General features: G+C 37.8%; 7 protein-coding genes and 1 long non-coding RNA gene across 16 annotated transcripts; 3 read left to right on the top strand and 5 right to left on the bottom strand.

Annotated features, from left to right (window-relative positions):
• Nucleotides 1–7082: 7082 nt before the first annotated feature.
• On the bottom strand, nt 7083–16756 carry LOC147507485 (putative Peroxidase 48). Of its 7 annotated transcripts, none has more exons than XM_086600197.1 (10): nt 16208–16756; nt 15495–15683; nt 15231–15396; nt 14474–14955; nt 13897–14085; nt 13641–13806; nt 12328–13428; nt 11850–12048; nt 8587–8834; nt 7083–8415 (listed from the first exon to the last, which is right to left on the bottom strand). In XM_086600197.1, the coding sequence occupies exons 1-7, from the start codon at nt 16337–16339 to the stop codon at nt 13358–13360; spliced, it is 1395 nt and encodes a 464-aa protein (XP_086456323.1). In that variant the 5' UTR covers nt 16340–16756; the 3' UTR covers nt 7083–8415; nt 8587–8834; nt 11850–12048; nt 12328–13357. The 7 variants fall into 7 exon arrangements, with proteins under 7 accessions (XP_086456323.1, XP_086456322.1, XP_086456317.1 ...); XM_086600196.1 differs by having other exon boundaries at nt 12328–13378; nt 13897–13971; nt 16208–16754; XM_086600191.1 differs by having other exon boundaries at nt 12328–13378; nt 16208–16753.
• LOC147507486 (putative F-box protein At5g55150) lies at nt 9766–11835 on the top strand. Of its 2 annotated transcripts, XM_086600200.1 has the most exons (2): nt 9766–10569; nt 10714–11835. In XM_086600200.1, exon 2 carries the CDS (start codon nt 10773–10775, stop codon nt 11748–11750), a length of 978 nt encoding a protein of 325 aa, XP_086456326.1. In that variant the 5' UTR covers nt 9766–10569; nt 10714–10772; the 3' UTR covers nt 11751–11835. The 2 variants fall into 2 exon arrangements, with proteins under 2 accessions (XP_086456326.1, XP_086456324.1); XM_086600198.1 differs by having other exon boundaries at nt 9767–11835.
• A 5960-nt stretch (nt 16757–22716) lies between the features above and the next one.
• Nucleotides 22717–28359, top strand: LOC147507484 (proteinaceous RNase P 1, chloroplastic/mitochondrial-like). 2 transcript variants are annotated; one of them, XM_086600190.1, is made up of 7 exons: nt 22717–24697; nt 24779–24868; nt 24966–25147; nt 25332–25452; nt 26566–26634; nt 27357–27480; nt 27869–28359. In XM_086600190.1, exons 1-7 carry the CDS (start codon nt 22748–22750, stop codon nt 27871–27873), a joined length of 2541 nt encoding a protein of 846 aa, XP_086456316.1. In that variant the 5' UTR covers nt 22717–22747; the 3' UTR covers nt 27874–28359. The 2 variants fall into 2 exon arrangements, with proteins under 2 accessions (XP_086456316.1, XP_086456315.1); XM_086600189.1 differs by having other exon boundaries at nt 22721–24697; nt 27892–28359.
• A 739-nt stretch (nt 28360–29098) lies between these two features.
• LOC147507483 (TOM1-like protein 9) lies at nt 29099–33813 on the bottom strand. Its single transcript, XM_086600188.1, is given in 11 exon segments — nt 29099–29754; nt 29847–30505; nt 30683–30853; nt 31171–31256; nt 31755–31836; nt 32500–32553; nt 32555–32647; nt 32998–33131; nt 33213–33311; nt 33452–33530; nt 33603–33813. Coding segments are annotated over 11 exon segments (2160 nt in total). The 5' UTR covers nt 33707–33813; the 3' UTR covers nt 29099–29155.
• A 360-nt stretch (nt 33814–34173) lies between these two features.
• Nucleotides 34174–35419, bottom strand: LOC147507482 (putative glutathione S-transferase). Its single transcript, XM_086600187.1, has 2 exons — nt 34914–35419; nt 34174–34743 (listed from the first exon to the last, which is right to left on the bottom strand). The coding sequence occupies exons 1-2, from the start codon at nt 35220–35222 to the stop codon at nt 34381–34383; spliced, it is 672 nt and encodes a 223-aa protein (XP_086456313.1). The 5' UTR covers nt 35223–35419; the 3' UTR covers nt 34174–34380.
• A 4984-nt stretch (nt 35420–40403) lies between these two features.
• LOC147507481 (uncharacterized) lies at nt 40404–41318 on the bottom strand. Its single transcript, XR_015217674.1, has 2 exons — nt 41122–41318; nt 40404–41032 (listed from the first exon to the last, which is right to left on the bottom strand). It is a non-coding gene; the product is annotated as an uncharacterized LOC147507481 (long non-coding RNA).
• A 1556-nt stretch (nt 41319–42874) lies between these two features.
• LOC147507480 (glutathione transferase GST 23-like) lies at nt 42875–44097 on the bottom strand. The gene is made up of 2 exons (XM_086600185.1): nt 43584–44097; nt 42875–43459 (listed from the first exon to the last, which is right to left on the bottom strand). Exons 1-2 carry the CDS (start codon nt 43890–43892, stop codon nt 43097–43099), a joined length of 672 nt encoding a protein of 223 aa, XP_086456311.1. The 5' UTR covers nt 43893–44097; the 3' UTR covers nt 42875–43096.
• Nucleotides 44098–46488: 2391 nt separating this feature from the next.
• LOC147507479 (F-box protein At2g17036-like) lies at nt 46489–48419 on the top strand. Its single transcript, XM_086599047.1, has one exon. It carries the CDS (start codon nt 47179–47181, stop codon nt 48181–48183), a length of 1005 nt encoding a protein of 334 aa, XP_086455173.1. The 5' UTR covers nt 46489–47178; the 3' UTR covers nt 48184–48419.
• Nucleotides 48420–62495: the final 14076 nt, after the last annotated feature.

Here is a 62495-nt window from a genome sequence, read left to right as displayed (position 1 = left end):
TGGACGATTTTATGTTATTCACGCCAGGGGGATACTAAGGATTTGTGAAATTGATGAGCCAATTCCGAAAACAATAGATTTTCTGCCACCCCCATACGACATTGAATTGAGTGACAAGTTTTATTTGGTAGAGATATATGGTCATCTTCACTTGGTTGCTTACAGGGCCTTGGTAAAGATAATAATGCTCCTAAGGTGGTTTTCGTTATGTGACAAATTGGTTTGAGGTTTATAGGCTGGATTTTAGTGCCAAAAAGTGGTTTGCTTACTTGAGATGCTGGAGAGAGAGGCGAGAGAGAGAGCTAAAACACTTGCGGCACTTGAGTGAGTAGTGGAAAACTATGTCACGTGTTGAGTTTGCCAAATCCTAATTCGTATCAAGCAGTGGCAAATTCCAGCGGGAAAATCGGTTATCAACCAGTGTCATTTGTAGTTGAAAAAGTTATTTCTCCTTTTGTTACAATTGCATAATTGCTGAACTAGTTTGGTAGACAGCACCTTTCTGGTGGCTTATTTTAGAATGTTTTGTAAAAATGAACGGTTGGACTACGTTGTGATGACGTGAGCTTCTACTTCTTTTAGAAGTACGCTTGCCTACTTCTTATAGAATATGGATCACCGATTTCTCACCATATATGACAACTCCATCGAACAACATGTGAAAACAACCAACTCTTGTTTGTCTCTTCTTGTTTGCGACTCTAAAAGGTAAGAATTCCATCATTTTCCTTCTTATTTCAGGTTTGGAGTAGTTGTCCCTTCTCTTTCCTAGGATTTGAATGAGCTTCTTGTTTACTTCTTTAATTTATTTGGAATATTGAGTAGTGCATCATATTCTTAAGATTCTTAAGATATATACATGGATTCAATCCCTATAGATATTATCGAGCTAATTGGAAAACAACTAGATGACATCGATGATCATGTTAGATTTGGTGCAGTTTGCAAAATATGGAGATCACTTAAAATTGGATATAAGAAATTGTACAGCCCATGGTCGCAAAATCACGATATAATTAATCGTTGGATTTGTTGGTTATTTGTTTATAAAATTAGAATTTGGGGAGGTCATAATAATATAATAATAGTAAAAGAAGAATTAAACAAATGTATGGAAGTGTTACTAAATATTAACCCCTCATTTTTTTTAGGAGCTACTAATATTGCTCGAGCAATATGGTGAGGAGAGAGAATATGCACCAGCTTTTATATATATAGATATAGATATAAACTAGATTTTGGACCCGGGCATACGCCCGGGATCTATTAAATATTTTGTGTGCTGAAAAGACTTTACAAAATGTCTCACACAAATTTTCGAATCAGAAATATATTTTTATTGAAAATAAACCGAAATACGTTAATGAGCAACGATTATGGTGCATAAGTATTTGGGAACTAAATGATCAAATTGAGATAGCCTCTTTAATTTGTGGTTTATGATATTAATCCATAATTTTCTAATATAATTATCTTAAACTCAATCTAATTTGTATAATAGTTTTCTTAGATTTATAGTGATTTAACGGCAAATTTTTGAATCAGAATAGATATTTATTGAAAATAAACCGAAATACTTTAATGAGCAGCGATTATGGTGCATAAGTACTTGGAAACTAAGGAATCAAATTGAGATAGCATATTCACTTTGTGGTTTAGGATATTAATCCGTAATTTTCAAATAGAATTATCTTAAACTTGATTTAGCTTGTATAATAGTTTTTTTTTATATTTATTTATGGTGATTTAGCGGCAAATTTTTGAATCGAATATATTTTTATTGAAAATAAACCGAACTACGTTAATGAGCAGCGATTATGATGCATAAGTACTTGAAAACTAAGGGATCAAATTGAGATAGCCTCTTCACTTTGTGGTTTAAGATATTAATCCGTAATTTTCAAATGAAATTATCTTAAACTCGATCTAGCTTGTATAATAGTTTTATTAGATTTATGGTGATTTAACGGTAAATCATCACCGCCGGCTTACGTACTAATGTGTACAAATCACTAAAATAGATTGATTGTTTCCATATCCTCAAAGAATACACTACTTACACTTTAAAAGATTTATCACATGAACGTGTCCGACGAACGGGTGCTGTTATATTAAATTATTCTAAAAAATATTAGCAACTATGCATAGCTATGAGATATGAAAATTATATTAATTACTCATTTAAATTTCTTGCATCACTCTCTATAAAAATGACGCATCAAACCTTGATAAAACTCATCGACTTCTTTTTATTGTTATATTTAACAATAAAAATTTGATTGAAGTTTTGTGAGAATATCTAATGTGGTGAAGATAATATTAAAACTACTTGAATAGTAAGACATTCTCAATCACAATAAAAGAATTATGATAAACACTACTTAAAATACAAAACTATATTTGTCGAGATATTTATTCCCCCTACATATAATACAAATATGTTTTAGGGTTATTAGTTCAATGTATTTGCATCAAGGTTCTGATTTCCCATTAATTATTCTTTGATGTTAGTTTAATGTAGTACGTTCTATCCAGTTTTCGATTTCCATTAATTATTTTTTTAGGTTAGTTCAATGCAGTTGCATCAAGTTTCTGATTTTTCATTAATTATTATTTGATGTTAGTTTAGTGCAATTGCATCCACTTTATGATTTCCCGTTAGTTATTCATTAAAGTTAATTCAGTACAGTTGCATCCAGTTTTCGATGTTTCGTTAATTAGTATTTGAGATTGGTTTATTGCATTTGCATCTAGATTCCAATCTCCCATTAATTATTTTTTAAGGTTAGTTCAATACATCTTCATCCAGTTTATGATTTCCCGTTAATTGTTTTTCTAGGTTAGTTCGATAGTTTACAATTTCTATACAGTTTGCATACATGTAAGAGTCTGTTTTTATAAACTCACTTTCGTTTTAGGTTCCTAATTACTTGTAATTACTCATGTGAGAAGGCTAAAAAAACGGGCATTTATGCTTTGAGGTCAGTGCGATGCAGTTACATCCGACTTCTGATTTCCAGTTAATTATTTTTTGAGATTATTTCAATGCATTTGCATCCAATTTCTAATTTCCCATTAGTTAATCTCTGATTTTAGTTTAATGCAGTTGCATCCAGTTTTTGGTTTTCCATTAATTATTCTTTGAGGTTAGTTCAATGCAGTTTCATCCAATTTCCGATTTTATGTTAATTGTTCTTTGAGGTTAGTTCAATGCATTTACATCAAGTTTATGATTTCCCGTTAATTATTTTTTGAGGTTAGTTCAATACAGTTACATCAAATTTATAATTTTCCATTAATTATTCATTTAGGTTAGTTCAGTGTAGTTTCATCCATTTTTCAATGTTTCGTTAATTAGTCTTTGAGATTAGTTTATTGCATTTGGATCAAGTTTCCAATTTTTCATTAATAACTCTTTAAGATAGGTTAGTTTAATACATCTGCATCTAGTTTCTGATTATTTATGCTTTGAGGTTAGTTCGATACAATTATATCCGGTTTCTGATTTCCCGTTAATTATTTTTTGAGATTATTTCAATGCATTTGCATTTAGTTTCTGATTTCCCACCAATTATTCTATGAGGTTAGTTCAATGCAGTTGCATTCGGTTTTTTATTTTCTGTTAATTATTTTTTTAGTTTAGTTCAATGTATTTGCATCAAGTTTTCAATTTTCCATTAATTATTATATGAGGTTTGTTTGATGTATTTGCATACCGTTTCCGATTTCCCGTTAAATATTTTTCAAAGATTTGCATCCAATTTATAATTTCCCATTAATTATTATCTGACGTTAGTTTAATGCAATTGCATCCAGTTTATGATTTATAGTTAATTACTTTTTGTGTTTAGTTTATTGCATTTGCATAAAGTTTCCGATTTTCCATTAATTACTCTTTAAGTCTCAGTTATGTATTTGAACCCAATTTCTGATTTTCTTTTAATTATCCAATGTGGTGTGTAATACCAACTTCTACTAATCCATCTGTAGTGTCCTTGCAAACATGCATGACATAAAAAGTAAATTATGCTTGATTTATTATGTAGGATCATCGAAGATTATCCAGTTTCCGATTTCCCATTAATTATTCTTTAAATTATGCATGACTCATTATATAGAATCTTCAAAGATTATCTACGAACGGGTGTTGTTATATTAATTATTCTGAAAAATATTTGTAAATATGCAGAACTATTATATATCTATCTATATCTTAATATTAAAGCTCCCTTTTTTTTTCGAACTCATTAAAATTCCACGCCATCTCCTATTAAAGCGAAATTCTCTCCTATTTCAAAAACGGAATTTCTCTTCTATTATAACGAGAATTCTTCTCATATTAAAACAAATTCTAACACTTTTAATTAAAGTTTTAATTCTTCTCTATTAAAATGAGAATTCCTCCCTATTGAAAATTAAGCGAAAATCTAAGCGTATCTAATTAAAACGGGAATCATTCTCCTATTTAATCTCTCCCCAATTGAAAAAAACAGGTTTTAAAACTTAATTTAAAACAATTTGTTATAAAATTAAAAATAGTTAGCGACTAAAACGGTAGTCCCAATTTAAAAAAAATAAAAATGTTTTCAAAAGATTCCACAAGGGGTATTTTTCGATCTATTAAAATTAAAATTAAATCTCCTATTAAAACGAGAATTTCTCTCCTATTTGAAAAACGATAATCTTTTTTTAACCTGGAATTACTCTCCTATTATAACGAAATTAAATAAATTCTAGCACTTCTAATTAAACCGGAATCATTCTCCTATTAAAATGGGAATTCCTCCACCATTGAAAAAGGGAAAATCTAGCATATCTAATTAAAATGTGAATTATTTTTTTTTATTAAAACAAAGATCTCTCCCCAATTGAAAAAACGGTTTTTAAAACTTAATTAAAATAATTTGTTGGAAAATTAAAACGGGTTAGCTCTTAAACCGAAGTCCCAATTTTCTAAAAAAATCTAAATGTTTTCAAAAGATTTTATTAATTAATATTATATTGAAAAACTAAATTTTTATAACGTTCACCATTAAAAAAAGAACTCACCTTTGATAAAATCCTTTCAATTTCATTTTGTTGTTTAATAAAAAAAGTTTGATTGAAGTTTTGTGAGATTGCCTAATGCACTCAAACTCCCAAAATATAAGAATTATAAATACACTCAAACTATCTAAAAAATTTCCATGTTAGAGTGTTACATAAGAGACAAAAAAAACTAACTCTCATATTATAGTGCACATAGGGAGAAAAAAATTCTCCATTAGAAGTCTCTGCTTTAGTATATAGATAGAAGATATAGATATAGATAGATAAGTAATCATATTTTGCTAATAGAAATTTATTTTGAAAACTTTCTAAAACTAGATACTGACCTCCTTTTTCTTTGGTCTGTGATTTTTTTTTATTATAACTGTGATATTTTTATTGTTAATGTGGCGCCATTGCACCATTGTAGAACCTTCATCAATGTTCTAAGCATTGTCAACACTCATATGCTTTGGTTTGACTTCTTCACCACATACAACTTCTGTGCTCCAAGCATTCCAACTTTCCAAGTAGTTAGAAAGTATAGAGAAAGTAGAGCGAGTACAGAGTTACAGAATGGAATACAGAACCAACTGAATAATTCCTTTGTATAAAGCTGCTGTATGTGGTGAATCCTCGGTTTTAAAACGGGGCAAAATATTTAAAAGAACACTAGAGTGATAGACCATCAAATAGTACATAACACAAACTCATAAATCCATGAATCTACTAGGATTGTACCAAATCAAACATTCCTGGGTGACTAGGGATATAAGGAAGACACTTGGTTGGGACATCAAACAAGAAGTTTATATTAGTCCCCATGCGCATGATCAAGATGACTTAATACATACATCACAAGATAATCCTTTGCGGCAAGAAATATGAAAGGGAGCCAAAAAGGGGAGTAAAACATAAAAAGGAGAGCCCAATGAGACAATGTTTACAGCAAATAAAGAAAATAAACTTACTAAAAAAACAGAACTGGATAGGAAACCATTCCCCTTTGCTGACTCTTCTGCAAATTTTACAAGTAAAACATTTTCATCCCCTAAAACCCTCTGGAGATGGAGATGCGTTCTTTGCTTGTGCAGATAGGGTCCCTGAACAACGAAAAATAATGCAGCTTTTATAAGTTTCAAGGAAACAAATGATAACATGAGAGTGGGAGACAATAATGAATGAAAGAGAATCAATCAAGACTAATGAAATACGGCAACTTTATAAAGGTAAAAATCCTTCTAAATGGCATACCCCGCACTGTCACTCACGATGCGCTCAACCATATACTTTTAGCACGAGAGAAGGAGACATTCTTTGGTAGTAATTGAAGTATTGAACAGCCATACGAAGTCATCGATATCCATAAACAGGATGCATGAAACAATGTCCAATAAAATTTGTGGAAAACCCAGAGTACACGAAACTATAATCCGGAATGAATTGTGTACGTGCACAAGGGCCAAAGGTAGCATAAGTTGAAGTCTTAACATCAAAACATAAAGTACAATATTGATACCCTTGAGATAAAAATGATTCAATTAACAGAAAGTAGATTTCCTCTAGTTTATTAGCACATGCCTACACTGTGGCATGACAAGTTTACCACACTAGTTTTAGGTAGCTCTCCTTGAAAGGTAAAGTATACAACTTGAGGCACAAGCCCATGACGAGAGGCATAAACCTCATGCGTGTACTAATTTTTAAAATTCCAAATAAAATATAGTACATAAATACAAAGTTCTACATCCTACAAATTTAAAATATAACAAGAATTATCAATAAAATTATATAAAATATGTGTACGCAATTAGATATAAGATTTTATTGATCAATAATTCAGTATCTAACTATCTATATGGACATTCTCACCAAAGAATTGTCATGTCATTACTCATTAATAACTGTTAAATAAACATTTTAAAGTTTTACATCCAATGATCCAAATTCCAAATATATTACCGTTCCACCACCAAAAAAAAAAGAAAAAAGAAAAACGTAGAGTGAGGCTGAGGCATAACAAAGAACGCATTCACCAAAGCTTGCAATCAAACTTCCAAAAGTAGGATTAGTATATAGTCTCTAAGACTCCATTAACATCATTGATCATCAACAGAAATAGAAGCTCCTGTGACTTAAATGAGGGCATATAATGGTACATCAATACAACTTAAGATGTTGATGCCTGCTTTATAAAAAAACACTAAAAAAAACTCTCAATACAGAATGTATTGGTTACATTTTCTATTTCTGGAGTCTGAATCTCTTCCTTAACAAATGGATCCACATGAGCAGCAGTTTGTCTCAGTTCACAACTCTGGTCACTTTCAGAGATTTTCTCTCTAGACTCAATTCCTTCGGAAGAGACAATATCATCAGAACCAACATTGTCGGCAAGAATTCGCAAGTATAGCTGGCTTCTCTTCTAATTCCAACCTAGAACCCCCATTTTTAGTATCTCCATGCACACCAGCAGTACAACTACCATTTCTACTGAGGGCATCTTCAGAAAGGATCTGTCCACCAGATTCATCTTCTTCCGGAGAAACAACTTCACCAGAAACAACTTCAACAGCAACTTTCTCTACCAATTCCAACTTTTTCAAACCCCCATTATCAGACTTCTCATGAACAACAACATCACATCTCCCATTCGACTCTATTTCAGCACTAACCAATGGAAATGCTTCTCCATCGACAATCAAAACAGAAGCTTTATTCTCCTCTCCTTCCAAATTACATACCACACCATCCGGTGACTCCTCCTCATCAAGCTGGACTTCATTTCTATCATCATCATCAACAACCCCTACCATAATCCCATTTCCAGACTCCCCATGAACATCACCAATCTCGCTTGACTCTATTTCATAATCAGTAACCGACTTTGTCTCCCCATCCACCGTCAAAACAGACACTTCATTTCCATCATTTTGTTCCTTCTTCTTCCCCATTAGAAACCACCACCTCATCCAGCAATTCTTCTGGCACCACCACCACCACCACCTCCTCCTTCACATCAACAACTCCCTCCACAGGCAAATTCCGATCCTCAAGGTTTGTCTCAACAGCTTCTTCAAACTTCTCTACCTCTTCACCACTAACTTCCCCATTCCCAATATTACTAACTTCGTCACTAGCCTTCTCGAAAACCTCATCTACTTCCGAATCCTTCTTCTCATGAAACACTTGACCAACATCATCCACCAATTTCAACTTCAAATCTTCTTCTAAAGAAGAAGAAACAGTTTCCTCTTTCTTATCATCATCAACATCATGAAACACTTGAACAACGTTATCTACTAATTTAACCTCCGAAACAACCGCACCGTCTGCTGTTTTCGTTTCGAAATTCTCCACCCCATTTTCCATCACTCTTCAAAAATCCTAACATAAGAATTAGCCCAATTAACAATAGTCAATTAACAGCTTTCATTTAATTTCAATAACAATAAAACATTACATAGATCTAAATAAATCATATTTTTTTAATCACAATTAAAGCTAAACAATTAACTAACGGAGATGGATATTAAAATTGATACAAAGTTCACTAACCTGCTGTGGTGTGAGACGAGAGAGAGAGAGAGTTGAAAAAAGAAGCGTTATTAGTACTATGTTTGAGACAAAGCTTGTGCCAGGATGTGAAGGGAATGTTAAGTTTATACGAAGCTTCTCACCTTTGTTTAGAAGATGAAAATACTTAACATGAAGCCAAAGACTTCACTTTGAAACATTTGAAGCTTCTGAATGAAAATATACACCCTAGCCTAGCTGAAGAAGTGACACATGCCTTGAAGCTTCCCCTGCATTGGAGAATGCCTAGGTTAGAGGCTAGATATTACATTGATGCATATCAGAGAGAAGAGAAAATGAATCCAGTTTTGATTGAACTTTCTATACTGGACTTCAATATGTTGCAAGCCACACACACACTGACACACACACCAGTAGCACACAGACACTTACAAAGCACTCGCACACAAACCACTCACACAGCCTGCACACACACAGAAGCATATACTAATTGAATTTAAACATTAAAACAAAAACACATTCTGTTAAATAACTTCACTAAATAGAACTGAAAATTACCAAGTTCTAATATCAAAAAACCACATACATTCATACATATACCAAGTTCTAATTCAAACACTCATACACTACACAGTATATTCAAAACTTGAGACGTGATACAGACCAACCAATTATATTCTATTTACTAAAACCAACTATAAAACATCACATTCTAAAAAAAAAATCGGCAATCTCCTTTATGTTTTCAACATTTCATATACACACATCCTGTCATAACCTGAAAATCCAATAAATATACATCCAAGCCTTATATAAAACCTCATACCTCAATCATAAACCCAACTATTAAAAGATATATTAATTCGAAAAACAAGCTACTTAACCGGCTCGACAAATGTCAGTTAAGTCAAGTAACTAGTCCTCAAAACAAGAGAAAACGGTATATATATACACTGACAAGAATTAAACCAACTTAAATCAAAACCTCAAGTCACATATACAAACAATTATTTCAAAAAGTTTACTATCTTTACTCCTAACTCAACTAATACAATTCCCAGTTCTTGTGTTAAAAGCACCGTCACTCGATCCACGTGTTAGAAGAGTTTTCCTAGTGAGCTGGTAGAAACCTATCCTCGTATCAAAAGAAAACTACATAAATTGTATTCTTAAACAACAAGACATCATACCTATAAAATACAAAACAATAAAAACATGTCTCTTTCGCTAATACGATTGTTATACATCTCCATTAATACCAACAAGACGAACTACACTTTGAATATATAAAACCACACGACCATGTTACCATCTTGACTAGTTCAGAATTAAACATCAATTGAGAATGAGTATCGAGATTGAACAAATTCAGGGGGACCTAAAACTAGGCCTGGACAATACATGCATCCTAAAATGAATCAATTAGAACTTAATTCCTAAAACTGCATAGAGAAGTCTACTTTTAGTAGAACACTTCTCATATTTAATACAAAATATTAATACAAAATCAACACTGACTCTTTCTATTTTTTTTCGCTAACAATTTACTCTCTATCAGTTGTATTACAACTTGTTCAAACAGTAATAGCTTTGGAAACAAAGAGTGGGATGTTGTTTGAGATTCCACGGAGAAGTCGGAGAAGTTTTCATGTTTCATTCTTATATCAAACAGTAGGCAATCCAATTAACAATGTGAAGAATCACTAGTAGTAGTTGATAGTGTGAGGACGCAAGTGGAAAACGTGTGTATAGTAGTAGTAGCAGAGAGAGAAATACAAAAGATTTGATAGCCGAAGAGTTTCCTTAGGCGATTTGAATTCATTCATTAAAATTTCAATTCAATTTAATCAATTGAGGTGCTGGAGAGAGAGGGGAGCTAAAATCCTAATTGCCTAATTGGTATCAAGCAGTGGCCAGCGGGAAAATCGGTTATGATGACGTGAGCCTTGCCTACTTCTAATAGAATTTGGATCACCTCTCTCTTCTTGTTTGGGACTCTAAAAGGTAAGAATTCAAGGAGCTTCCTGTTTACTTATTTAATTTATTTGGATTCTTAAGATATAGACATGGATTCAATCCCTGTAGATATTATCGAGGTAATTGGAAAACGACTAGATGACATCGATGATCATGTTAGATTTGGTGCAGTTTGCAAAACATGGAGATCACTTAAAATTGGATATAAGAAATCGTACACCCCATGGTTGATGCTTCCAGAAAGAGATGAGAATAATAGTGATGGTGAACAAGTCCACAATAATAATCGAAAGTTTGTCTGTCTTTCAAGCGGAAAAACTTTCAATGTTTACTTGCCTGAGTGTCAAGGGAGCAGGTGTTTTGGATCACCCTTTGGATGGCTTTTGACAGTTGGACTTGATCTCAATATTCATCTTTTGAATCCGTTAACGCGAGTTCAACTCTCTCTTCCACCACAACGAACTTTCCCATTCCAAAGTGAGTATTATATTGAGCCTAGTCACTTGCGCAAGATAGCTGTGTTTAAATTCGTTATGTCATCTAGTATGCCTGATTCTGAGAATGATTGTATAGTTATGGTTATTTGCTCACAATTTAATTCATTGGCATTTGCTCGTCCGGGTGACGAAACTTGGACGATAATTGATAGTCCTCCGCAACAGGCACACAGTGACATCTTGTTTTTTAATGGAAGATTTTATGCTATTCATGCCGGGGGGATACTAAGGATTTGCGAAATTAATGAACCCGTTCCGAAAACAATAGATTTTCTGCCACCCCCAGACGATATAGAATTGAGCGACAGGTTTTATTTGGTAGAGATATCTGGCCATCTACACTTGGTTGCTCGGGGTCTTGATCAAGATCAGAATGCTCCTGAAGATACAGGTCGTTACGTAACAGATTGGTTTGAGGTTTACAAGTTGAATTTTGATGCTAAGAAGTGGATTGTGTTGAGTGATTTTGGAGACTACTCAATCTTTATAGGAACTAATTCTTCCTTCGCTATCTCAACATCTGAGTACCCAGGATTCAAGGCTAACTACATCTACTTCACTGATGATCACGAAGAATGTTATAAATTTGGTGGTGGTCATAACATGGGATTCTATGACTTTGATAATCAGAGATTTGGGAGCTTTTACGTAGGTGAAGATATTATTTCTTTTTTTTGTCCACCGCTTTTCTTTAGGCCTTCTCTAGGCTAATGATTTTTTTATTTGTAATGGGATGTATCCTGTAATATGTTTAATAAATAATAATATTTTGCTAATAGAAATTACTTTAACTGGCCATTGGTGATTTACATTTGAGAGTATTTTGTAACGGCCCTCACTACTCACTATATCCCCCTGATTAGCTTGCAAGTTCACCAAACTCAATAGGCCCACACTACCCAAGTGAGTGACTGCAATATGAAATCTGCAAGTACCAGACCAAGCTCTTCTGTTAAGCAAGAAAAAATCCATCTTTTGAAATTGAGAAACAACCAATTGATCCAAGTTCCTGACACATATAACGAACAACTGACAGTTATATTAGGCCTGTAATAATCACTCAGTAGAACATGAATAGTATCAACTAACCTAAAAACCAATGAACAAGACAAGTTGCATCCATGGCTCATATGTATTTCGTTGATTCTGTTAATAGTTCAACCAAAATTTCTACAAATCACTAGAGATGGGAAACATACAGAAATTTTTAATAGAACAGTCGGATTACCTAAGAGACTGTAATCTCCTTTTCGTCAAAGTTCCTACTAGCGAAGGACGAGGGTCTTACCAATATCACCATGAGGATAGGGTAGCTCATTTAGATCCCTCTTAATTGTTGAAAAAAATATTAGCTCACAAGAAATTGCAACTGCAGGGCGGCTAGAGAGATGGAAAGAGCAACTTATAAATTATTTACAATAAATCCAGATTGTTACATATAAAAAGTAGTTACCAACTCTCACACAACCACAGAAGGAAAGTGAAGGCCTTTCTTAATATAGCCACTTATGTATAGAGATTTCATGCGATCAGAGTTTGTTCTATCTGGTATTCATGTCATTCAGATGCAAAAGCAATCTTGAGTGTGAAAATTATGTTTAATGTATACAAGGAATTCCATGTATAACATTTAGGGCCCTAACATTTAAGTGGCCTTCTTTTTTGTAGCATCATCAGAATAAAGCTGGATGATGCCGCATTCTGATGTATTCAAACACATTCTGATGTCTTAAACCAAGTGTGCCAACTTAGTTCCAATCTTATTTACAAATCACTGATAAACATTAAAACCTGGTCTCAGTTGTATGGAAACAGTGTACAAACTGCTGAAAGTAACTGTACAAAGAAAGCTACATCGAAACAAAAGAACTAAAAATATAGACATGAACTTCGACGCAGAAACTTGTCTTCTCAAAGCCCTTCAGAGGAAACCATAGAGCAATTGAGTCTGATCTGACCCAGTGGACTTGTAACAACTCGAAGGCTCGAAAGCTTGATCATCACTTGAGCAAAGTCCTGCTGGAACAGTGGCCCATCTGCAGAGTAGGTTTGAACCCACCTTGCAGTTTCATCACTGGCCATCAACTGCTGATCAGTATGTAGAATTCCCTTCCCTTCCACCAAACTCTTATAGTAGTGTGTACCAAACCCTGATCCTGTTGCCCCCTCATAGTCCATATTCATGTCTAGCTCCTCTGGTAAATCCCCACTGTTATTACATCTCGACCTCATCTGGTTCAGAGATCCTGGTTCAAGAGACGGGTCAGGTCCACCACTCCCTGCGAAGTTGTATAGACAATTGTGGAACTGGCAGTGAATTATTCCAATACTATGAGCACCTGATGAACAACCATGACAGTTCCATTAGGACTGTATGTAACAACCAATACTGCAAGTACCAAGCACAAGCATTTAATATTCCCATTGACAACATCATTGATTTCTCTTTAGGAAACAGGAATACTAGTATCTAGTCAAAGAAACTGATGAGCAAGACTAGTTCTATGAAGGATTCATCGGAAAAAGTAACAATTGCAAATCAATTATCTACAAATCAACTAGAGAAGTTACAGACAATATAAGATAGAAAAGTAAGATTACCTAAGATACTGACAATCTCCCTTTCATCAAATCCCCTACTAGCAAAGGATGTAAGGGTCATATAAAGATCATCATGTGGAGAAGGGAGCTCATACACCGCAACTTCTGGAAATGACATAAGACTATCTCTCCTTCCAGTATACAAAGGATAATAAGGACCACCAGCCTACATTTTCAACATATACACTTAGATGAGCAAATTCATGAAAAGAACCAAAAAATACCAACTAGAAATCAAATGCCTCAAAAGTATTACCATAGCAATTCCTTCTCTAGCTGCAAGAACAAGAATATCAGCACAAGAAACTGTTGCAGGACACACTTCCTCGATCTTCGATTTTATCATGTCGATTACATTGAAACCTTGCAATGTGTCATTTGGTGGTGTGTCTTTCTCTGACCGAATTCCATCAACGGATGCCAATAGAACACTTGCATCACATCCCTGCGCGCACCAATCCCCATTTTGTCAAAAGCAACAAACTCCCATCAAAATATCAAGTGCCCATGAATTTGATAGAGATATAGAACACAGACCAAAATCTTAAAAAAAATATCAAGAACCCATGTATTATAACTTGCAATCATACCATAAGAACGGAGATATGCAACAAAAGAAAGAACTTCAACTCGAATTAAAAAGAGAGAAAGCAATTCAGAAAAAAAGAATGCCAAATCAAAATTTGAAGAAAATAAAAAAAATGCCAATGCCTAGGATCAAATAATAAAAACCAAATTCAGATGTCAATACCAAGAAGAAACAGTGCACATAATTTGAAATTTTTTTTTGCAGGGCTCCAATTAAAAAAATCAGAGAAAGACAAGAAATATACCTGAATGAACCGATCATTAAACACCGAAAGCAACAAAGCAGAAGCGATCTCAGATTGTTTTTCGTAAAGATAATGAACACTCTTTTCAGAGGAAACCATAGAGCAATTGAGTCTGACTTGACCCAGTGGACTTGTAATCATCACTTGAGCAAAGTCCCGCTGGAACAGTGGTCCATCTGATGAGTAAGTTTGAACCCACCTTGCAGTTTCATCACTGGCCATCAACTGCTGATCAGCATGAAGAATTCCCTTCCCTTCCACCAAACTCTTATAGTAGTGTGTACCAAACCCTGATCCTTTTGCCCCCTCATAGTCCATATTCATGCCAGGCTCCTCTGGTAAATCCCCACTGTTATTACATCTCGACCTCATCTGGTTCAGAAATCCTGGTTCAAGAGAAGGGTCAGGTCCACCACTCCCTGCGAAGTTGTATAGACGATTGTGGAAGAACTGGCAGTGAATTATTCCAATACTGTGAGCACCTGATGAACAACCATGACAGTTCCATTAGGACTGTATGTAACAACCAATACTGCAGTACCAAGCACATGCATTTAATATTCCCATTGACAACATCATTGATTTCTCTTTAGGAAAACAGGAATACTAGTATCTAATCGAAGAAACTGATGCGCAAGAGAAATTCTAATGGGATAATTGGAAAAGGTAACAATTGCAAATCAATTATCTTAAGACAACTTTTTTACAAATCAACTAGAGAACTTGTAGAAAATATAAGATAGAAAAGTAGGATTACCTAAGATACTGAAAGTCTCTCTTTCATCAAATCCCCTACTAGCAAAGGACGTAAAGGTCTTATAAAGATCATCATGAGGAGAAGGGAGCTCAAATGCTGCGACTTCCAGAAACGACATAAGACTATCTCTCCTTCTAGTATACAAAGGATAATAAGGACCACCAGCCTACATTTTCAACATATAATACACTTAGATGAGCAAATTAAATTCATGAAAAGAACCGAAAAATATCAACTAGAAATCAAATGCCTCAAAAGTATTACCATAGCAATTCTTTCTCTAGCTGCAAGAACAAGAATATCAGCACAAGAAACTGTTGCAGGATACCCTTCCTCGATCTTCGATTTTATCATGTCGATTACATTGAAACCTTGCAATGTGTCACTTGGTGGTGTGTCTTTCTCTGACCGAATTCCATCAACGGATGCCAATAGAACACTTGCATCACATCCCTGCGTGCACCAATCCCCATTTTGTCAAAAACAACAAACTCCCATCAAAATATCAAGTGTCCGTGTCGAAATTCAATAGAAAGATACAGAACACATATCAACATCTAAGTAAAATTTCAAGTATTCATGTCGAAATTCAATACAAAGATACAGAACACATCTGAAAAAATCAAGAACCCATGTTTAACAACATTTAATCATGCCATAACAAACAGAAATGTGCAGCATATAGAAGAAGGAAAAAAAGAAATAAATAACAATAAGAATAAAATAACAGAATCCCATTGTTGAAATTCAAATCAAATAACAACAACCCAAATCAGATTTCACTACCAAGAACAAGAACACAAGACAAAATTTGACAATATAACAAACGACCATTAGAGAATTAAAGAATAACAGAGAAAAGATAACGAAAACTACCTGAATGAAGAACAAACGACCATTAAAGAACACGTAATCATTATTAAATGCTAACAAAACACTCATTCTCATCAAAAAATCACATAAACCACTTCACTTACACAGAAAGAACAAAACAAAAAAAAAACAAGCTGATTAGTTTTTTCTCGTGGGGAAGTCTGGGGTATTCCCGAATTTCGAGTGAGTTGTCTCTTCCGTATCTGCGTTCTCCTGCGATGTTGTTTTGCAATCATATCCAATCAAAACACAGTGAATCAATTGTCTCAAAAACAAAAAATCCGGGGGACCATTTCCATGTTGCAATGAGATTTTCGACTTCTTTAACCAGTTGAAGTATCATATCGAATCACTGTGTTTTGATTCGATATCTCATTGCAACATGGAAATGGTCCCCGGATTTTTTGTTTTTGAGACGATTAACTGGCCCAGAGCCCATTTGTTAGAGGGACGAAGAAGAAGAAAAGAGGATAAGATAAGATTTTTGTTTTTTTTCGATTTCTTGGTGAAGGAAGAAGAAATTTTCTTGATGAGGAAGAGGGAAGGAGTAGAGAGCTATTTATATAGGGACTCATGACTCCGGTTTGATAAATTGGGAGAGAGTCTCTGCAATTTTTTTTTTTTTTTTTTTCTTTTTCTCTCAATTGTTTCTGGAAGAAGAAGCCCCTGTTTTCGATCTTTTGTTGATGAAGAGACGGGTATAGGAAAAGACCTCAATACCCTCACCATGCAACCAATATTGAACCCATCCATTGACCTCCTTCGACATTTCAAATACAATCATCGCATCGCGATGTATCCAAATTTATTGATTCGATAAACAACGCGATATATCCAAAATTCCAAATAGATGTTTGAAATTTGAAACGATAAGGGATATACCAAAAGACTTTGAAATTTTTGTAACAAACCAAATTTCAAAATTTCATCACAAGTTCCGCTGGACTCCAAGATTTTTTGGAAACTAATAATTTCAAAAACATTTTCAACATTGTTCAAAAACTCGAAAACAACTTGTGAGGGAGTAATATTCTCGTGTCCAGCACAGACGTGAATGCAGATCGACTCTCGATCCACGTCTTTGTAGCTCGTTTTATAGCGACTCAACTATGGCAATCGATCTGACTAAACAGTAATCAACCGACCTGAAGTCTTCGTCACACGAACGACCTCGATGGAACAACAATCTCCAAGATTCTCGCTCACACCAACGGACAGTAACGTAAGTTTTAAATACAATCATCAAGATCGGAGCTTCAGGCACGCTTCACTGTAAATGTCTTTAACTCGTCATCATGGCGCGAGTGACTGAAGACTGGATCGACGACGATCTTGCGAGAGCCGAGGCCCCCCTTGCCTATATAAAGAGGATGAGAAACTACATCTAACCTAATTCAAGTCTCCCCCAGAGAAGAGAACTTAATACGTAGGCAGTTCGTCCATACAAGCTCGGTCAATACCATATTTACACATCATCCCCCCCTCTTTTCTTGAATCTGTAAGGTAAAACCAAATATAACCAAATATAACAACTTTTAATCATGCCATAACAAACAGAAATGTGACAAATACATAGAAGAAGAAAAAAAGAAAGAAATAACATCCCCAAATTACCATAAGAAGAAAATAGCATAACCCCATTGTTGAAGTTCACATCACACAACAACAATAACACATGACAAAATATGACAACTGTAACAAAAGACCATTAAAGAATAACAGAGAAAATAGAAGGAAAAGTACCTGAATGAAGCAATCATGAAACACCAAACGAAACAAAGCAGGAACAATCTTAGAATGTTTCTTGTAAAGATATCGAACCATCGAACTAACAATCTGCTCAGCTTGTGGACAAGTATCATGAAAGAAATCATATTCACATTTTATCTTTTTCGTTTATTGTAAAATGTCCACTAATAATCATGACATGGTTTATATTTTATTATAATCAATTTGCCATTAATTTCGCTAGCTAGAATTTAGGGGTGTGCATGGGTACCTAATTACCCGAAACCGAACCAGAATCGGAACCGTTTATAGCGGGTTTGGGTCCTAAAATGCTTGACCCATTAAAAAAGTGTTTATTCAATAACCGAACCGATAAATAATCGGAACCGTTAGAACCAAATAGTAAAAAACCGATGGATACCCGAACCGATTATTATGATTTTGATATATAAAGTTTAGTATTATATTACACTAAATAAAGGCAAATCAAAACGTTATAATATATAGCTTTTGTTTGTTAGGAGTAAAAGTCTACTAAATATATATATCATAATAATTAATGTGTGCTATTAAATACATGTTTTATAATATTACATTAAACACGTGTATTATAAATGTTAATAATCCTATCAACGTCCATATGTATACTATGAATTAGCTAATACATTATATATACTAGCAAAATGCACATGCTCTGCACAGCACATGAACGATACACAAAACTTATTAAAGGGAATGTATTATAAATGTTAATAATTCTATCAACGTCCATATGTATACTATGAATTAACTAATACATTATATATATTAACTAATACGTGTGTAGTGTGTACATACTTAATATATTATATGTGTATATATAGGATAATAAATATGTACAATGCTGACTAACGATATAATTGTGATATATGTATTTATTATATATATGACGCAGGTACATATAGTAGTATAGTATAATGTACATGTGTTTGTAGTATAATGTATTAAATATACTTAAAGTTTTTAGAAAATTTTGAAAAACTATTGAATTTAGGACTATTATTTACTTTGAGAGGACAAAAATATCGGTGTCAACTGTCAAATACTATTATCGCACTAAAAGCCAACTTTAATATAGATTACATAAGTAAAAAAATAATTTTAACAATAATAATATATAATCCGAGAAAGAACCGAAATCCGAGCCGGAACCGACTTAATTAATGGGTATGGATCCGGGTTTTCTAAATATAAGAAAAAAACCGAAAGATCCTAACCCGATAAAAACCGTTAAAAATAAAATCGAAACCGAAACCGGTAAGAATCGAACTGGAACCAACCCATGAACACCCCTAGCTAGATAGGTCAACATTAAATATTCTTATTGAGGAGAAAATATTAACGACATCTATATTCTCAATTATTTATTAAATCAAAAAAGAAATAGAGATGAACATTTTATACCTAGGGGCAATATAGATGGATGAACATTTATAGATTTGAAGGTCTTGAAATCATTGAGTGATGAAAATTGGTTTAGAATCACATACATTTCCACATACCATGTTCCCCTCTTTCCTTCAATTCTGAAAGTCCGTTCCGGACAAGAGCTTCATTCAATTTCATCTTTTTTATTGAAAGCTCGTATATCTTGCTTTCAAGACCTTCAAATCTATAAAATGTTCATCTATCTATATTGCCAAATAAAATGTTCATCTCTATTTCTTTTTTAGGGTTTAAAATTTTCTTTTTAACTTTTCAATTTTGATTCTTTTGTTTTCAGATGGCTAAATGAAGGTTTGCGAGGTTGAAAGAAAAAGAAAACGAAGGGCCGCTTCAGTGCTGCAATATCACTTACCATATGTTTACTACCCTGAAAAATCACGTTAAAAAACATTATAATGCTTTGATCTGCAAAATATGCAAGAAAGAGTGTGAGAGAGAGAGAGAGTGAGAGAGAGAGACCTAAAATGAAATCTATCTGGTTGTTTGTTGTGAGGAAACATAAATTTTCTTTCTCACATTTATAAATTGAGAGTGGGAGGGAGTCTTTACAACTTTTTTTTTTATGGTTTTTTTTATTTTTTTATTTTTTATGGTTGTGTTTTTTTTTAATGCAACTCTCTCAATTGTTTCTGGAAGGAGAAGCCTGTTTTCGGTCTTTTTTTGTTGAAGAGGTGGATCTAGGAAATTTATCTTTCTGGGTAATCGGCTGCGGTGCCGAAAGATGTGTGAGTGGGGTTTTCTTCCTTGTGTTGGTTTAGTTCTTCTGAATTCAGCAAAACTCTCTTGCAAACTCTGCATATCAGACCATCAGAATGCACGTCCTTGACGTGATTTTTCAGCGATGTGAACATATCAAAATTTCCCGTGCAGCACTCAAAGGGACCTTCTTTTTCTTTTTTCTTTTTTCAATCTGGCAACCTTTCCTTTGCCCATCTGAAACAATCCAAAATGAAAAGTTAAAAGAGAAATCTTTAAACCCTAAAAAAAAGAAATATAGAGAGAGAGAGTGAGAGAGACCTTAAATGAAATATGTTTGTTTTGAGGAAACAAAAATTTTTCTCTCACATTTATATAGTCTTGTTTGTTAGAGTGAATTAGCGCACGAATTGACGTGAAAATCCATCTGAATATTTTGCAGAACCGCCTCTCTCAACTCTAAAGCCTCTCTCTGTATACTCTAATGGTGAATTGGTGTGTACAAAATATCGAAATATCAATTGGTATTTCCTGGCATTTCACATCCATATATGTCGACTAATATACTTGACACGTATCATCATATTTTTTCTTTTTCGTTTTTTGTAAAATGTCCACTAATAATCATGACATGGTTTATATTTTATTATAATCAATTTGCCATTAATTTCGCTAGCTAGAATTTAGGGTGTGCATGGTACCCAATTACCCGAAACCGAACCAGAATTGGAACCGTTTATAGCGGGTTTGGGTCATAAAATGCTTGACCCATTAAAAAAACCGAACCGATAAATAATCGGAACAGTTAGAACCGAATAGTAAAAAACCGATGGATACCCGAACCGATTATTATGATTTTGATATATAAAGTTTAGTATTATATTACACTAAATAAAGGCAAATCAAAACGTTATAATATATAGCTTTTGTTTGTTAGGAGTAAAAGTCTACTAAATATATATATCATAATAATTAATGTGTGTTATTAAATACATGTTTTATAATATTACATTAAACACGTGTATTATAAATGTTAATAATCCTATCAACGTCCATATGTATACTATGAATTAGCTAATACATTATATATATTAACTAATACGTGTGTACATACTTAATATATTATATGTGTATATATAGGATAATAAATATGTACAATGCTGACTAACGATATAATTGTGATATATGTATTTATTATATATATGACGCAAGTACGTATAGTAGTATAGTATAATGTACATGTGTTCGTAAAATACACGTGTACATTATAAAATATTCAAGAAAGAGAGAGAGAGAGAGAGAGCTAAAATGAAATCTATCTAGTTGTTTGTTGTGAGGAAACATAAATTTTCTTTCTCACATTTATAAATTGAGAGTGGGAGAGAGTCTTTGCAACTATTTTTTTATGCATTTTTTTTTTTTTTTTTTTTTTTTTTTTTTTTTTTTTTTTTTTAATGTAACTCTCTCTCAATTGTTTCTGGAATTAGAAGCCTGTTTTCGGTCTTTTGTTGTTGAAGAGGCGGATCTAGGAAAAGACCTCAATACCCCCCACCAGGCAACCAACATTAGGCCCATCCATTGACCTCTTTCGACATTTCAAAAACAATCATCGAGATGTTTCATCGCATCGCAATCTATCCAAATTTATTAATTTTATAAACAACGCGATATATAAAAAACAACAATTAGATGACATCGATGATCATGTTAGATTTGGTGCAGTTTGCAAAACATGGAGATCACTTAAAAAAAATATTGCACATATGTTTTTTTAAGTGATCTTTAAACGCATCTTTGCACCACAAAAAACTTGTATAAAGTGCATCCTTAAGAGCCTCAAACAAGTGCATCTTCTTAATATGGTTTGCAATTAATGGATATGTAAATCCATTCATTTAAGGGGACAAAACTAAAAAGGACAAAATTATGAAATAATGAACCAAAAAACCCACCCGCATTTCAAAAACACTCTCAAGGACAATAGTTGATTTTTCCTGCGAAAAGACAATATAGTACCCCTGGTATGCACAGTGTCGGTGCATACCACCTTAAGATACTACCTTAGGTATGACGTAGGCGTCGGTCATACCAAACATCATAAAAAAAAATATTATGCACAAGTGTCAGTGCATATACCTCTTGGTATCACGAGGTATGCGTAGGCGTCAATACATACCAAACATCACAAAGAAAATAATACGCACAATGTCGGTGCATCTTACCTCTTTCTTGTATCACGAGGTATGCACAGACGTCGTCGCATACCAAACATCACAAAAGAAAATTGTATGCACAAGTGTGTCCAGTGCATACCACTTCTATTATCTGAGAAATATGCATATGACGTCAATACATACCAAACATAGAAAGGTAAAATTGGAAAGAGTAAAAAATAAAAAAGTCAAGTCTGTCCTTATTAATAATTAAAACGTGAAATCTAGTTTTTCTAGTAGTTACAAGGCAAAAAATGTCCTTATCAATGGTTTCAAAACCGTCCTAGACTATAATTAAAATTTCAAATTGGGCCTTTTGGCTTATTTCTTGTTCATTTAATATGATGATATGATATACAAACTTGCTAGCAATAAAGTCAGTGAATGCCCCTTCTCTTCTGTCTCCTTGAATTTGGCAAGTGATCCACACAAGGGGTAACCATGTAATTCCAGCCTTATCCGAAACATCTATAAAACACTTTTGTATGCGTTGGATAAAATATTTGCATTCCAACGGCCAAAATGGCCACCATGTCTACTTTCAACACACTGCAACTGCAACAGAAGCAGCTCTTCTCAATCACTCTATGTAAGTACCACCACCCATCATTACTTAGCTTCACTTCTCATTATTCCATATCTCATTTGTTTACCATTCCAACTCTTAAACACAACATGCCTTCACTTTCAACACTGAAAGCCACTCTTAACACTAACAACAACAACAATGCTAAAACGTCTAGTGTAGAACATAAACAATCACAAACAAACACGTTAAGGGAAAAGAAGTATGGGTTTTCACGTTTGAGGTCAAGAGATGAAAGGGTAGGAAATAAAGCTAAGTTTAGTTCAGTAGTTGGAGAGAAAGTTGGTAAAAAGTATAAAAGAGATGCTTATGTTAGGAAAGATGTAGAGTCTAGAAGAAGTAGAGAAATGAGGTCTGGGAATTCTTCTTTGAGTTCTAATGATGAAAGGGTAGAGATAAATTATAAGAAAAATGAGGTTAGAGCAGTAGTTGATGAGAAGGTTACAAGAGTTTATAAGAATAGTAAAGTAGGGAATGAGAAGATGGATAAGAAGTCTAATTGTAGTGTGGGGGAAGGGAAGATGGGGAAGAGGTCTAGGAAGAAGAAGGTCGAAACTCCGGAACTTCTTCTGAGAGTAGGATTGGATATGTGTTCCAAAAAAGGGGATTTTTTAGGTGCCATTTCTTATTACGACTCTGCGCAGAAACAAGGTGTTGAATTGGGTCAATACCACTATACTGTGCTTTTGTATCTATGTTCTTCTGCAGCTGTTGGTGTTCTTCGTCCTGCGAAAAGTGGGAGTGGTAGTCGTCGTAGTTTAGATAATATGGACTTGACTACTGAAGTGTCTGATGTAAAATCTGAAGAATTAAGTAAAATGCAGGACATTAAGACTCAGAATTTTGATTTAAGAATAGACTCCACTGTTTCAAGCAATGAGTTATTGGTTGATTCTAGTGAAAGTCATGGTTCAAATGCTACTAAAATGAGGGAACCAAATTCTAATGAGACTGAAGACTCGGTTAATGTTTGTGATTACGGTTTTCTTAACCAAAAGGGTATTCGTATCCCTTCCAAGGATAAAACAGACGGACTTGAAGAGAACTTATATGACAAAATCACCAACTCATATCCTCCAAATCCAGATGGTTTTACTACTACAAGGAATAGGGAAACTGACTCCACAGGAGGAAAAGATGGAATCAGTACCCAAGAAGATTGTAAAATACTAGTTAGTGAAGATGTAAAAAAATATGCGCTCACGAGGGGATTTGAGATTTATGAGAAGATGTGTTTAGAGAATATCCCCTTGAATGAAGCATCCTTGACTTCCGTTGCTCGATTGGCTATGTCAATGGGCAATGGAAAGATGGCACTTGAGATGGTAAATAGAATGAAGGAAATGGGAATAAACCCACGACTCCGCTCTTATGGTCCTGCATTGTTCACCTTCTGCAGCAGTGGAGACGTAGAGAATGCTTTCATGGTTGAAGAACACATGCTAGGAAATGGTGTCTATGCAGAAGAGCCTGAACTGGAGGCTCTCTTAAGATTAAGTGTCCAAGCTGGTAGAGGTGATAAGGTTTATTATCTATTGCATACGCTTAGAAAAAGCATAAGGAAGGTCTCCCCTTGTACTGCAGATTTAATTGAAAGTTGGTTTAGAAGCACACCAGCTTCAAGAGTGGGGGAAAAGGAGTGGGATGAAAGATTGATAAAGGAAGCAATGGAAAAAAGGGGAGGAGGTTGGCATGGGCAGAGCTGGTTAGGTAGAGGAAAATGGACTGTTGTACGCACATCCCTCGGAACTGATGGTGTCTGTGAAAGCTGTGGGGATAAATTGGTGACTATAGACCTTGATCCAATAGAGACTGAGAATTTTGCCAAATCAGTGGCATCTATAGCTTCCAAGAGAGAGCGCAGCTCAAGCTTTCAGAATTTTGAGGTAAGCAAATGTGTTCTTTATTATTCTAATATGAGCTCTGTCTGTCTGGACCTGATCTTGTGAGAAGTTTACCTTCTGCAGAAATGGCTTGACTACTATGGACCTTTTGAAGCAGTTGTAGATGCAGCTAACGTGGGTCTTTTCAGCCAAAGAAAATTTTCAACATCTAAGGTGACCTTTGAAATGATTTGTTTGGGTGGAATTACATAAAAATTAAAGGTTTCCTTTTTTGATATATCTTTCTTTCTCGACTTTTTTGAATGCCTAGGTCAATGCAATTGTGAATGGGATACGTCAAAAGCTTCCCTCAAAGAAATGGCCACTAATTATCCTGCATAACAAGCGTGTAACAGGATCAAAGATGGATGAGCCAGCAAACAAATTTTTGTTAGAGAAGTGGAAGAATGCGGATGCACTCTATGCCACACCTACAGGATCGAATGATGATTGGTGAGGAACATTTTTATGAAAAACTACAAGGAATTCAGTACTTATAATTTTCTAGAGTAATGTAATATACACGTCGTTGGCTGATTTTTTTTTCATGGTCTGTATTCATTCAATTATCTGCTACTGTGAAGCTATTAGCTTTTTAAGTCACTGAAGTTGCAAAGGTGCATAATCTTTATTTCAGGTACTGGTTATATGCAGCTATTAAGTTCAAGTGTTTTCTTGTGACAAATGATGAAATGAGAGACCACATATTTCAACTTTTAGGAAACGATTTCTTCCCCAGATGGAAAGAAAGGCATCAGGTCAGGAAAGAAGTTCAAAGTTCAGGTTTTTAAATTCTTTTTCCAACAATTCTAAATGATGAGTTCGCTAAAGAGAAAAAATAGTCTTAAATACGAACTCTTTGTTTTTTCATGAATCTGAACTGATTGTTATGCTTATGAAATGAATTAAGAGAACATTTCTGATTGAGCATGATGTACATGTGTGGACATATGAAATTAGTTCATTCGGTATTCTTTACTCATAATTTTCCTGTATTTGTTATTTTATTTGTTTTTCAAAAGAGCGTAGTTTTTTGTTCCTTGGAATTGTTTTAAGAACCAAGTTAATTTCTCAAATTAATTTTTCTCCTACGCATTTAGAGAACAGTGTTCCCTTAAGAACCTAACCACTACACTTGGCGCAAATCTTTGGTGGTAATCCTTATAAATGTGTCTGTAGAAGATTCCGTAAGTGCCACTCAATTGTAATATTCTCAGTCCATCTATTAGAAACTTGTCTACTTCAACAGAAGTGAAATTTTAAGTGTCTTCTCTAAAGCAGCTAGTGCCAAAACAGATTGAATAAAATGAAATATATTATGTTAACGGTATGGCCATGGTTTTTGAAAGTGATATTTTGGTATATCCATTTATGCTTTGATAGTGAGGCAATTGTTAAACAACCACAGTATATTTTGTTGGTCATAGAGGGCAGTCATTTTATTATATAAAACTCATATCTTTCATTGTTTTTTGGCATACCAGCATCTTTCAGACCAACACTTAGAGATGACAAATGCCCCTGGACTCCCTGGAGTATAGTTTGAGACTTTGAGTAGGATTCTGTACTTTGTGTTTCAGTTTGACTCTTTATTACACCATGATATGTAATCTCTTCATATATTGATTTTCCAATTATATATTTCTTTACTAGTCTGCTCAAGTGTAGACTCGGATACATTTGGTTAATTTGGTGACTGATTTTCTTCCCTCCAGTTTCCTCATTTTCCTTACACCTCCAACCACATGCACAAGTAAACTCGTCAGATGTTTAAAAAGAGGAGGAAAAACTGTGGATATGCTTCTAATCCTATATATATTGTGATTTATATCTGTTGGTCCTGATAATTGGTTTACTTATTCTTTTGGAAGGTCCGTTTCAGTTTTAGTGATGGTGGCCCTGAGTTCAACATGCCCCCTCCTTGCTCTGTTGTTATTCAGGTCAGAGTACTGTATCCCTGGCTTGCTTTGCTGTCTATGTTTCTGAAGGACAGGTTGAATGAAAATACATTATCTAGACTAAAATGCACAAACTTCATTGAAAAATGAGAATAATTGATTTTTTAAGTCCCATCAGTATACCCAAGATGACTCTGTCAAGTGAAATACTTGCTTCACATTTATGCACAAAGAAGACACTCGTATAACCTGTTGACCCACCCTTCTTGCTTGTGGTTCACATTTCTAGTTTAGGGACATTCAAAGAATGGGAATGTGACAAAAGTCCACTCTTCTTGATCGTAAAGACACATGAGCCAAGTTCAAAACTCCCTTCAGAGGCAATATTAGAGCCTTTAGGTATTGAAGGGGCATGAATGGGGATTCTTGACTGAACGCCCAAATACCTCTGGTTCAAAAGATTTGAATGTCGGTGAGAAAACTCATGTTGTTCCTATTAAATTGCAACCTTGGAAAGATTGGTGTTTTGTCACACTCATTGAGCCATTAGAATGAGGTTTTCCCCACCTGATATCTTACATATATTAAGCATCTGCAGCTCAATCTTGAGATTGGCTCTTGTTTAGTTCTTCATAAACCTATCTTACAACTTGGAACACTTTTTGTCGTCTTCTGCAATATATTTGTCAAGCTTATTTGCTGAAGAATTGGATAGATATAGTTGTCTCTGAAAACACAAGGCCTTTCCTTTTCATTAATTACAGGAATCAGAGAAAGGGCATTGGCATATTCCTGTTGAATTAGAAGATGGTTCTGAAAGGGAAAGAACTTGGTTATGTGTAACACGCACTGATGCAGAGGGTCATAAATCTACCACGAGACAGAAAGGTATTCATCAAGCACATTCCAATCTTACCACTCTTTTCTAATAATCATAATTTCTTTGTTGGTATGATGGGTCACCTATACAGCCTATGCTACTTACTTTGGAGCATATCAAGGACACTAAGGTTCTCTGAGAACCATGATGTCATCTAGAGGGCTCAATATCTTATTTTTTATTTTTTATTTTTTTCATTTTTTTTTCCGCTGGTAGATTATGTCTCATTCACAAAGTATATCTTCTAGTGTTTCTTGCCTTTCATTAATTTTCATGGCTTATGGTTCTGATACGTGGAATTCCATTTTCGGAGAGAGAGAAAGAAAGAGAGTCATAGGAATGTTTATGATGCTCATTTGTTGAATTCCTTTTTGTCGTTGATATGCTGCTTACCAGATTGACTTCTTAAACCGAAGCAGATCATCACAGTAAGGAGGGATGTGTAAATGCAGATGCTCAAAGCAGGAGCAGCATGAAGCTTCCAAAGCATGGCATTGGTGGAAACATACAAAAAACAAACCAACATTCAATGAAGATTTACAGAAATCTCAATAGTATTCTATCAGACTCTGTCATTCACAACTCTCAGACGCTCGTGTTTGACATTGAGGAAGCTGAGAAGCTTGGTGGATGCATTATTGATTTTCAAATTTAGTGGAAAAATGAGAATTGAAGGTCAGCCTAAGAGGATCATCCAAGTCTAACGAAATTGTTGTTATAAGATGGGAACAGCTCAAAGATTTTGCAAAGCTATGAAGAGGGAGTTTATTAGTGTGGAAGAAGCTTATTAGTGTCATACACTTCCATCGAGCTTGTAACTAGAAATGTCTTTATGTAACTGTTTTCACAAGACATTAACTGCAAATGTGTTTGCAACTTTGCATGTATCTCACTGTGTTTGATCATTTTCAGTTCATGAAGAAATCATAGGCCACATACGGGATTAAAAAACAAATAAGCAAGTTTGACAGCAATTATTTGAGACTGGAATACGTGAAGATTAAATAAAATATTTAAGACGTGGAATAAAAAGAATTTTTATATGTTGAGCACCTTTGACAGTAGAGTTTTTAGAGAAACATCAGTACTTACATGTTTTCGTTAGTCATAATTCGTTGGTACGTGAGTAGTGTTACCCCCACTAGATGAGCCAATTAGGATTTCTCCCTCACTAGATGGCCAATTAAGATAAAAGTTTGCATGTTAAAAGGAGAATTCGTAGGTTCACCAAATGTAAAATCAATACAGTGAATTTATATATTCGAAGGGTGAGATAATCACCCATGGATTTAGAGGCAAGAAGTATGAATTGTTGATATTTTTCAGATCTCAATCCTATATTAATCATGCAGTTCCAATACTTACCAAAGTACACATTTGTAGTACCGAGAAGTTTCAGAACCAGCAAGCTAGGATTTTGTTTAATAAGACTATTTTACAAAGAGAAACTTTCAAACCTACAAAACACGGCTATACTACAAATTCCCACTTACTACACAGAAGAAAAAACAAATCCTTTATTTCCACAAAGTTCAACCCAGTCAAAATAATTGTTACATTATTCTCCTCACAGATATATTCTCTGAGACAGAATAAGTGGAAATAAAAAAAATATATAAAAGTTAGTGATATCAAAATGAGCATATATAAGGAACAAACAATAGCAATACAAGCACTCCGTTTTTACATGCTTCCAGTTCTGCCTGGAGTAGATGTCTTTGGCTTTAACTTTGCCATGTCTACAAGGTCTCCGAAAAGCTTATCCTCTGGTTTGGCAGGTATGCTGGAGGGCCGGTAACCAGCTGTCTGATAAGAAGAATTTCTTAACGCACTATCATCCCGAACTGTGAGACCATGCATCCTCTGCTCAATGAACTGAGCCTCTGGCCTTTGGCCATATTGGCCATACATGTAGCCTGCAACCTGGTTACTCTGCATTGGCTGAAGTTGCATAGATGCTAGTTGACCACCGTTCATTGGTTGAGTATAAATTCCCATCATTTGGCCTCCCTGGACTGGCTGATGAGGCAGACCCACAAACTGGCTGCTATGGAATGGCTGATTATGCATGGCCACCTGCTGGCCATACATACTCATCATTTGATCGTTTCCCATAGGCATGGGTTGCGTGAAACTTTGCACTAGTTGGGAATGTGTTGCTGCAACCTGAGGAACCTGCATTGGTTGCAGGTGATGTGTACCTGCCTGCTGGTTACCATCGCTTGCCACAGTTGCCATTCCTTCCCAAGGTGGTGGAGGAAAGGCTCCGCCTTGAGTGCCTCCTGTAGAAAAGTTTGGAATTAGCAATGCAGTGGTGGCTTATGCACAAACACATTTCAATTTTTCAATGGATAAAATAACGGGTGAGTCCTACCATAAACATGCTGCTGCTGCTGCTGCTGCTGTTGCTGTTGCTGATCATGATTGAAGCCCTGTGAACTTAAGCCATTTGATGCAGGACCACCAAAGTTTGAATGGGTACCATGACTAAATGGTTGCTGCTCTTGTGGAGGTAACACACTACTTGGAGCGCCTCCATTTGAGTAGTACATCAGTTGGTGAGACTGTTGTGGCTGCTGCTGCTGCTGAAACTGTTGTGGCTGCTGCTGCTGTGGCTGCTGAAACTGTTGTGGCTGCTGCTGCTGCTGCTGAAACTGTTGTGGCTGCTGCTGCTGAAACTGTTGTGGCTGCTGAAACTGTTGTGGCTGCTGAAACTGTTGTGGAGCAGGTAAGTATGTTTGTTCACCTGAATAGGCTGATTGAGTGCCCCAAGAACCAGTTCCATTAGTCTGAGAATACATGTCTGACAGAGCTAGTGCGTTTTGCTGAGACGTAGGACTAGCCAATTCTGGTTTACCCACAGGTACAAGCGCTAGTGAGTTTTCTGCTGCAGGTGAACCGTAATCTTCACCACTGAGAAGGTCCATCTTGGGTCCAGCATTCACCGAGGGGGTTACCAGACCATTCGATGGAGGAGCAGGCACTAGTAACCCAATAGGAGGCTGAGTCTCTGCTTTAACACTGGAACTGGATCTGCATCAAAAACATAATCACTTGTTTTTCACTACAGAGTGGAATAATAATCTGGCTAATGAGCAAACGAAAATATCAGAGCATCTGAAATGGTTTACTGATGATGCCTGTAGCCTGAGGAACATTAGTTTATAACAGAACCTAATCTTGTGAGTTAATAAAAATAACTTCAATCACCTTCCATCTGGTTGATTGTTATTAACTAAATCACCAACATCTACAAGTGCCTCAACTGGTTTGAGTTTCACCATCGGCACAGAAGTTCCAGAAGAAATAGCTTCATGTTTGGCTAGTACACGCTGCAAGTCATCATTCAGTGCTAATCCCTGACAAAGGAGCTCTTCATCCCTAGAAATGTAACAGATCAGCAAAGACAATTGTTTACAAGTCAAAGCAGACAAGAAACTTGGTTTTCTGGAAAATCACAAGAGAGAGAGAGAGAACATGATGCTAATATTTAAAAAAGTTTGTAAATTTTTCTCAACAGTATAGAAAACGTCAAAGCAACTATCCTATTCCTTTGGAAGGTCTCACACATGTTTGGTTGTTGTGATATTCACGACTCAGAATAATATAATATACAGTGCCATCTCATGATGATTAAAAAGTGCTTCATACATTACATTTTTAATGACGGAGAAGTGGGCGAAGTGAACAGAACTTACGAAGTTGTATTAACAAGGTGTACTACTCTTTGCTTGTATGCACGACACTGTTCAACCAAGTCAATGATTACTTCCTGTCTTAGTCCCTACAAAGACAAAAACATACTGAATCAACTTGAGAACAAAAAAATTCAATACCCCAGGGCAAATCAAAGTAATTCTTAAAAAACAAATCCACGAGTCAACCTAGATTTGAAGAGAGATTAAGTCAAAATCATCTTCCGAATCTGAAAAACCATTTAGATAATCAAATTGCCAACTCACTGGTTTGAAAGACGCTATATATATAGGCTTCGATAAAACAATAACATCGTATTACCAACATAAACATTACAGCGGTATTTAATTGCCAAAATTGGTGGAAGAGTACACATACTCCAAGAAAATCATATATTTTACCTGTTCGATTATTCTGGAAAACAAAAAAGACAGACTCAACTGTAGTAATAAAGAAACCATTTCCAGAAAGTGATTAAAATTTCACATAAATGGGAATCCCCTACCGCACAAGCATATATCTGTTTCTTTTTTCAATCCCACTTTTGAAGTTCAAGATCCCTACCTAAATGTCATAAAGAAGATACCTCTTTATTTCCAGGATCTAATGCAATTAACATTTCTGCGAGGACCTCCATAATACCACGAGCATTTTGAAGTTCGGTCAAGCTGTAAAAAGAGTACTTGATAAGACCATAACACTGGTATTGTAATCCTAAAAGAAGAGATAATATTAGTCTGTTCATTGGTCCAGAGTTTTTTATTGGCAACCCTATTCTGACAATGTTAAGAAATGTGCAAATAAGTTTTCTTGTGAGGCATGGTGGGGAGATCATCTACACGAAATAATAAGCCTCTAATTTATCATGAAAGTTCAAGGTTCAGTCTTGGCATATAACCATGTGTATATACACTGACCAGAGACAAACAAAATTTGAATTCACAAAATTTCAACAAGGCTGAAAAAGTGAAAGTTTCAGTAATCTTCGTCAAAACTCGACACTTTCCAGTCTTTCCATAGGTAACAAAAACCAAATTTTTTGTCAATGTTTTCATCTTTCCACCAAAATTTGTGTCAATGACTCTTAACAACCGTTAGCTCTTTCCCATGTGGCATAATGAACGCGTCATTTAGTGTGTCACTTTTTCATGTGTCAAACTAACCTGATCCATGTGTATGGAAATATGTCTAAGTATATCTGTGTGACTGCATGTGTGAGACAGAAAGAGAGTAGTCATTTTTACATTAAAGGTTTCAGGGTAGTGTTTTCTGAAACAGAGAGAGAGACCCCGCCCAATTTTAACAGCACAATAATGACAGGAAAGGTGTACCTCAACATTAATATTTCAGAAGGTGCAGAAGATTCGGCTTCATTTTCTGGGTTCCAGGTTTTGAGGGTAAGATGTTAGCGGCTCAGTTTGTGGAGGAGTAAATATGGGAGCAGATCTACTTGACCTTGGAGGAAATACAGCTCCAGCACTGAAAAAACCAAGAATAATAAATAAAAAGTAAAACAAAGCTTGTATATAAAAGTTAACCATCAGAAGACTTCTTTATACAAGCCAGATTGAAAAAATCACGGTATTTAAGTTGATCCTATGTTTACAAAACATTTACAAATAACATATTGGGGACATACCACTCTTTTCTGTTACCTCCTGATAGTGACAATCATAACAAGTTATAGCATTTCAAATATACTCATGCACACAAGAAGCATTTCATCATTATTTAACACAAAGTTTTAGCTCAATGTTTCCCTAGGTCTTTGTGATGAAAACTATAATACAATAGGAAAAAAAAAAAAAAAAATCAATAATCTTATGTACCAAATCTCAATCCGTACCAACAGCTCCTGGTAAGCAGCATAATATTGACCATATCTTGCCCTTGGTCCTCCAAATGCTTCTTGCCAAGTATCTACTAAAGTAAGTATCTTTTCCTTGACACGAGAATCAGGATTCTAGTACAGTAAAAAAAGATTATACAATATCAAAACGATTGCAATACACGAGTAAAAAACAAGCATTGAAGATCCCCACACCTTCCTTTTCACAATCTTCACCATCTCATGAACAACATCCTTCTCCGCGACATGCATGTGCACAATGTCTCCACAGTTCTTTATGACTGTTTCCAGCAGCTAGCATATATGGCAACACATCAAGTGGCGAGCAAATTAGTTGTCTGTAAGACCAAAACTTGCTTCAAATTCACAGTGAAGAATGGGCCAATTCCTTGAAATTTTCTACAAAACTATATTAGAATGGTAATAATGCTTACAGTGAGAGCAAGAAGTTGAACTTTGGGATTTTTACTGCCAATGCGTCTTTTCAAACCTTTAACTACATCTTTTGCTTGCCTAATAATCAATTAAACGCCCATTAACATTTAATATATATAAAAAAAAAAAAAAAAAAAGAAATGCAAATACCCGAGATCGCGATTGAGAATGTCACAGATCTCGATGTTCATAGCCCAATCTGGACCGAACAATAAATCACTTGTTGCTCTTTCCACCAATGACGAACTCACCATCCTGAAAATGTGATATTTCAGGCTGTGGCTAAATTTCGTTTCGATCAGGTTGTTTTTCTCTCTTTCCTAATAACTCAACCGACCTTTTTTCTTTCGCGCATTATTTTAGTGTATATATCCGTGCAAACCACCCTTTTAATTAGTTGCACGGTGAAATCACGCATTTTGATTGGTAAGTGATAATTTTTCGTACGAGTGGCATTGGTGCAACTCTTTTATTAGGATTTTCTAAGGGATAATGTGGTATTAAACAATTGGTATTGCTGACGTGTGATCCATGTTTTGTGGCCTAGTTGAAGTAGCTTTTAACGCAATCACAATGCAAATTCAAGTGATATTCTGACTTATTAGAGAAGTGAGCTTGAATTTGGCGTCTTCGATGGTAAAGATTTGGAGTGATTTTATGTCAAGAATTCCCACACTATAGACTATAGAGTCTAGACTACCAAATGAGGCCTAAAATACAATTTTGATAAGCATTAGAGGCTTTTATTTCTTTTAACATTGTGGGACACTTGATTGAGATACAAAGAACAAAAGTCATATCACTAACAGCTCCTTATTCTAAAAAACAAAACAGCTCCTTATCCTAAAACCTGCACAGATTGAGAATTTGAGACACATACGAAAACCAGAATTGGATATTGACCCTTTGCAACTAGACTCAATTTCTTTTAGTGATTATGACCCTGAGTCAAAATCCTATCTCTTTGACGTTTGAAATAGGCCAAAGCTTGATCATGTTCAAGAAGACTCTCTTTGATGATAGGTACTTCTTTAAAGTTTTGTATCCATTGATACAAATTTGGGAAGGTATGAGCTTCAACCATTTTTGAACCTGCACCTTCTTCCATAATTTCCAACCAAAGAGCCATCCAACCAAAGGCTATATCAACTAGTCCAATTGAGTCACCACCAAAAAACTTCTTGTTCCCTAGTCCATGTTCTTCTAACGCCTTCAAAGCTTCAAAGCAATCTTTTACTACCTTCTCATGCTCCTCTCCTTCAGTCGCAAAGAACGAGAAAAATGTCGTTGTCTAGTCATCACAAATCAAAGACCATGAAGAATGAGCATAAGGTCTATATATAAGTATGTTCTACAATTAAGCTCCCTAAATAAATTAGTCAAAGAAAAGAAATTCAAAAAGTAAACTATAAATGAATCAAGGCATTTGACATTCAAGTGAAAATGGTAAGTTATAATCACCTTGTCCTCTCCAAATTTAATCCAAAACCTCGCTTTGGCTCTCTCATAAGGATCTTTTGGGAGCAGGGGATTCTCGGGCCATGTTTCTTCAATGTACTCAAGGATAACAGTCGATTCAGCTATAGGCTTTCCTGCATGAACAAGAACTGGGATCTTCTTGTAGATTGGGTTATACTTTAAGAGCAAAGCACTCTTATTGCCAAGATCTTCTTCAATGTATTCGTAACTCACACCCTTTAGCTTCAAGGCCCATATGACTCTGTAGCTGAAAGGACTAGGCCAAGCTCCAAACAATTTCACTTCTTCCATGTTGGAAAATTTAAGAGAAGTACTTGGTTTTAATTTCGCAGCTCAAGTCCGTTATTTATATTCTCAAAGGCGAGTCTCGAAGCTTCTTTCTTTGGCACCAAGCCTCCAAATTCATGTCTTCATAAGAATTTGACCATATGACTTGAGAGCAAATGAAGTATTGGACAAGTAACTGAGATAGCTAAGATAGAGACACCGTGGCCACACCAACAAAGTCAGTCTAATTTGTTGGGGAAAAACAATACCAATCGATAGTTTGTACTTAGAACAATCTACTACTCTAATAAAAAAATCTAATCTTTCACCACAATCAACAACCACAATCTTAATATATGGATATAACTATCACAAACAAACAAGTAAAATATACAACAACACAAAGATGTACCGTGGCTCGGCCAATGATGTATATTTTCACAAGAGTTAATCATTTTATAAGTATGGAAAGAAAGATTATAATCATTCATCTTAAATCTCTCCACCTTACTAAATCACTTCTCTCTCCTTACAAGTTTTTTTCTTGCAAGAGTTTCTCTCAATTTTGATTGCTCTCAAAATTGGATTTCTATGCAAGACTTGGTTTTCCAAAACCTAACTTTTGTTTTCATAATAATCTCAAATTTTGTGATTACTGTAGAAAAATAAAAGTCTGCAAGTTTAGGCATAAGCGCGGGCGCGCTCTCAGATAGGCAAATCTGAGCGTGCACGCGCCCTCTTATTTTTCCATCCAAACTTCCAGTAGACATGTTTCATGAGAGACTGAAAAAAAACTATATTCTTTTTCACAGCAGAGGCGCGGGCACGCCTTGGGCGAGGCTAAATCGAGTGCGTGTGCGCTCCGACTTATTCACACGAACAATATTTGTTTCTCTTCTCTTTTTCCTCATCCTCATGTGAGGGATAACTCCAACATACTCGACTATTATTTCATCATTTTCTTAGAAGGTTTGTTTGCCATTCTAGACTATTCAGAACACAAAAGTGATAAAATTGTAATAAGTACGCGTTCGTGGTACCATGTAAAACTAGAAAGCAGAATTAAACAGGGTACTAGAGAAATAAGATTATACAATAAAGTTCAAACATAATAAAAGGTAAGTGTGCTCGTGACTGGTGAGTTCTCATATGAGAGGGAGTGAAAGCTTTTCATGATGTGAAATCTTTCGACTTCAAGGAACTTTCATACATTAACTAAATGATAAGGCATGCAAAAGTTTTTATTGGCATGGTACTGATGACACTAAGGGGGTCTATACCATCGTGTGAGACAAATTCTGCAAATCCAAATCTTGGGGGGGTCTTGGCTTTAGAAAAGCCAGTGATATTAATAAAATTTTGCTTGCTAAGCATTGTTGGAGAGCTACAACTGACACTAAATCTCTTTGGGCTAGATCATTTAGAGTCATATGTGGTAATAAGTAGCTAGGTCAAAGTCCTAAACCTGTCTCTAACGCTTCATACATCTGGAAAGAAGTACACAAATATTACAATGAGTTCAAAAAAGGTTTGATTTGGAGGATTGAACATGGTAATGAGATCTCAGTCTTCAAAGATTGATAATCATTGTTTTAGGGTTTTATTCTTTTGAATCCAAAGTTTGTAAAACGTCTGACTAGTCAAGTTACCTTACTCACATGAGTTGGTAGCATAGATCGAGTAAGGGATCGTCCAAACCTTAGGACTAGGCAATGTTCACAACTGAATTACAACTTCAAGGAAATTAGTGAGTAGGATTTTATGTTATTTTTTAAGTTGCTCAATTAAAACTTGGAATGCAAGTTAACGTAAAATTACAAGGATTGATTTCTTAGTAAACTAGATAGAGAGATACAGGAAAATGGTTAATCATAATCATGCAAGGTCAGTTACATATTTTTAGAGTACCTTATCACTACAGCTCTAATCCGTCTCGAGTTCATAGACAAACCTGAAACGGCATCGAGTATCGTCCCTAGTAAGATGTACTCATCTCTGAGTTCATCTTACTAGCATGAGGAGTTGAATTAACATTCCATATCTAGAATATCACTTCAACTCCTGGTTTAATTATACACCAGCTAGGCAAACCAGAGGGATAACGACTACCATATATAGGGTCTCACATGAGACTGGACCTAGTGTTAACTGGGTCTCGCACGAGACTGGTTTGGAGTATCAGCACTGCAAACTTGGTCAAACTCAGTCATTAATTTGGAACCGGATGTATAATCAAAACCTATTTTCCTAAGTAGTGATTCTGGACTACTAAAATGCAGCCTGATCCTCACATGAGCATCATTAACCCTCCCCTTAGGGGGGTTTTAGCTCATGGTCCTTGGATGGATTTTATGTCTTGCATGTATAAAATGACAAGGTGAAAGAAGTAAGGGAAGAACTGGAAATTTAACTTAAAGAAAATAGATTTTATTTGAAGTTCAAGACTTCTTGTACTAACCTAATACAAAAGCTTCAAAGAAAGGAAAATACTATGCATGAAATGTAAACACAAAATGGAATGCAAGAGGAGACCCCTCTCCTTTCTCCAACATTCAAAATATATACCCCCGTCTCTCACATGAAGCCTTCCCCCAATTGATTATAAGTTTGTCTTTTCCTTTTTTAAAACATCTACTTTTTTTTTTCATAAAACTTGTCTTTTTTTTTCAAAGCATCCAAACTTTTTTTCACCTTTTTTTAATAAACAATATAGTCACGCATTTATTGTTTTGTCTTTTCTTTTCTTGCAAAGTGTCACAAAAGTGTCAATCACTTGCCACTTGTCTATGCATGATGACTCATCATTTTTTGTGGGCTGCAGAATGGGTCCACGAGCTGTGTCTAGTGGCGGCCCAGATTTTGGAGTTTTGACAACTTTCTGTCTTTGCATAGTGCTCATTGCCTTGGTCGTTCTGGCAGTTCACTTGCCGAAATCGGAGTCCAGGTTTGAAAGATGTGAGCTTTGGAAGTTTGTTGCTTCTTTACACATGGTCTCGTTCTGCACTGGTTTTGTCCCTTTGAAATCTTCGGCTCAAGTCAGGCTTTGTTGGGCTTCACTGGGCTGAGTGGGAAGACTTCAAGTATGCACAGTATTCTCGTATTTTGATGCAAGTTTTATCATCATATTCACGATAATTGCGAAAACTTGCAAAAGTACGAAAATAAAATTATTTCATGATTATTAAACACATAATTAACCAAAATGCTATGTCTCTACGGGGTTTAGTATTACAGTTTTGGGTGCTTATCAAAGATCATATCCCTGGCTACAGATAAATGGTAAAACCATTGTTCTTAAAGACCACATGGTTATACCAAATGGCTTGGAAAATATTAGGGCTGCTGAGTTGATGTTAGATGGAGGTGCTCAATGAGATATACCTAAGCTGAATGATATTTTCCCACCCTAAATAATACCCTTCTTGCAAACCTTGGCTATTAGACCTGATGTAGAGAGTGACAAGCTCTTATGGAATCATTCTTCAAATAGATTTTTTTTTCTGTGAGATATGCATTCAGCTTTTCCTCCGATGAAGATTGGAGTACACATTCATCTTCCTAGCTACCAGCAAAAAATTGTAGCTAAGATTTGGAAGTTAAAATTGGCTGGCAATTGACAACACTTTATTTGGAAATTGTATGTGCAAGCTCTACCTACAGGTGATTTGCTGTTATAAAGAAAGATAGAAGGGGATATGAGTTGTCCCTAAATCTTGTATTGAGACACTCAGACACCACCACATATCTTCTTGACTTGTGATTTGACAAAGAGTTTGTGGTTCGCTAACCCTATCAACTTGAGAGTTGAAGTGTATTCGAAATGGAGCATAAGAAAATGGCTGGATGAGGTTGTCAATTGGTGTCACAACAAGAATGATGATATAGGAGCCAAATGGCTTCTATTTCGTATAGTCATGCATCACATGTGGGAAGTAAGGAACTTGTATAAGTTTGAACATACAAACTTCAATAAATAGGGCATCATCAAAGGAGCAATGGTTATATGGCATAAATGCTTGGAAGCATATAAAGCAGACAAAGAAAAAGAGGATTCCCCTCGTATCTCTAACCTTAACTCTACTCCTTTGAATATGGTTGACTCATTTCCAGTTGTTAATAAAGATTGCATTAATATATGGTTTGATGCCTCTTTCGATAGGAAATGAGGGAGGGAGCAGGTGCAGCTGGAGTGATAGCTTGGAATATGGAAGAAAAGCCAGTTGTTGTAGTCTTCAGAACCTTCAAAATTCGAAGTGCTGAAGAAGCTGAGTTTGTGGCAGCTGAAACTGCTATTAACCTAGCTAGAGCTTTATCTGCAAGTTGTTTTCTCATTGAAGGAGACAACCAAACAGTGATTCAAACTCTGGCAAATCTAACACCTTTTACTACATTTGAGACCTAGCATGGCAATTAGACCCCATTGTAACAGCTTCAAAGCTTTCTCGTAATAAGGTCATGTCTCGTAGTATAGTCCATAAGCATTGGATTAGTAGATTATCTAACGGGGAGGCCCCATGAACTTGTCAGGTGGGCTATTAGGTATCAAAACATGAGACATCTTCCAAAGTGTATTGCATCTCTAGATTGTGATCTTATTCAAGTTTAAATATTATTGTGACGGAGGATTAGTGAAGAAAAAAAAAATTGTTTAACTAAATAAAATAAGGTACATTAAGTGGGTGTTTGGGTCTCATTTTTTCAAAAAATTATTTAAAAAATATATATATTTTTATGAAAAAATATTTATTCTAAAAACAGTTTTTAAATAAACATGTTTGGTTGTGATTTTTCTTAAGGGAGGGGTTCTAGAGACATATTTTATCTTGACACATAAACAAACTCAAAATCGTTAGGACATTTATAAGTTTTGGATTAGGTTAATTTTTTGTAGATATGATCTTTTAACTATTTTAAACATTGTCACAAATAATCAAAAAAATAAAAATCAAAAATCAAACTTGCCAAATGTAGTTAACAATTTACAAAATTTGGATAATTGTAGACCGTTCATTTTCACCATTTTTTATACTATATTTGGCAAGTTTAGATTTTTTTATTTTATTTTTTTGATTATTTGTGACAATGTTTAGAATAGTTATGAGATTATATCTACAAAAAATTAGCTTAATCCAAAACTTATAAATGTCATAACAATTTTGAGTTTGTTTACTTGTCAAGATAAAATATGTCCTTAGAACCCCTCCCTTTTCTTAAAAGCTATTTTATTAAATCAGATTTCATACTATATTTCTCGATATATTTCGGCATATCATTGTATATAAAATACTAAAGTCTAAAACATCCGGAAAATTCATTTGCCTTGAGCGCCCAAAATGTTTCCCTCAAAGAAAAATAGTTTTTTAACTTGAAAAACAAGTTTGACCTAATTATTATAAAACTAGTTTTTGAAACCAAAAAGTGTTTTTTGAATGATTTTTTTTTTTAAATAAAGACCAAACACATTTATTTTTTCAAAAAAGATTTTTTCACTAATAAACAATTTTTAGCAATAAATAAATAGAATCCAACCCCCCCCCCCCCCTAACTTTCAACATTACCCCCGCGTCCTCTTCTTTCCAACATCAGCCATTTATTTTCTATTCCTTCACCATTTTCTTCCAACATAAGAACCACAATTATAACTCCATTAGAATGACAAGAACCGAAACAGATCCATCATTCCATTCTACGCCACTTTGAACTAGTGATATGTTGGATTGAAACCATTGACTGTCAACCCACCATCAAAATTGGTAACCATAATAGTGGAAATAGCTTCTGCGGAGTGGTGTACAGTTGATTTCCGTATGTATGTTCCTACATCCTTTGCTTGCCTAATAATCAATTAAAAGCTCATTAACATTTAATATATATATATATATATGTAAAATATGCACAGATGGGTGTATTGTATTGTAAATACCCGAGATCACGATTGAGAATGTCATAGATCTCGATGTTCATAGCCCAATATGGACCGAACAATAAATCACTCGTTGCTCTTTCCACCAATGACGAACTCACCATCCTGAAAATCTCGAAAATGTGATATTTTTAGGCTGTGGATAAATTTCGTTTCGATCAGGGCGGCACTGCTGTTATTCTTCTCTCTTTCCTAATAACTGAATCAACCTTTTTCTTTCGCGCATTATTTTAGTATATATCCGTGCAAACCCCCCTTTTAATTAGTTGCACGGTGAAATCACTCATTTTGATTAATAAGTGATAATTTTTCGTACGAGTGGCAATGGTGCAACTCTTTTATTAGGATTTTCTAAGGGATAATGTTATTAAACACTTGGTATTGCTGACGTGTGATCCATATTTGGAGGTAAGGTTCTGTGGCCTAGTTGAAGTCATAGTACAAAATATCAGAATATGACAAAATATCGATCTCTGATTTATGGATATGTATCGTGGACATATCCTCCTCTTTGAGGATATTTGACATTGTTTCATATACAAATATCGTGGATATATCCAAAATATTGACAAATATCGTGGATATTGGATTTTTTTTTTATATATCATGATATATAATTTATATTTATTTGAAATATAATGATAAATATTAAATAAAATTGATATTTGATATTTGATATTTGGCGATACACAAAATATCACCAAATATCGTAATATATCCTAAAATATCGATAACGTTGATAATATCATCGATATTTGTAGTTGTAAATATCTCTAAGCATATCGCAATATTTACTTATCCTTTGTTGAAATCTCAATATATATCGCGATATTTTGTACTATGGTTGAAGTAGCTTTTAACGCAATCGTTTGGCGATAAACATCCGCATCAGACCATGCAAATTCAAGCGATTTTCTGACTTAGAGAAGTGAGCTTGAATTTGACATTTTCGATGATAAAGATTTGGATTGACTTTATGTCAAGAATTCCAACACTATAGAGTAGAGACTACGAAATGAGGCCTAACTTACAGTTTTGATAAATAGAGGCATTTGTTAGTAATTCGCCGAATTATTCGCAAATCGAATTATTTACTACTTTTGAATAGTTGAAAGATTCAGAATAATTTGCGATTTTTTTTCTTGAAAAGTATAATTCAGTTTTTTACCAATTTTTCAAAAATTTGGTTAAAAAATTCATTGGTTGTTAAAAAAAAAATTAATAAAAATTATGTTCTCTTTTGTTATTTTTGATCTACTTTATGTCCCCATTTTTATTTCTTTAGTAATAAATTAATCCAAAAACTTTGCTCTAATACTTTTTGGGCAATATTTAAATTGTCATGTTATGGTGTGTGTATTTTAAAGTTTGAATTGTAATTTCATAAAATCCAAAAGCAAGTAAATGAAGGTACTTATGTGGACCGTTTAATTGGCTTCAATGTTTCGTAGTTAAACTGATTATATATGTTTGTTATGTTGTAGAGAATGACAACTATTATTAATATTTACTAACAAAATTTTACAAATTTTTAGTTTCCGAATTTTCGCAACCAAACATTTAAAATGCATATTAATTAAATACTACATAATTACCGAATTGTGAATTTTTGACCGAATATTTGACCTTACTATTTTTTTAGTCACCAAATAATTTTGGAATTATTTCCATGCCGTATTTTTGGTCGTATCCCAAATTGCTAACAATGTTGGAGACTTTTATTTCTTTTGACATTATTTTCTCATATCCCAAATTGGTAACAATGCCTGGAGGCTTTTATTTCTTTTGACATGGGACACTTGATTGAGATACAAGACACAAAAGTCATAGCACTAACAGCTCCTTATTCTGAAAAAAACATGACACACATATCTATTAAACAAAAACAGCTTCTTATTCTAAAACCTGCACACATGAAACACATACGAAAACCAGAATTGGATATTGCCCCTTTGCAACTAGTACTCAATTTCTTTTAGTGATTATGACCATGAGTCAAAAACCTATCTCTTTGACGTTTGAAATAGGCCAAAGCTTGATCATGTTCAGGAAGATTCTCTTTGATGATAGGCACTTCTTTGAAGTTTTGTATCCATTGATACAAATTTGGGAAGGTATGAGCTTCAATCATTTTTGAACCGGCACATTCTTCCATAATTTCCAACCAATGAGCCATCCAACCAAAGGCTAAATCAACTAGTCCAATAGAGTCACCACCAAAAAACTTCTTGTTCCCTAGTCCATGTTCTTCTACCGTCTTCAAAGCTTCAAAGCAATCTTTTACTGCCTTCTCTTGCTGCTCTCCTTCAGTCGCAAAGAACGAGAAAAATGTCATTGCCTAGTCATCACAAATCAAAGACCATGAAGAATGAGCATAAGGTCTATATGTTCTACAATTAAGCTCCTTAAATAAATTAGTCAAAGAAAAAGAAATTCAAGTGAAAATGGTAAGTTATAATCACCTTGTCCTCTCCAAATTTAATCCAAAACCTCGCTTTGGCTCTCTCATAAGGATCTTTTGGGAGCAGGGGATTCTCGGGCCATGTTTCTTCAATGTACTCAAGGATAACAGTCGATTCAGCTATAGGCTTTCCTGCATGAACAAGAACTGGGATCTTCTTGTAGATTGGGTTATACTTTAAGAGCAAAGCACTCTTATTGCCAAGATCTTCTTCAATGTATTCGTAACTCACACCCTTTAGCTTCAAGGCCCATATGACTCTGTAGCTGAAAGGACTAGGCCAAGCTCCAAACAATTTCACTTCTTCCATGTTGGAAAATTTAAGAGAAGTACTTGGTTTTAATTTCGCAGCTCAAGTCCGTTATTTATATTCTCAAAGGCGAGTCTCGAAGCTTCTTTCTTCGGCACCAAGCCTCCAAATTCATGTCTTCATAAGAATTTGACCATATGACTTGAGAGCAAATGAAGTACTGGACAAGTAACTGAGATAGCTAAGATAGAGACACCATGGCCACAGAAACAAAGTCAGTCTACTTGACTATTATTTCATCATTTTCTTAGAAGGTTCGTTTGCCATCTTTCTGGACTATTCAGAACACAGAAGTGATAAAATTGTGGTAAGTACGTGTACGTGGTACCATGTAAAACTAGAAAGTAGTATAGATTTAAAGAGGTCGGCTAGTAGAGAAACAAGATTATACAATAAAGTTCAAACATAACAAAAGGTAAGTCAGCTGAAGAGAGTGAATTTTTAGTAGCTGAGGTAGTAGTGTAGCTGGCAAAACATCTAGGAGGTGAAATTTTGTGTTTGAAGGTGATAACATCAATATTATCAACAGCTTGAAGGCCCAGGAGTCCAGTTTGGCTTGGTCATTACACAACATAGCTAAAGCCATTATTAGAATTTCTAGTAAATTTAATTATTCATGTTTCAGTTGGTCAAGAAGATGTTTTAATGGAGAGGCCCATGATCTTGAAAAATAGGCGTTTAGCTCTGATATCGGTATATATATGTCAAGTCAAAAAAAAAAAAAAAAGCGCCGTGACTCGTGAGTTCTCATATGAGAGGGGTGTGAAAGCTTTTCATGATGTAAAATCTTTTGACTCCAAGGAACTTCCATGTATTAACTAAATGATAAGGCATGCAGAAGCTTTTATCGACACGATACTGATGACACTAAGGAGTCTTGGCTTTAGAAATGCCAGTGATATGAATAAAATTTTGTTTGCGAAACATTGTTGGAGAGCTATAACTGACCACTACATCTTTTTGGGCTAGAACATTTAGAGCCATATATGGTAATAAGTGGCTAGGTCAAAGTCCTGAACCTGTCTCTAACGTTTTATACTTTTGGAAGTGAGTACACAAACATTACAATGAGTTCAAAAAAAAATTTGATTTGGAGGATTGAACATGGTAATGAGATCTCAGTCTTTAAAGATCCTTGACTACAGATAAATAGTAAAATCATTGATCTCAAAGACCACATGGTTATACCAAATGGTTTGGAAAACATTAGGGCTGTTGAGTTGATGTTGGATGGAGGTGCTCAATGGAATATACTTAAGCTAAATGATATTTTCCCACCCCAAATAATACCCTTCATTCAAACCTTGACTATTAGGCTTGATGTAAAGAGTGACAAGCTCTTATGGAATCATTCAACTTTTCCTCCGGTGAAGATTGGAGTACACATTCATCTTCTTACTATAATAAAATTGTAGCTAAGATTTGGAAGTTAAAATTGGCTGGTAATTGGCAACACTTTATTTGGAAATTGTATATACAAGCTCTACTATACCTACATGTGATTTGCGCTGCTAGAAAGAAAGATATGATAGAAGGGGATATGAGTTGTCCCTTATATGAATCTTGTATTGAGACGCCAACACATATCTTCTTGACTTGTGATTGGACAAAGAGTTTGTGGTTCACTAACTCTATCAACTTGAAAGTTGAAGTGTATTCGGAATTGAGCATAAGACAATGACTGATGATGTTGTCAATTGGTGTCACAACAAGAATGATGATATACAAACTTCAATAAAGAGAAGCAATGGCTATATGGCATAAATGGGTAAGCATATAAAACAGACAAAGAAAAAGAGGATTCCCCTCGTATCTCTAACCTTAACTCAACCATAACCTTGAATATGGTTGACTCACTTCCAGTTGTTAATGAAGATTGCATTAAATATACGGTTTGATGTCTCTTTTGACAGAAAATGGGGGAGAGGAGCAAGTGCAGCTGGAGTGATAGCTTGGAATATGAAAGGAAAGTCAGTTGTTGCAGTCTTCAAAACCTTCAAAATTCAAAGTGCTGAAAAAGCTAAGTTTGTGGCAGCTGAAACTGCTATCCACCTAGCTAGAACTCTATCTGCAAGTTGTTTTCTCATTGAAGGAGACAACCAAACAGTACGTGATTCAAACTCTGGCAAATTCGACACCTTTTACTACATTCGAGAACCTAGCATGACAATTAGAGCCCATTGTACAGCTTCTAAGTTTTCTCTTAATAAGGTTATGTCTCGTAGTATAGTCCATATGTATTGGATTAGTAGGTTATTTAACGGGGATGCCCATGAACTTGCTAGGTGGACTATTAGGCATCAAGATCTTATTCAAGTTTAAATCTCTACACAATATGATAGCCGGATCTTTAGGAGGAAAATTTCTCAACCTAACTGTGTATTTGTAATCTCTCTATTTTATGATTTTAGAACCACCTCCCTTAATTATTCTAATCAGCTCTCTCATTTTTAAACAATTTACCAAAAACTCTTTCACTTTATTGAAATTAGAATTAGCTTCATATTATTTAAAATAATTTAGAAAACCTCATTCACGTCACTCAAATTATATTCAACCCCTCCTAATGTTTTTATATTATTTTTTAGATTATAACTAGAATTCAAAAAATCATACTATCATAGAGATGTTAGAGCCACAGGTTTAAAATTTTGAAAAAACACCGATGCGTAGCACGGTTCGCATACTCGTATAAAATCAAAACGTTGCCATAGCCGCTCATATTGTTGTTATCCCCCTTTCGTATTCCGGTTTTATATAGTTCTATGTGGTAGTTTTATATATCTCTATTTTTCCTTCATTCTGTTTACAATACCTTAGCCTATTCGTTAGTGGTATTTGATTGGAAATCAAAGTTCTAAGTTTTATATTTTTAATTTGTTTCTTTATTATTTTCTAAGGAATAAGGAAATCAGAGATTGAATTGAGCTCTGATTCCCTTTTTAGAGATTGAATTGAGCCGTGATTTCCTTTTATATGTTGAATGTTTTTCTTTTCTTTTCCAGCGTCTTTTCTGTCTACTTTTCTCTGATCATCCTAGCCATTTTACTTTTTTAAATTATTGTTGTTTAAACTATTTTTGTTTCATGGCAATCAAAAAGTGTTTAAGTTATTGTTGCTTTATGGCCATCAATTTGCTGTTTTTTTTGGAGTATTTTGTCTACAAGATCAACTAATCAAATTGGTATGGGTTTTCCGTAATTCTCTCTATATCATAATACATCATAAGAATATAATAAGTTATTAGGGTATACAGACACTCCAGAAGTTTGTTCAGGTTTCGATCATGGTAGATTGGTCAGAACTTCCAAAAGACGTTCTTGCTTTAATAGCATGTAAATTGATCCACATCAACGATTTCATACGTTTCGGTGCTGTTTCTAAGTTATGGCGATCTGTTTATATCGAAGAAAATAGAAGCTACGTAGTCAACCGCCAAGTTCCCATGCTGATGCTTACTACTGAACTCAACAGTGATGGCAAGACTCGCAGTTTTCACAGCCTCAGCGAGAAAAGAGTTTGCAATTTCCCAGTACAACTGCCTCACGACAGGTATTGCGCTGGTTCTATATATGGATGGTTGGTAACAGTTTCTGAGAATTATGATAATTATGATGTTTGTCTTTTTAACCCATTCTTGTCTGTGGATAATGAGATCCATCTTCCTTCTTTAAAAACACTTGAAGCTCTTAATGAGGAAGATGAGATTTTCGGTGTCCATTACCTGCAAAGGGTTGCTTTGTCAGCAAACCCATCAGCAAATCGCGATTTTGTTGCTATGGCAGTATATGGTCAATTTGGTAGGTTAGCATTCTGCAAGCCTGGAGACAAGGAATGGACCGGATTAGATCAGACGCACACACTGATGTCCAGCGTTATTTATTTTCAAAATCAGTTTTTCGTTTTGAATATCTACGGAACTGTTTTTAATTGTGATCTCAATCATCCCCATCCTAAGTTATCAGTGGTGGCTGCTGCCCCAGATTCTTATGGTGTAGGTCACACGATTGAAGAGAGGTATCTTGTAGAATTATCTGGTGACTTGATACTAATAAAAAGAGTGAGGGATTTCGTAGGTGTAGATGAATCGGATTATTATTACCTCACTCATCGATTCCTCGTTTTCAAGCTCGATCAACTTGAGGTTAAATGGATTGAGGTGAAAAGTTTAGGTGGTCGCTCTGTGTTTCTAGGTGTAAATTCTCCCGTCTCTTCCAGCTTTAGAGTTTCCTGGATGCAAACCAGATTGCATATACTTTACGGACGATTATACAGAGGTGTACATGAATGATCTGCCCCATGGAATTGGACCTCACGACTTGGGAGTTTTCAGTTTGGAAGATGGGACTCTTGAACCTCATTACCAAATGGATGGTGACATGATATTTCCACCGCCCATTTGGGTTGAGCCAACTTTGCAGCAGTGCTGAATTTGTCTTGCCCCCTTTTCTTTCTTAGTATTGGTGTTAAGGGAATTGTAGCATGAGTTTATTATTAATTTAATTATTTATCGATCTCTGATTTATGGATATATACACAAATGTTATCAATATTTTTATTAAATGTGATGATAGTTTTAATATGAAAAACTCTAGTGATAAAAAATGCTAACTAATTTATTTGTACATATTTAGGATTGTTATATACCTCATGAAATCATGTTTTGAGTTCTTAATACAAGTTCAAATATAAGCTCAACATCAATAAGCTCGAGATTCATACTGCTTTAGAACCGAGAGAAAAATAAATAAAAAAATAAAAAATTATCGCTTTTATCTTTGCATTTATTTGAGTTTGCAACATTGGTGTTTTTCTTTGTAATGTAATCAAACCTCAATTCGGCAAAGAAATAGGGTTATTGGGTTGAACTATATACAAATTAATAGGTATACAATAATAGATTGGTTTATGAATATTAATGTTTTTCATTCTCCAGTGGTTAGTGGGTTTACCATTTTCAAAAGAAACGTAGGTTCAATCCCTCCCACAAAGCTTAATTGTTATTAAAATTTTTATTTTGTTAATTTTAATTTCCACACTTTATGAATGATTTGAGAGCCAACATTTACATAACAAGTTGTTGGCGCATGTTAGCCCTCAACTTGAGGGAACAAGCTTGGACTTTACACTTGAGCAAAAATATTCGACTTCACATTTGAGCGAAAATATTTTTACATTTAGAAAAATGTTAGAATTAAATAGCCTTAAAGAGAACACCACGCTAACTTAAGTAGATTGAATAATGGAGAGAATGAGAGAGAAATCTTATTAATGAAGTCTCCATAAATGGGAGGAGATTACCTTTATATATAACTAGGTAACTTTATTTCCTAGATACAAAGATTATCAGGATAAATACATATGAGGAGGTGTCCATATGGGGTCAATGGTGGGCATCCATATAGGCCCATAGATTTCATAACACTCCCCTTTTGATGTCTACCATTCTTGTGGAAATTCTGGTGGATGCATCTTTTGTAGCATTCTTCTGAATATTCAATAACTATCCAATGACAATTGCCTCATTAAAACATTTCTGAGGAAAACCTAGTGGGAAAAACCAAAACAAATGAAAAAAAGTACAACTTAACATTACCCAGAATCATTGTGACTTGTTAATACTGTCTCATTAAAACCTTTACTAGGAAAACCTAGTGGGATAAAACCTAGATAAAGGAAAAAAGTACAGTGCATATGTCCTGAGACACATTCTTCAGGATGCTCCCCCTATTCTATTACCCCCCTGATAAAGACAAGTTTTTATATGGCTTGGTGGTGAACTTTGTGCATGCCGATCCCATATACAAGCTTTTGAAATGTATGCTTCGATAGTGATTTAGTGAAGAGATCAGCAAGGTTGTCACTGGAACGAACTTGCTCGACCTTAATCTGCTTCTTCTTCTGAAACTGGTAAGTGTAAAAGAATTTTGGCGCAATGTGTTTTGTCATGTCTCCTTTTATAAATCCTTCTTGAATCTAGGCTATACAAGCTGCATTATCCTCATAAATAATGTTGGGAACACCTGTTATAGAAGGTAATTAGCAAAAACTACGAATATGCCCAATTAATAACCTTAGCCATACACATTCACGACCAAGGCCCAAAATATCGATATCGATGAATATATCGGTGTATCCAAAAACCGATATATATCGGATATATCCAATATATCCATTTTTTTGGTGACTTGTCCAAATTATTTACAATATCGGAAATATAATATCAAAAATATCGGAAATATCGGATTTATATTAAAAAATGGTCAAAAAGTCAACTGATATATATATATCGTAAATATCGGATATATCGATTATATTGGCGATATAAATTTTTATATCGGAAATTCCGATATATATCAGGAAAAAAGGGTTCTATATTTGGTGGATATATGTCGAAAATATCGATATCGATGTACCAAAATACCGATATATATCGGATATATCGGTGATATTTTGGTCCTTGTTCACGACTACCTTCATGAAGAGCTAAAATTTCAGAGTGGTTAGAGGAAGTTACTATTAAAATTTGTTTAGTGGAACGCCAACAAATGACAGCATTACCACTAAGAAATACATAACTTGTTTGGGAGCGACACTTGTGAGGATCTGACATAAATCCTGAATATGTATATCCCACAAACTTGGAACCTTTAGAATCCTTTGAATAAAACAAACCTAAATCCGTGCTTTTATGTAGATATCTTAAGATAAGTTTTATGCCGCTCCAATGTCTTTTAGCAGGCGTTGAGCTATACCTAGCTAACAAATTTACAGAAAAAGAAATGTCCGATTTAGTGCAATGTGCTAGATATATTAATGCACTAATTGCATTCAAGTATAGTGTAGGGGAGCGATATCCTCATAGGGCATCGCACTCGCGAGGAGCATAAGCGGCCAAGATATCGACCTCCAAGACGGACACGAGAAACGGCCCTAGCGGACACACGCAATGCACATAGATGAATCAAAGGCGACCTCAAGACCGACTGCGGCGGCTCGAGTAGGTGGTGCGCGAACGAAGATATCTCAATCTGAACACTTCGCCAATTACGAACGCCGGATAGAAACCGTCCCCCACCGGTAATGATTGCCAAAATCTTAGTGGTAATCTCAACACCGGGAAATAGGGACTACCGTGATCTACCCCCCCCAATCATAACAGATCCAATTCAACACTCATCCGCGATCTCCACCCTACATTTGTACAAAAGAATACACGTGTCAGAAGGATCTCCTCTCTCAAAACTCTATAAATACCACCTACTGGAACTACGTCAGACCTGATTCTTCTCTCCCGAGAAAAAGGAAAAACGAGAGAAGATACGTAGGCAGTTCGCTCACAGCGACCTCGGTCACATCCAAAATCCTAACCCTTCCCGTTCTTCCTAGTTGTAATTAGGAAAGACCAAAAGCTCCCTTTACATTGGCGATGCGTGGGTTCGATTCTTGGAGAGCCACTTTAGATCGGTTCATCTATTTCTAACTCTCCCGATACGAAGCATGGTTAGCATAGAAGATCAAGTTCAACCTGCGCCCACCGGTTAGGAGTAATCGAATGAGAGCATTTCCTTGCTTTCGGGGAGGAAAATGCTACGTTACAGCTTCGGTGGATAGTTATCGGCAACAACAAATTCGGAAACGGAGTTGAACCGGATCAATGGCGTTAATCGGCAGCCTTTAACGAGTTGTCCCAAAAGGATTGGCGGACCTCTGCGAAGAAGGACTTCGACCGCAGTTGTACACAAGATGCTTAAGGCGTATCGGCGCATCTCCGTTTCACCCATGAGAGGTCCTCGGCAAATCCTCTCCACCGCGACTTCATCCAGCCACGCTTTCCCATGTATGCGGCGGCAGACCTGCCTCAGTCGGCATGTGGCTCGCTATATTCAAAGTCCGGCACTTTACAGCTCACTTTGAGTTTGATTATCTCCATCGCAGATTATTTCCGGCCGACCTCCGGGATGGCGCCTCGATGGTTCTTTTCAGCGGAGTCCGATTCTATCAACACCTTCGAAAGCGACTTCTTGATTTGTTAAGCCCGCCGATGCGTCCACAACATAGGAAGAAGGCGGATCTTGATTCTGTTTCAATTATCTTTCAAGGAGGCTTAACTATTCGTGAATTCCTGGGGCGGTTCAAGGCGAATCTAACGTGCATGGAAAGTGGCTTGAAAGAATCTTTAAGCCCTTAATCGGCTTTTTCTAATGCTTGCCGAGTCTTGTAAATAAATGACCCTCGCTGGTGGATTGATGAAGGAACGCCAGAGACATCTTTCCCAGAGCTCTACGTGTCGACAAAGTACATCAAGTTGCGAGAAACCTTAAAACTCCATGGTTTTAGCGAGAGCCACGAGGTCGCCGAAGTCTCGGATCGTTCCCCGGGGCAAGAAGCGCCAGTCGCTAAACTTGCACGGCGGCTTCGTGCCGATCGGATAACAGCGAGAGTTTATCATCCTCGCTCGCTCCCCGTCACATCTTGGATAAGATCAAAGCGCCCTCATTTTTCCGGCCAAACATCAGGCAGCCCTTGCGATCGTCTGGCAAGCCTTTTGTGCATTTCATAAAGCAAAGTGCCATGAAACCGATGCATCTTTGGGGGCTCAAGCATTATCTCCAAGACCTGGTGGAAGCTGGTTATATCAAACATTACACTAGCATTCCTGATGGCGACCTGCGTCACAAGTTGATAGCTCGTCGTGTACGTAGTCGATCTCCACCTCACCGTTACCGCCAAGGAGTACAGGCTCGTCCTCACAGTAGAGGACGTTCCCGTGATCGATCTCGTCACGAGAGAAGGCAGCACTCGTCCGATCGTGACAATGCTCGCACTATTCATGTGATTACCTTTCCGGACGATTCCGTGACCTCTTCCCGAGAAAAGGCGTCGGGTTGGCTCTTCGAAAGTCTATCATTTTACTTCACAGGCACTCCGCCCGCGGTTCAGTCGTCGCAAATAGCGATATCACTTTCACGGAGGCCGACTTAAGCAAAGTTTGCCTTCCTCATAATGGCGATTGGTCGTTCATGTCAAAAAATCAGCGGCCCGGATCAAAAGCAAAGGCGTCTGATCGACCACGGCGGTTCTGTGACATCTTATTTTACCACACCATGCAAGAGATGAACCTCCCCAAGTCCGTTCTCGTCGACCCGATCGCTCCCCTTTATGGGTTCAATGGCTCCAGAGCCGACCCCGTTGGTGACATTATCTTACCAGTATCGGTGGGATCTCGAGAGGATAAGATTACCTGTAATACTCGGTTCTCTGTTTCGACAACAAAGTCGCCATACAATGCCATCCTCGGACGACGCTGGATTCATCAGATGCAGGCCGTACCATCTACTTTACATCAAGTTCTCCGTTTCCCAGGACCTCGAGGCATGATGGAACTTCGAAGCAATCAACTTGAAGCGTACCATTGCAACCGGGTCAATCAGCGGATGCACTGCTTCGTGAATTGCTTCCCACCATAGAGAGCCCTCAATTACACAATGGCGGGACTTAGTCGCAGGTCGAAGTCCAACCCAACCTGCCAGCGAGCGGGGGGCTCTTCCGGTGAAGTTCTCCATCACTGCCGATATACTGCACTTTCGCGCCCGAGTCCTCGATGCGCCCGGTAGACCTCTAGCATCGAACCAACGTCAGTACCTTTGTCAGTACCTTTGTCAGTTAAAGTTTCAGAGATCGTCCCAGGCTTCATATCAAGCCGACCAATTGTCGCGCAATCGCTCCATCAATGTGCTTGCAGCCAGGGCCCCCTCCCCAGGTCGTGGATACCCATGGCAGCGTTGCCGAGAAGGTCGCTCCACATTCAAATTAATACCGGTCGGTCGTCCCACCAAGTGTTCAGATCTCCTCCGATGGCGAAGTCGCTAAGCGATTAGCCATCATCGGTAAAAAATCCAAATGGCGAGAAAAGAAAGAGTGAACCTTGGCACAAAGACGACCCCAAGTTTGTGTATGTAGGGGCTAACCTCGACCCCACACTCGGATCACAACTTGTAAATTTCTTATCTATGAATAAAAATGTTTTGCTTGGTGGATATCGGCGTGCGGAATCGATCCTAACCTCGCTTGCCACAAATTAAATGTGAACCCCCCGATGCTGAACCCGGTCAAATAACGACCTGCGTCGACTATCCCTCGCTTTCAAAAAGCCATCAATGGCGAGGTCGAAAAACTCGAAACAAAGTCGGTTTCATCGAAAGGTAGACTACCCCGAGTGGATTGCCAATATTGTTGCCGTCCCCAAAAAGAATGGCACAGTTCGCTTATGTGTCGATTTCACAAATGTCAATCAGGCCACGCCTAAAGATAGCTTTCCCTTGCCTCGCATTGACCAACCGGTCGACCAAACCTGTGGTCACGAACTCCTCTCCTTTATGGATTGCGTACAGTGGGTACAACCAAATCCCACTCGCCGAAGAAGATCAAGAGAAGACTTCGTTCATCACGGAACAAGGGATCTATTGTTACAACGTCCTCCCGTTCGGTCACGAAGAGCGGAGCGACATACCAACGCCTCGTCCGCGGACATGTTCCAAGACATGTTAAAGGCGACACCATGGAGGTCTACATTGGCGACATGGTGGTCAAAAGCAAAAAGCGGGTGATCACCTCACCCACCTCGAACAAAAGCGTTCTCCGGACTACGCCCGATGCGGGCATGAAGGCGAACCCGAGAAAAATGCCTCTTTTTGGCGCCCTCCGGCAAAGTTTTAGGGGTATCGGTGTCGCGTAGGGATCGAGGCAAATCGACCCGGATCCGGCGTTCTTAGATATGCCCGATCCACGCACAAAAGAAACGATCTGAAGTTGTCGGGGAATGGTCGCGGGCGCTTTAAGGTTCATATCAAGGGCCTCGGATAAGTGTAGACCGTTCCTACGACTCCTCAAAAGGCGAGCCGTTCTCATGGAACGATCAATGTCATCATGCATTAAGCTACTCTCAAAGAGTATCTCACCACGCCCCGTCTTAGCCAAGCCGGTTACATGGAGAGACACCGGGCTTTATCCGCCATATCCGATTTAAGCCCGTCATCGGTTCTCTTTAAAGGAGGAGAACAATTCGAGAAGCCGATCTACTTCACGAGTAAGACACTCACGCCCGATTTAAAAGAACTACTCCTTCTGGAACGAGCATTACTTTCGCTTTGTTGTATTCCGCCGCGGAAATTCAGACCCGTACTTCCAAGCACATCCAATCAAAGTTCTCACCGACCTTCCATTGAAGAAAGTCCTTCATAAAGAAAACAAGACTACTTTCGAATGGCGGTTTGGGCGAAGAACTTCGGAGAACACCACATAGAGTTCGTCCCCGCGCTTCTTCGAAAAGGTCGGTCGGTCGCTGATTTCCTCGCATGATTTCCCGGTCGAGGACCCCAACCGGGAACAAAAACGGAGCTCCCAAACATGCAAACGCTGTCAAATCGCACCTCTCTCTTTTGTGGATGGTTCGAGTAACCTCGGTGGAAGCGGCATCGGAGTCGTATTAGTTTCCCCCGACGGAAATATGATTGAAAAGTCAGTTCGCATTGACTTTGCCACTTCCAACAATGAAGCGGAGTACGAAGCACTAATTAGGGGACTAAGGATGGCCCGGCTGCGGCTTCGATTGTCGAAGAGCTCCAAGTCTTTAGTGACTTCGCGAACCGGTCGTTCGGCCGGGTTGCAAAAGAGTATACTACCCAAGGTAACCTTTCAAAGTATCTTCGGTCGCTCATCGATTATTGCTTCTTCTTTAGCGGTACACATACATCATTTCTTGCGTGAGGAGAACCGCCACGCAGACAGTTTAGCTTATTTGGCTACCCAAACCCCGAGCTGCGTTCCCCGACAAGTTCTCATTGAGGTAGTCGATCGACCTGCATACCAAGTCGACCACACCTTGATGATAAGCGACCTAGTGCTCAAAAGACGCGGGGCGACTCCAGTTAGCACCCACATGGGAAGGCCCTACATCGTGGAACGCTGTGTTTGCAATGGAGCATACTGGATAAGAACCCAAGAGGGGAAGATGTTGCCTCGACCTTGGAATACTTATCTACTGAAAAAAATTTTATCAGTAGCGCCATTCATGTTGTAAATCTTTTGTTTTCATTAATGTAAGACAAGTTTTTGTGCTGACTGATACTATCTACTCCGGTTAGTTGTATTGATGCATTTCGCAGCTACTTAGCCTCTCCAATTCTTGTAACGTCGAGGACCTATATTTCTAGGATCGACTAAAGCGAAACGCTCTCAGCGAGCAGACAGCTCTCAGGAGCTCACAGGCTACAAAGCCTCTCCAATTCTTGTAACGTCGAGGACCTATATTTCTAGGATCGACTAAAGCGAAACAGCTCTCCGGCGGACGATGACTCTCGGGAGCTCCGCGGGCTATTAGCCTCTCCAATTCTTGTAAACGTCGAGGACCTATATTTCTAGGATCGACTAAAGCGAAAACGCTCTCGGGTAAAGCGCGCGCTCTCCGGGGAGCTCACGGGCTACAAAGCCTCCAATTCTTATAACGTCGAGGACCTATATTTCTAGGATCGACTAAAGCGAGAACGCTCTCAGCGAGCAGACAGCTCTCAGGAGCTCACAGGCTACTTAGCCTCTCCAATTCTTGTAACGTCGAGGACCTATATTTCTAGGATCGACTAAAGCGAAACGCCTCCGGCCACGATACCTCGGGAGCTCACAGGCTACTTAGCCTCTCCAATTCTTAACGTCGAGGACCTATATTTCTAGGATCGACTAAAGCGAGAACGCTCTCAGCGAGCAGACAGCTCTCAGGAGCTCACAGGCTACATAGCCTCTCCAATTCTTGTAACGTCGAGGACCTATATTTCTAGGATCGACTAAAGCGAAACGCTCTCGGCCGGAAGCGCATACTCTCCGGAGCTCATCGGCTACATAGCCTTTGCAAGTCTTGTTACGTCAGCGCCCTACATTTTAGGATCGACCACACGAACGCTCTCATCGCGCCGAGCCGGCTCTCCGCGGCTCACGGGCACCGTAACCCATCCAGTTCTGTCCGCATCAACGACCTATATTTCTAGGGTTGACTACTTAACAGGACGCATATTTATAAGATCAAGATGCTAGTTACACACAAATACACAGTAGCATGCATACACATCTAAAACAACGTTACATGACAGTACGTCATCACAACTACGTCCACCGATCTGCTGGGATTACCCAGGAAATCCAGATCGATGCTCATTACAAAAATTCACCAAGTCTTGAACTGCCACTTTCGTGGAAACCAGTCCTCCGAACAAAAAGGCGAACTGCTCAGGCAAGCCTGAAAACACAGCTCTATTGTTTGCTCCCGTATAAGAGAGAGGAATGTAGACTATATTCACAACTTACGGCTGACAGAGTCAGATGATGATCACCTTATCAATTTTCGATAATGACATGCTTGTCTTCCGGTCAGCGCTTAGTCGTCGGCGGTATGTCGAAATGACCTCGGCGTGTCATACTTTTCGTCCAGGCGGCATAGGCGTCTGAACTTCGATATCGCCTTCTTAGCCTTCTGGCCCACCTTCTGACATTTCTTCGCATAAGCCGTCACAACCGCCAGTTCCCTTTCCAGCTCAGTCACATCCGACACCGATCTGGCGTTCTCGGCGATTCACGTTAAGGTACTTGGTGGACATATCATCCAGTTTCTTCTTGTCCACCCCCCACGCAGCTCGCATCAACCCCAGCTCCACGTGCGGGTTACCACTAGTCTCAGAACGCTGCACAGCATCTTTCAGCTTATCATACCCTGCGAGAAACTGCATGAACATAGTTAGAACACCAGACTCCCCTGGAAGTCGGTTACAACCGCTTAAAGCTATCAAGAACTCACCAAACAAGCGGCCATATCCATCGTCCCCAGTAGTGTCCCCATGTCCTCGTCCTCAACTTCTGCTTTATCTCCATCTAGCACAATCCCGCCCGTCGGTGGCTATGGGGGCGGTGAAAGCTTCTGATCGAAGCGTTTCACCATCCGCTTCTTCCCCGTCTTTCCCAGGTAGTAGAATTCGCTCCCCACATCCTTACATGGTGGGGCCGAACTCTCACCACCAGAATCAGGCGACCTCGCCCCAACTTCGTTATTAACTCAACCAAGCGACCGATGGTTTCACCCACTGTGGCGACTGAATACAATGCCACCAGCCAGGCGACTATCTCTCTCCTGGTTTTATGACCGCCCGGCTTCTCCCTCGCAGCCTTTCTCTTCCCCGATCGCCATGAACATGAGGCTCAAACTCCATCTCCTCCATTGATAGTGGCGGCGTTTCTCACCTGGCGCGACGGCATCTAGCCATATTACCCTAGCGACAAAGTTACCACAAAGAAAGTTAACGCTTATTCTAGGTATTTCTCAAACTGAATAACACCGCGTAGAAAGAAGCCACATACGATGAACAAGCGGTGACGAGAAAAGCCGCGATCTGAAGCGAGAACAAAGATGAGGAAGGAAAGCTTAGGCAAAACAATGACGGAAACCTCTTGATGATATGTGAGAAGCGGTTTATATTCCTTAGGAAACGTCTTTTCCTAAGTGCCTCATTATCACCTTGAGGCGCCAAACGCCATCTGCCGCCATCATTATGTCCCATGAGCGCTTCGTCTCCCTTTACGTGTCATCCTTACGCAACGGAACAACTTGCGTTTAGGCGGCGAATCTGAGCAATTCGACACATCTCGAGCGGACTCCGGCGATCGATGCCCACGTCGTCGTCGCCGCCAATCTAAAGCACTCCAACAACAGGACGCTCCCCTCATTTTACCAATCATAAGTAAGGAGGTCGTCACCACAATGGGCCTACCACGTTCCATCCTAAGTTGCATCATCCTACATAACTATGAGTGAGCAACCGACTCAGACATACACACACAACCTGACTATCTATCATCGCGTATGTAAACAAAGGAAGATCCGGTGTAATAAGCGTTATCATCATGCGGCTCGATGTTGAGCGAGTTCTTTGAGATTACTCAGGAAATCCAACCCGGCCCCACACGAGTTCGTCACATTCGGCTACCCCGAATCAGCAGGAGACACCCACTTGTTCGGGGATTACGATTACACAAACATAAAAGGCGAATCGCCGGGTTACCCCTGAAACCAGGTTATTGTATCCGCGGCATATAAGCTGATAAAAAGGCAAAGAACAAATTTTACAACTCGTCATCTCCAGCCACATTAACTACTCCTCCACGCTCAAACGCTTCATCGACCTCAGCATCTCTCCCGTCCACAATGATCGATATGCCATCCAACTCTAAGCTCATCACCGCATCAGGTGCAACAGCTTCAGCTCGAGCCACCGCGGCTTCTGGCACGCTCACAGAAGAGGCAATCGCCCCACCGGCACCCCCTTGAACCTCCTCCACCGAGGGGCCAGGACGACAGGCGTGTTCCTCCTTCAAGCCATTGTAGTCACCTCCGGTTCAACGAAGTCTGCGTCCCAGTGTCATAGGCGATTAAGCGTCCCGAGCAACCTTCTTGCGGTCGGTCGGCATAATCGTTCAAATTCTCCTCGATCTCCACGGTAGGCTGCTTTCGCACATTATCTTCAGCTCCTTCTAGCTTTTGCCTCAGCTCTTCCGCTTCCGTATCTTTCAACATCTTGGCGAGATTCAACGCTTCATGAGGTCTCTTCAAATCTTCCAGTTCCTCGCGCTCCATCTGCGAGGCGTCCCCTGACATTTTTCAGCTCCTCACCCAAACCCGACCATTTCCCTATCGATTAAGCAAACCAGAAGCGATCTCTTTCAACCGGAATCCACTCACCACCGCACGAACATACCGCGGGGTTAGCCAACAACAATTTGCATAAGCAAGCAAGTACCTCGGATGTAGTTATAGACATACCAAGCATTGCGCGATTTCCATTCGTCTCCGAGTTGTCGGCTAACCCTTCTCATCTAGCTCTCTGCGGTTGCCATCCGAGCTATTTGTTCTAGCAAACAACCCGCTATCTTCTTCGATCTCAAAACAGCCGTTAAACTTTGTTTCCGCGGTCTTTTGCGCCCATTCGTCGGATAGACAAAATGTCCTTCCGGATCGTCCGCGAGCGCCACCGCTTTCGATTCGCCTTTACGTGGAGCTTTGCCGCTTCTTCACCGGATTGGGATCGCGTCCCCGGTCGGCCGCGACTGGACCCCACTCAAAAGTGGCCAAGTCCATGACCGCTTTCGGTCGGGCCCCACTGGCCGAATACCGTGGCCCCGGCCGCACCACCATCGATCCGCCCCGTGCTAGCACCATCTTCACGAGCATGTCGAGCTACTTTTCGCGGCTTCGTCCGGCGTCCTTCTCGAGAGACATCAGCGTGGCCTCCTCTCCGACTGTCCCTAGCACGGCGGCGGAAAACCAGCGGCTCCAACTCTACAGAGCCTCGATCGAACCCATTCGGGCCGATTGCCCGATCCTCCGGCTCTGTGGTTCCCCTAACAGGCCGCCTTGCGCTCCCCGCGCCGCCTCCTCTCCTCGTGTTATCGGATCACTTGCGGCTTCTCCATCACCCTCGGCCGTTCGACTTAGAGCCCGCTCCTTTTGCACCTTCCTCTTTCTCCCCGGATCGCAGCCCTCCCTTTTCCTCAAAGAAATGAGCAACCTCGGGCAACCCGGCTTGTTTTTCAGCACGAGTCGGCCCGGCGAATCTTTCTATCTCCCCACGATCGGTTAAGCGCTTCACGAAAACTCTGCGGCCAAAGCAAAACAAAGACACGGTAGAGCGGCTATCAAACGTTCGAAAAATAACAACGAAAAAGTGTTCCTACCCACCGGATATGTTACAAATCCTAGTTCGCGGTATACACCCGCTCACCGCGGTATTGCCAACTAGCAACAACGGTCTCTTAGTCCAGGCCTCATTGCTTACTCCATCGATCACGGCAGAACGCGTCGTCATGGTTTGCAAGCTAAAGTTCATGTTCCCCGATCGACGTATCACATAGTGCTCCACTATATCCGATACTCCTATGTCATATTCCCCACTCGCGTTCAGCAGGTCGAACACCTTAAATAATCGCCAGGTGTTACCCACGAACTGACAGGGAGACTTCCAACAAAGCGCCAAGAAGTCGCAATACCGGTTTGAGAACGGTATGTGCATCTGGCTCACCGTAACCCTCACAGATTATAACTCCACCGTTCGGCGGGTTATACTCCTCACTCTGAACATTTTCACTTTCGATGCATTGGCTCAGTATATCTCGGTGTCGGACATTAATCCCATACTGCCCCACCATTTCGGGGAAGAGTTAGCGGCCGCGACGGTTCACACTTCTAGGGGGCACATCGCGATGCCGACCTCTCCCCTCGACTGGCGTCGCGGCCCACGTCATCTCGACCGAGATCGGGACATTACCCCGCTTATCCTATCTTCTTCTTCTAACTCAACCCCGCCGACACTTTACGATTCTTCATCCTCGTACTCTCCACAACTCAAAGATATCTCGGACCTCCTCCGGCCGAGTATCATCGAGAATCGGACATTCTAACAACCCCTTTTCTATCAAATATTCAGGTTCTAAACCCTATAGCCTTACAATAACCTACTTACTTAAAATAACGAGGGATGACAGAGAGGAAAGCAAATGGAAAGGGGAAAGAAAATGAACAACGGAGCACTCACCGGAAAACCACTAGTGGCGTTTTTGCGGAAGAAAAAACACGAAGTAACTTTTTCAGTATTCCAAATCTGATTTTGTATAAACCGCCCGTTCAGTTACCAAGGAGTAATCATTACAAATTTCTACATAGCCCGCACATCGTGTTCCAAAGGCAGCGTCCTTTCAGCGATTCCGCATAACGCGCGGCGACGTTCGCTTCAATCATCACGATTACGATTACGTGCCGCGTAAAGTTAAAACTACCTTTTCCCGCCAATTCACGGGCCACAACATTCAAAAGTGGCGCTCTACCGGTCGGTTCATCCACTCTTGTTAAGCACGCTCCACCACGCTCGTCAGGACTCTTTCTCCGCCGTAAGTTTCCACGTTTCCACCAACGCCCTATCGGAGGGGCTGTGGTAGGAGGCGATATCCTCATAGGGCATCGCGACTCGCGAGAGCATAAGCGAACCCGAAGATATCGACCTCCAAGATGACGAGAAACGGCCCCCTAGCGCGGACACCACGCGTGTCTTGCTTGATAGATGAATCCAAGGCGACCTCAAGACCGACCTGAAAATTTCGAGTAGGTGGTGCGAACGAAGATATCTCGATCTGAACAACACTTCGCCAATTACTGAGCGCCGGATAGAAACACGTCCCACTTTGGGGTAATGATTGCCAAAATCTTAGTGGTAATCTCAACACCGGAAATAGGGACTACCGCATCTACCCCCAATCATAAAGATCCAATTCAACACTCATCCGCGATCTCCACCCTACATTTGTACAAAAAGAATACACGTGTCGGAAGGATCTCCTCTCTCAAAACTCTCTATAAATACCACCTATTGGAACTACGTCGGACGATTCTTCTCTCCCCGAAAAAAAAAAGCGAGAAGATCGTAGGCAGCGATTAAACTCACAAATAACCTCGGTCACATCCAAAATCCTAACCCTTCCCGTTCTTCCTAGTTGTAATTAGGAGAAGACCAAAAC

Source organism: Coptis chinensis, chromosome 3, assembly GCF_015680905.1.
Source record: "Coptis chinensis isolate HL-2020 chromosome 3, ASM1568090v1, whole genome shotgun sequence".
Lineage (NCBI taxonomy): Eukaryota > Viridiplantae > Streptophyta > Magnoliopsida > Ranunculales > Ranunculaceae > Coptis > Coptis chinensis.
This window is presented reverse-complemented; position numbering and strand designations above follow the sequence as displayed.

Bases quoted from the DNA above. Each gene is read 5' to 3' on its own strand.
- LOC147507486 (XM_086600198.1), top strand. From the start codon at position 10,632: ATGGATTCAATCCCTGTAGATATTATCGAGGTAATTGGAAAACGACTA.
- LOC147507485 (XM_086600191.1), bottom strand. From the start codon at position 16,339: ATGATTGCAAAACAACATCGCAGGAGAACGCAGATACGGAAGAGACAA. The intron at 15,397-15,494 runs GTAATACTTTTG...TTGAAAATGTAG, and splicing joins CTAGAGAAAGAATTGCTATG to GCTGGTGGTCCTTATTATCC. The intron at 13,379-13,640 runs GTAATCTTACTT...GTTGTTCATCAG, and splicing joins GGAGATTGTCAGTATCTTAG to GTGCTCATAGTATTGGAATA.
- LOC147507484 (XM_086600189.1), top strand. From the start codon at position 22,748: ATGGCCACCATGTCTACTTTCAACACACTGCAACTGCAACAGAAGCAG. The intron at 25,148-25,331 runs GTGAGGAACATT...TCTTTATTTCAG, and splicing joins ACAGGATCGAATGATGATTG to GTACTGGTTATATGCAGCTA. The intron at 27,481-27,891 runs GTATTCATCAAG...AAACCGAAGCAG, and splicing joins ATCTACCACGAGACAGAAAG to ATCATCACAGTAAGGAGGGA.
- LOC147507482 (XM_086600187.1), bottom strand. From the start codon at position 35,222: ATGGAAGAAGTGAAATTGTTTGGAGCTTGGCCTAGTCCTTTCAGCTAC. The intron at 34,744-34,913 runs GTGATTATAACT...TGTGATGACTAG, and splicing joins TTAAATTTGGAGAGGACAAG to ACAACGACATTTTTCTCGTT.
- LOC147507480 (XM_086600185.1), bottom strand. From the start codon at position 43,892: ATGGAAGAAGTGAAATTGTTTGGAGCTTGGCCTAGTCCTTTCAGCTAC. The intron at 43,460-43,583 runs GTGATTATAACT...TGTGATGACTAG, and splicing joins TTAAATTTGGAGAGGACAAG to GCAATGACATTTTTCTCGTT.
- LOC147507479 (XM_086599047.1), top strand. From the start codon at position 47,179: ATGGTAGATTGGTCAGAACTTCCAAAAGACGTTCTTGCTTTAATAGCA.